The sequence below is a fragment of the Ursus arctos genome, unplaced genomic scaffold (genome assembly GCF_023065955.2).
Source record: "Ursus arctos isolate Adak ecotype North America unplaced genomic scaffold, UrsArc2.0 scaffold_5, whole genome shotgun sequence".
Classification (NCBI taxonomy): Eukaryota; Metazoa; Chordata; class Mammalia; order Carnivora; family Ursidae; genus Ursus; species Ursus arctos.
Window position 1 is genome coordinate 12,248,484 of NW_026623067.1, and position 72,089 is coordinate 12,320,572.

The 72,089-nt window shown below is 37.7% G+C and overlaps 1 protein-coding gene and 1 pseudogene across 1 annotated transcript; both read right to left on the bottom strand.

The window, feature by feature from the left end:
* Positions 1–15,301: 15,301 nt before the first annotated feature.
* On the bottom strand, positions 15,302–51,658 carry LOC113261932 (vomeronasal type-1 receptor 4-like). The gene is made up of 2 exons (XM_048220750.1): positions 51,518–51,658; positions 15,302–16,288 (listed from the first exon to the last, which is right to left on the bottom strand). Exons 1-2 carry the CDS (start codon positions 51,656–51,658, stop codon positions 15,302–15,304), a joined length of 1,128 nt encoding a protein of 375 aa, XP_048076707.1.
* Positions 51,659–60,744: 9,086 nt separating this feature from the next.
* On the bottom strand, positions 60,745–61,633 carry LOC113261933 (vomeronasal type-1 receptor 2-like; annotated as a pseudogene).
* Positions 61,634–72,089: the final 10,456 nt, after the last annotated feature.

The following is a 72,089-nucleotide window of genomic DNA, read 5'->3' on the forward strand; positions in this document are numbered from 1 at the left end:
TAATTTGCTTAGCATATTGCTCTCTAGCTCCATCCACGTCATAGCAAATGGCAAGATTTCACTCTTTTTTTATGGCTGAGTAATATTCCATTGTAGAAATATACCACTTCTTCTTTATCCATTCATCAGTCGATGGATACTTGGGCTGTTTCCATATCTTGGTTATTGTAGACAATACTGGTATAAACATTAAAGTGTATGTATACCTTTGAATGAGTATTGTTGTAGTCTTTGCAAAAATCCCTAATACTGCAGTTGCTGGATCTGTGGGTAGTTCTATTTTTAACTTTTTGAGAAACTGCCATATTCTTTTCCAGAGTGCCTACACCACCTTCTATTCCCTCCAACAGTGCAAGAGTGTTCCCATTTCTCTACATCCTTGGCAACACCTGTGGTTTCTTATTGTTGTTCATTTTAGCCATTCTGAGAGGTGTGAGGTGATATCTATTGTAGTTTTGATTTGAATTTCCTTGAAGATGAGTGATGTTGAACATCATTTCATGTGCCTGTTGGCCATCTCTATTTTGGAAAGAAGTCATAGTCATGTCTTAGGCCCATTGTTAATTGGATTATTTGGTGTTTGGGTGTTGAATTGTATAAGTTCTTTATATATTTTTAATACTAACCCTTTATCAGATATGTCATTAGCAAATGTCTTCTCCCATTCATAGGTTCACTTTTAGCTTTGTTGATTCTTTCCTTGCTGTGCAGAAGCTTTCTATTTTGATGAAGACCCAGTAGCTTATTTTTGCTTTTATTTTCCTTGCCTCAAGAGACATATCTAAAAAAAGAGATCCAATGTCTCCACATTCTCTCCAACACGTGTTACTATGCTTAAATAATGATTATCTTTAAATAATAGACAGCGGATCCCTCGTGCAATGTTAGTGGGAATGTAATAAGTCAGAGAAAGATAAATAGTACATGATTTCACTCATATGTGGAATTTAAGAAACAAAACAGATGGACTTGGGGTAAGGGAAGGAAAAATAAAATAAGATAAATACAGAGAAAGAGGCAAACCATAAGAGACTCTCAACAATAGGGGACAAACTAAGGGTTGTGGAGGGGAGGTGGGTGGGGGGACGGGTTAAATGGGTGATGGGCATTAAGGAGGGCACTTGTTGTAATGAGCGCAAGGTGTTATATGCAAGTTAGGAATCACTAGATTCTATCCCTGAAACTAATACAACACTATATGTTAACTAACTTCAATTTAAATACAACCTTGAAAGGAAAAAAGACATTTAGTGAAACTGTTAATTCTCATCATTAATTAGCAAGTTATCAATAGATTTTTCAATGCTAGTAGTTTTTATCATGATGAATCCAGAATAATGTCCAATTTATTTGTAAAAAATATAATCTCTTTGAAAACATAGAAGGCTAATAAACCCAGGCTGAATAAACACACATGAAAAAAATAAAAAAATAAAAAAATAGTGATTATCCTAGTTGGCATAAGGTGATATATCATTGTGGTTTTGATTTGAATTTCCCTAATGAATAGTGATGTTGAACAATTTTCACATGCTATTGGTTATTTGTGTTGGGTTATTTGGTTTTTTGTTGTTCTCGTTGAATTATAGAAGTTCCTTATATATTCTGGATATTAATCTCTCATCAGATATATGATTTCTAATTTTTTTCTCCCATACCATAGGATGCCTTTTTACTCTGTTTTCTTCCATATACAGAAGTTTTTAAGTTTGACATATTTTCAAATGTCTCTTTTGCTTTTGTTGTCTGTGCTTTTGAATTCATATCAAAGAAATCATGACAAAATCCAATGTTATAAAGAGTTTCTCCTATATTTTATTCTAGTATTTTATAGCTTTAGGTCTTACCTTTAGGTCTTTGTCCATTTTTACTTAATTTTTATACATGCTGTAAGGGTAAGGTAAAGGTCCAACTCCTACTCTGGCATATAGAAAACCAGGTTTCCCAGCAATATATTTTGAAAAGACTCCTTTCCTTACTGTGTGGTCTTGGCACCCTTACCAAGATCATTTAACCAAATACATGAGGGTTTATTTCAAGGCTCGTTATTCTTTTCCATTGGTCTACATGTGTCATTATTCCAGTACCCCATTGTTTTGATTCCTGCAGTATGCTTTGAAATCAGGAAGTATAACATCTACAATTTTGTTCTTCTTTTTCAGGATGATTTTGCCTCCTCAGGGGGCCTCATATTCCCTATGAATTTTTAGGATGTATGTCTGTTCCCAAAAAATGTCTTGGGATTGGGATAGGGATTCCATTGATTCTGTAAATGACTTTAGGTAATATGGACATTTTAACAATATTAAATCTTCTAATCTCTAAACATGGAATGTATTTCTATTGATTTAGGCCTCCTTTGATTTCTGTCAGCAATGTTTAGTAGTTTTCAGTGTGTGATTCTTGCACCTTCTTGCTTTATTCCAAAGTATTTTATTTTTTCTGTTGTTCTGGAAAATGAGAGAGTTTTCTTTGTTTCTCTTTCAAATTTTAAATTGTTCACGTGTAGAAATGGTAACTGATTTTTACGTGTTGATTTTCTTCACTGTAATTACATTGAATTCACTTATTAGTTCTTAGACATTTTTTCATGGAATATATAGGATTTTCTACATATAAAAACATGCCATCTACAAACACAGATAATGTTACATCTTCCCTTCCAATTTGGAGGCCTTTTATGTCTTTCTCTTGGGTAATTGCTCTGGCTTGACCTTCCAATTCTATATGGAATAGAATGAACAAGAGTAAGTATTCTTGTTTTTCAAAAAAGATTTTATTTATTTGAGAGAAAGAGAGAGAGCAAGAGTTGGGAAAGGGGCAGACGTAGAGAGAGAAGCAGACTCCCCACTGAGTGGGGCTCCCAATGCAGGGCTCAATCCCAGGACCCTGAGATCATGACCTGAACTGATGTGAGAAGCTTAACCAACTGAGCCACCCAAGGACCCTAGTTTTCTTTTTTCTTGTTGTTTTTTATTTATTTAAGTAATCTCTACACATAAAATGGGGCTGAAACCCATGACACTGATATCAAGAGTCACATGTTCTTCCAACTGGGCCAGCCAGGCACCCCAGGAGTAGATATGCTTGTCCTCTTGCTGATCTCACAGAGAGAGTTTTTGTTTTTTCCCTTTTTGTACGATGATAGATGTGGGATTTCCTGTATTTTACTTATTTATTTATAATTTGCTTTAATTCAGTTATAATTGAAACATAATCTTACAGATGTTGAAGATATGCCACTTTTGACTTGATATATTTATACATTGGAATACTACCACAGCATTAGCTAACAACTCTATTATGTATGGTCTTTATTATGTTCAGGTAGTTTCCTACTAAAGGTACTTTATTGAGTTTTGATTTATATATCATGAAAGGGGAATGCATTTTGTCAAATGCATTTTCTAAATCAGTTGCTATGACAACATGGTTTTTGTCCTTCTTTCTGTTGGGTTGTTGTATTTCATCAACTAAATTTTGTATATTGAATCATCCTAGTTTGGACACATCACATCATGTTCTCCTCCACATAGAAAGTATACCCTTCCTCAGGGTTCCTGAGTGGCATCTGCCTTTGCCTCAGGTCATGATCCCAGTGCCCTGGTATCCAGTCCCGCATTGTACTCCCAGCTCTGCGGAGAGCCTGCTTCTCCCTCTCCCTCTGCTGCTTCCCCTGCTTCTGTATGCAGTCTCTCTATCAAATAAATAAATAAAATCTTGAACAATAAAGTCTATTAAAAAATAGAAAGAAAGCATACCCCACCTCTCCCCCAACTGGGATCTAGAGAGAAAGTAAGCCCTACACTCTTGGCTGTGCAGTCTGGATGAAGTCTCCACCTCACAAAGGTGGGAGGGGCAGAAGGACATGATCTTCGTTCAAATACCACAGACTCTCAATTTTTTCCCGAATGTTCATACATTTTCTTGAATGGATATTTCTCCAGATGGTCTGCCTTAGGGCCATTTCCAGAGACTTTAAATCCTTGTGCGTCTCTATGAGGAAATGATTTACACCACTTTCAGTGGGAATTAGGGTAACAGAGCTCCTTATTCGGTCATGCTAGATGTCAATACTCCTTGTCAATATTTTATTATCTCCAGTAAACACATTATTTGAGTATTTAAATTGCTGGGACATATTTTTACTAATAAAACTTTAATTGGAATCGTTCTTATCATTTCCATTCTATTTTTTTCATTGTTTGATTCAGAGGTAGAGTTTAGTGCTTCATCAATTGCATCGAACACCCAGTGCACACATACGTGCCCTCCTTAATGCCCATCACCGAACTACCCCATCCCCACAACCACTTCTCCTCCAACAACCCTGATTGTTTCTTACAGTTAAGAGTCTGTTGTGGTTTCTCACCCTCTCTGCTTTTGACTTATTTAATTTTTCCCTCCCTTCCCTTATGATGATCCGATTTGTTTCTTAAATTCTACATATGACTGAAATCATAAGATAATTGTCTTTCTCTGATTGACTTTTTTTACTTGGCATAATACCCTCTAGTTCATGCACATCATTATAAATGGTAAGATTTTGGTGTTTTGATGGCTGAGTAATACTTCATTGTATGTATATACCACATCTTTATTTATTCATCTGTGAATAGACATCTGGGCTCTTTCCATATTTTGCCTATTGTGGACATTGCTGCTATAAACATTGGGGTACAGGTGGACCTTTGGATCACTGTGTTTGTATCGTTTGGGTAAATACCTAGTATGGCATTTGAGGGGTTGTAGGATAGCTTTATTTTTAACTTCTGGAGGAAGCTCCAAACTGTTTTCCAGAAAGGCTCCACAGGCTTCCATTCCCACCAACAGCATAAGAGGTTGCCCCCATCTCCCCATCCTCACAAACATCTGTTATTTCCTAAATTGTTCATTTTAGCCATTCTGACTAGTACTGTATAGATTTTGGATACTAACCCTTGATATGGTGATGCATTTGCAAATATCTTTCCCATTCTGTTAGTTGTCTTTTGGTTTTGTTGACTATTTCCCTTGCTGCACAAAAGCGTTTTCTCTTAATGAAATTCCAATAGTTCATTTTGGCTTTTGTTTAACTTGCCTTTGAAGACATGTCTGGCAGGAAGTTGCTGCTTGTCAAGGTAAATGATGTTGTTACCTGGATTCTCCTCTACGATTTTGTTGGATTCCTGACTCACATTCAGTTTTTTCATCTATTTTGAGTTTAGTTTTGTGTTTGGTGTAAGAAAATGGTCCGATTTCATTCTTCTGCTTCTGACTGTCCAATTTTCCCAACACCATTTATTGAAAAAACTGTCTTTTTTCTGTGGATATTCTTCCCTGCTGTGTCAAAGATTATTTGACCATGGAGTTGAGGGTCTATTTCTGGGTTCTCTGTTCTGTTCCATTTTTCTATGTGTCTGTTTCTGTGCCAATACAATACTATCTTGATGATTACAGCTTTGTAATAGAGCTCAAAGTCAGGCATTGTGATGCCATCACCTTTGGTTTTCTTTTTCAACATAACTCTGGCTATTCAGGGTCTTTTCTGGTTCCATACAAATTGTAGGATTATTTGTTACAGTTTTGTGAATACTGTTGATGGTATATTGATAGGGATTGAATTGAATGTGTCAATTGCTTTGGGTAGCATACACATTTTCACAATATTTATTCTTCCAATCCATGGGCCTGAGTGTTTTTCCATTTCTCAGTGTCTTCCTCAATGTCTTCCATAAGAGTTCTGTAGTTTTCAGACTAAAGATCCTTTAACTCTTAGGTTAGGTTCATTCCTAGGTATCTATGGATTTTGGTACATTTGTCAATGTGATCGATACCTTAATTTCTTGTTTTCTGTCTCATTGTTAGTGTATAGAAATACAACTTATTTCAGTACATTGATTTGATATCCTGCCACTTTGTTGAATTCTTATACAAGTTCTAGAAATTTTGAGATGGAGTCTTTTGTGTTTCCACAAAGAATATCATGTCATCTGGGAAGAGAAAAAGCTTGATTTCTTCTTTTTTAATTTTGATGCCTTTTATTTCTTTTGTTGTCTCATTGCTGAGGCTAGAAATTCTACTACTATGTTGAAGAACAGTGCTGAGGTGAATATCCCAGTCAGGTTTCTGACCTTAGAGGGAAAGAGGTCAGTTTTTCCCCCATTGAGAATGATTTTGCTGTAAGATATGGCTTTTATGATATTGAGGTATTTTCCCTTGAACCCTACACTCTGAAGGGTTTTAAACAAGAAAGGATGCTGTACGTTGTCAAATGCTTTACTGCATTTTTTTGAGAGGATCATATAGCTCTTTCCTTTCTTTTATTAATGTGGTGTATCACAATGATTGATTTTTGAATGTTGAACCACATTCCAGTCCAGGAACAAATCCCACTTGGTTGTGGTGAATAGACCTTTTAATGTATTGTCGGATCCTACTGGCTGGTGTTGCTGGATCCTATTGCCTGGTGTCCTGGTGAGAATCTTTGTATCCATGTTCATCAGAGATATTGGTCTGTAATTATCCTTTTTGGTAGGGTCTTTGTCTGGTATTGAGATTAAGTTAATTTTGGCCTCAGGGAATGAGTTTGGAGTTTTTCCTTCCATGCCTATTTTTTGATCCAGCTTCAGAAGAAAAGATATTAATTCTTTAAATAATGGGCAGAATTCTGCTGAGATTCCATCTGTTCCTGGACTCTTGTTTTTTGGGATATTTTTGATTACTACTCCAATTTGTTGCTGGTTGTGGGTCAGTTCAGGTTTTCTATTACTTCCTATTTCAATTTTGGTAGTTTATATGTTTCTAAGAATTCATCCATTTCATCCAGATTGCCTATTTTGTTGTCATGTATTGGCCATAATATGTTCTTATAATTCATTTCTTCAGTGTTGGTTGTCTTCTCGCCTCTTTCATTTATGATTTTATTTATATCCGTCCTTTCTGTTTTCTTTCTGATAAGTCTGGATTGGGGTTAATTGATCTTATTAATTCTTTCAATGAACCAGCTCCTAGTTCCATTGATTGGCCTACTGTTCTATTAGTTTCTATTTCTTTGATTTTTGCTCTAAACATTATTTATCTTTTTCTGCTGGATTTAGCCTTCATTTGCTGCTCTTTTTCCAGCTGCTTTAGGTGTAATTTTAGGTTTTGTATTTGAGACTTTTCTTGTTTCTTGAGAAAGGCCTGTTTGGCTATATACTTCTTTCTTAGGACTGCCTTTGCTACATCCCAAAGCTTTGGAACAGTTGTTTTTCCATTTTTATTTGCTTCCATTATTGTTTTCTTCTTAGCTGGTTGAAGCATTTGTTCTTTAGGAAGATCTCTTTAGTCTGCATGTATTTGTGTTCCTTCCAAATTTTCTCTTATGATTGAGTTCAAGTTTTAAAGCACTGTGATCCGAAAAGATGCTGGCATAATCTTAATCATTTGGTACCAGGTGAGATGTGATTTGTGACCCAGTATGTGATGTATTCTGGAGAAGGTTCCACGTGCACTTGAGAAGAATGTGTTTTCTCTTGCTTTAGGATGAAATGCTCTGAATATATCTTTGATGTCCATCTGGTCCAGTATGACATTCAAACCCCTTGTTTTCTTATTGATCTTCTGCATAGATAATCTGTCTGTTGCTGTGAGTGGGGTGTTAATGTCCCCTACTCTTTTGTATTATTATCAATGTGTTTCTTCAGTTTTGTTATTAGTTGGTTTATATAATTGGCTGCAACCAAGTTAAGGGCATATTATTAGATTTTTTTCATAGACCTTTCAATTATGATATAGTGTCCTTCTTCATCGCTTATTGCAGTCTTTGTTTTAAAATCTAATTTGTCTGATAAAAGGATTTCTGCCCAGCTTTCTTTTCATGTCCATTCACATGATAAATGGTTTTCTACAGCATGACTTTCAATCTGGAGGTGTCTTTAGTTCTAAAATGAGTCTCTTGTAGACAGTATATGGATGTGTCTTCTTTTTTTATCCAGTCCATTCCCCTGTATCACTTGACTGGAGCATTTACCCCATTTACACTGAGAGTCATTATTGAAAGATATGAATTTCATGCCATTATATTATCTGTAGGTCCCTATTTCTGTAGATTGTCTCTGTTTCTTTCTGCTCTTTCTTACCTGGGGCTCTCTCTTTGCTCAAAAGATTCCCATTAATATTTTTTTCAGGGCTGACTAAATGATCACAGATTCCTTTAGTTACTCGTTTTCCTGAAAGCTCTTTATCTTTCCTTCCATTCTGAATAATAGCCTTGCTGGATACAGTATTCTTGGCTGCATGATTTTTCTCATTTATCACATTGAATATATTATGCCAGTCTTTTGATCTGCCAGGTCTCTTTTGACAAGACTGCTGCTAGCCTTATGTTTCTACACTAGTTGTTTAAGGACCTCTTCTTCTGAGCTGCTTTCAGGATTTTCTCTTTATGTCTGAAATTTGCAAGCTTCACTGTTATATGTCAGGTGTTGACCTATTTTTAGTGATTTTGAGGGCGGTTATCTGTGCCTCCTGGACTTGAATGTCTGTTTCCTCCCCAGATTAAGGAATTTTTCTGCTATAATTTGTTCAAATAAACCATCTGCCCCTCTCTGTCTTTCCTCTTCCTCTGACCCCACTTCTTCTTATATTGCTTTGCTTCATGGTGTCACTGATCTCTTGAATCCTCCATTCATCAACCAGTAGTTGTTTATCTCTCTTGTTCTCAGCTTCTTTATTTTCCATTATTTTGTCTTCTATATCACTGACTCTTTCTTTTCCTTCTTTATCCTAGCAGTTAGAGCCTCCATCATTGATTGCTTCTCAGTTGTAGTCTTTTTTATTTCTACCTGATTAGGTTTTAGTTTGTATATTTCTCCAGAAGGGATTCTCTAGTGTCTTCTATGCTTTTCTCAAGCCAGCTAGTATCTTTATAATAGTTGTTTTGAATTCCAGTTCCTACATCATACTTATATCCATATTGATTAAGTCCCAAGCAGTGAATATTCTAGCTTATTCTTTCTTTTGGGATGAGTTCTTCAGTCTTGTCATCATGTCCAGAAATGAATAGATGAGTGAGACAGAAAATACAAAAGTAGCACAATGACACCAGAAAGAGATGCACTAAACAAATCAGAAGAGAACAGAAAGCAAAATCAGATAGAAGGAATAATATCTAAGAAGTTGCATAGAACAAAACAATAAACTAGATCCTGGATGTATTTTGGTCTGCTAGAAGAAACTAGATCTCAAAATAGGAAAAAAGAAAAACTTATATACATTCAAAGTAAAATTGAATAGAATGAAAGGGAAACCACAAATGAAATATATATATATAATGTAAATCTAAAAATGAAAATGGAAAAAGACTTAAAGAGTCGATAAAATAAGAAAACAGTTAAAAAAATGTATGACTAAAAGTGTAAAGAATAATAAGAAAAAACCATGAACGTTAGGTACTGATTTCCTCAAGAGCTGAAGTTTTGCAGTTCTCTGTGATCAGTAATTCGGTATTAGCCAGAAATTTCTGCTTCTCTTCTGGGGGAAGGGCCTGTTGCACTGATTCTCAGCTGTCTTTGCCTGAGAAGAATTGTACCACCCTTGCCAGGGGGTGGGGATCAGTATGAGGGCCACCAGTTTGTATTATGTGCTTATTTTTTTCCCTGAAAGCTTTCAGGACTAATTGGGGAGTGGAGATGAAAATGGCAGCGCCCTGATGTCTTGCCCCAGAGCTGATAGTTCTCATCCCCCACTCTTCAGTGAACCCTCACAAAAAAGCAGTCAATCACTTTTGTCTCCCCAGTTTCCGCTGAAACTCTATGTTCCCCCAGCATGTGACTGAGCATTTTTATCTCAGACACATGACCCCATTTTGAGTATCCAAAATTTATGGACTCCTGCAGCCCGCACCTTTGCCACTCCTCCTAGGGAAAGGAGTGGTGTCTCCCCTTGGTTTTCCCTCTTGATGGGTCCCAGCTTGGAGAGCCATGACTGGACCATAAGCAGTTTGCAGTTTATGGCAACACTGAGCAGAAAGCCCACACTTGGACTCTCTGTTTGCAGCTGGCTTCCCCTCTCTGATGCTTGGGAACTCTGCCATGCTTGGGCACTCCATTCTTTTTGTGACCTTGGGGATCCCCAGACCATGCTGTCCCACCTGAGATCTCCCTGGTTTGCCCCCTGAGTAACTTTCAGGCATACTTCTAAAAGTTCTGATTTTGTGTTCCACTGCTTATATCAATTTCTGTTATGAATCTTACGAAGGCTCACCCTTCCCCTCCCCCTTGGTTTATCATTTCAAATTCTCATCTCCGCACTTCCCACCTTGCAAAAAGTGGTCACTTTTCTATTGTGAAATTTCAGCAATTCTTTCCTCAGATGTCCAGTTGCTTTCAGAGGTTTTCAGAATGATTTGATAATTAACTAGCTGAATTCCAGGGACCACATGAAATTGGGTCGCCTACTCCTTTGCCATCTTAACTCCTTCTCCTATTTCCATTTTTTCATGCCTTTTTCATTCTTTGGACTTTTACATTCTCTTCCCCGGAGGCAATACAGTTATATTGAACTCTACGAATGACTTGTGTATCACTTGGTACCACATGTCTGTGTTTGTTTGTTGTTTTTCATTCCATCAATGATCTTGTCTTTTCTTTCAGGTTGTGTTCCCTGGAAGGCTGAGCATGGTAAGTAAAACACCATACAAGTCATCTGAGGCTTTAGGCATATCTGCTCAGAGAGACTTTACATTTGCTCTTAGCAGATGGCAAAGGCTTGTAGAAACCATGCTGTGATGGTTAAACTGTATGTGTCACTTCACCCAGTTGGTTGGTCGAATAGTAGTCTGGATGTTGCACTAATGTTATTTTATAGATGTACTTAATATCTACAGTAAGTTGATTTTAAATAAGGAAGATTTTTTTCAATATTGAGGGTGGGCCTCATTGAATCAGTTCATGGCCTTAAATGCAAAAATTGCTTCTTTGGAGAAGAAATTATACCTCAAGTCTTTAACATGGAAATCCTATGTAGATTCCAGGCACTGTATGGAATTTGGACTCAAGATTGGAACATCAGACCTTACCTGAATTTGAGGAGAGCCATCTTGCTCTACATATTTCAGATATGCCAGCTTTCACAGTCAAATGGGGTAATTCCTTAAAATAAATTTATAGGTGTAGGTATAGGAGTGTGGGGGTGTGTGTGTCTGTGTGTCTGGTTGTGTGTGTGTATGTTTGTATCTTATTGTTTCTGGCCAGTCCTAAGTCTTTACTTGCTTCATCTTAGCACACCTACTTTCTGACCTAAGTCGCTTGATCTGTGGCAGATAGACAAATGTCCATGAGGACTGAAGCCCCAGAACATTCCCAGGCCACAGAGGTCAGCAAGTCTGTTTGAACCCACCTAGGCTCTTTGATTAGTCTAGCAATATTTTTTGGCAAAATATTTTTCTTTTTTTAGGTCACACAAATTATTTTACTGATCTCCCTTTGAGAATCTATAGACGTGACCTCCTGTGCAGAAGGGACAGGGTATTCCTACACATGAGGAAACAGGAACCAGAGCCTAAAACATAACCCCACCCCCACTCCAACACCAGCACTGTGATAATGAGAACTGTTGCAGACCACTGCACTCCCTTTACTGCTTACCCTAAACCACTTTAAAAAGCCCTGGGATAGGCAGACACCACAGAGTTGGCCTTTGGACAAGAATTTGCCTTCTCCCCAGTTTCCTGGCTTCCTGAATGAAGCTCAAATTCCTTTCCAATCAAGACACATCTCTTGAGTAATGATCTTTCCAGCAATGGGCAGCCAGCCAAACTTGGGTTTGGTAACAAGCATGCTCACTGTGTGTGAGCCCTGAACTCTGCTTTTGGTTCCTTGGTTTTGTGAGACTGTTAAAAGCTCTGCAAAGTCTCTCTCTCTCTCTCCCAGGAATCTCTGCAGTTACTGGGAAACATCTCCATGATGAACACAGCACAAAATATTGTCCTTGAATCTGAGTCTATTCTTTCAAAATGGCCCCTTTATACTTTCTTGACTTAGAGCAGGTTTTCTTATATTTATCCATTTTTTTGGTAGTTGTTTTCAGCAGGAGGGCTGTCTAAATTACATATTCCAACATTGCCAGAAGCAGAAATCCCATATATGTAGCTTTTTGAACTACTGTTTCGATTGCTTTAGTGATCTACACAGGAATTCTCTTTCTCAACTCCACTTTATTGAATTACATGTATTCTTATTAGCTCCATCTTGAAATCACGTTCTCTATAATTTTTATCAAGGTAAATTCCTTGGCTTTCTTCTTTCTCCTTTTCTTAATTTGTTTGTTTCGTTTGTGTCTTTTTTTTGTCTAATTTATTTATCCACATTTGCTCCTTTTTGCATTTTAGTTTTTATATTGCTTTAATTTGAACCCTCATTTTATTACACTATTAGACTTTTTCTTCCCTATCTTTTAGGGTCATAAATTGTCCTCCATTTACCCCTTGGGCTGCATTGTTCAATTTTGTTATGTAGACTTCCATTATTTAACAATGAATAATGTATCATTTCTCTTATATTATCCCATCAATAAGTTATGTTAGAAAGTATTTCCAATTCCAAAAATGTTGGAGCTTCTGCTCTTGTTTTAAATTGCTAGCATATTTTCATAGAAGCTAGTGAATATGATCTGTGAAGAAGCACTTCTGCTTATTTCTTTAGAAACATTATGAACTCCTCACTCAGGTCAACTTTCTCAATGTTCCAAGTTTCTAAATGGTCTAAATGTACATGTGAACAAATGTATATTCTCTAAGTCAGGGTTGAAAATAATTTCTAATATGTACTTTAAATTAACACTTCGAGTATTTTGTCCAATGGTATGTATGCTTTTTTTCTAATAATGGCTTTATTGAACTATAATTTACATACCATATATTTTACCAATTTAAAGTGTACAATTCAGTGGTTTTTACTGTATTTACAGATCTGTGCAACCATCCCCACAATTTTTTTTTAAGATTTTATTTATTTATTTGACAGAGATAGAGACAGCCAGCGAGAGAGGGAACACAAGCAGGGGGAGTGGGAGAGAAAGAAGCAGGCTTATAGCGGAGGAGCCTGATGTGGGTCCCAATCCCATAACACCGGGATCACGCCCTGAGCCAAGGGCAGACGCTTAGCCGCTGTGCCACCCAGGTGTCCCATCCCCAAATTTATGTTAGAATGTTTTCATCACCCCTACAGGACATTCTGTGCCGACTAGAAGCATGCCCTGTTTCACCCCTCCCTCCCCCACACACTCCTGCCCATAGCCCAAGACAACTGCTAATCTATTTTCTGTCTCGATGGATTTCCCTATACTGGACACTTTATATAATTGAAATGATACATTATATGGTCTTTTAAGATTAGCTTCGTCCAGGGGTGCTTGGGTGGCTCAGTCGGTAGTGTCTGACTCTTGATTTTGGCTTGGTTCAATTATTTCAGTGTCATGAGATCAAGCAACACATTGGGTCTGCACTCAGCACAGAATCTGCTTGAGATTGTCTCTCTCCCTCTGACCCTGCCACATTCATTCTCTCCCTCTCTCTCTCAAAAAAAAAATTTTCCCTTCCTCCACTTAGCATCTTTTCATTGTTCATCCTTGTATCGTCCTTTTCTTTTTATTCCTGAATATGACTCCATTCTATGACTATACCACAGCTTTTCATTCACTCATTGGTAGGTGGACATTTCAGTTGTTCCCATGTTTTTATATTATGAATAATGCTGCAGTAAGTATTCACATACACCTCTTTTTGTTTGGAGACTGTTTTCAATTCTTTGGGAGTGGAATTGCTGGGCTGTATGTTAATTCTATGTTTAACTTCTTGAGAAACTTCCAAGCTGATTTCCCAGTGGCTGTACCATTTTATGTGCCCCCAATGGTGTAAGACGGTTCCAATTTCCCCACATCCTCTCCACCCTTGTAGTCATCAGTCTTTTTTATTTTAGCCAATCTAGTGGGTGTAAAGTATCGCATTATGGTTTCAATTTGCATTGATCCACGATATGTGTTTTAAGTGCACAATTTTTCCTTATAGGAGTACCAATTATTGAAATAAATGTGTGTGAATTCCCCACTAAAATCATGGACATGCTCTTTTCTGTTTATAATTGTCTTATATTGAAGTAAAACTTTTGAGGGTACACAATTTTAGGGCAACTTCTTCTTCCCAGTTGTCTTAACCTTTATCATTATTGTAGTACCCTCTCCATCACAAGTCACACTACTTCTCTAACAGTTTAGAAATACTCACTTAGCTTTTAAAAATTAGTATTTGAATATTAAAATTCTTTTTAGTTTGGGTATCGTCATGCCTTCCTTCTTATTATGTAGCTGATTTTTCTTTTTAACTTCAACAGTCTGTCTCTGTTCTTTGGCTCCAATTCCCAGTTTTCTCTTTCCCGAAAAGCTGTGAAGCACAGAGGTCTGTGCTATATGAGTCACTCATGTGCTGAGGACAGCTTCACTTTCAGTGTGATGTTTGCTCCCATTACTTGTTCGAGCATAGTTCTTAGGAAAAAATATTTCAAAACTTTTCTTTAAAATTTTGACTCTTTTCTAGCAGAATTTTTGAGGTTTTTCTCAGATAGCATAGTGCGACAGAAGGGAATGGCTCCATATTTCTTTTAAAGGTAGAAATCTACAAAGAAAACATATTTTGCTGTTGACACAAAAAACATGCCTTCGAAAAACAGAACTATTCAAGAAACACCTCCAGTGATGCAAATAGGTTGAAAGGTGTGCATAGAGGAAGTAAAGTGGGGCTTCATAAAGTATATGAGGATGGTTTTTGGGGACTGGGGTGTTATTATTAAGATGAAGAAAACATGGTTGTATTTACACATATCACTGGTTATAACTGTGTATAATTGGTTAAACCAGTTGTAATTGGAAACATATGGTAAATTCATGTATTGACTCCAAGGTGTAAAGTATGGAATAGTGCAGATACCAAATCCTTTGGTCTAAGAGAAGATCTGTCTAGCATAATCCAGCAAGTATAGTTAGTGTAACTGAAACAATAGTTCTGTCACATTAGGAAAGATCTCTGTAAAATCGGGTGATGCAAAAAAATCAAAATGCATTTTTGAGAATCATTATAAGATAAATATTGCATTATCCATGGGTGACTGTCTCAAACATGTTTTATTCCACAAGTCTAGCCATTTATCTCCTATGTTCAGGGAGCTGGATGCTTTGAGAGATGTCCAAAGGACAATTTTTAGCACTCTTTCACAATTTGACCTAACTTAAATTAAGGGTGGAAAATTCTAATTGAGGTCCTTTGCGTCAGAAAAGTGTGAAGGCATCATGTGTTGAGGGAAATTGTGTGTTGAGAGGATTTTCTCATCTTTGCAAAGGCACAGTTCAGAAAGAATCGTTTGTACTGATTTTTGATCAATACCAAAGGACAGATTGCTGGATAAGCATGGGAGAGAATTACAGTGATGTTCTCCAGCCCTTTTACATTGCGTTTATAACTTACATAAATGGTAAGGAAGCAATTACTCCAGTGAAAGAAAACAAAGCAGCTCACCAGTGCCAGGATTGTGTGGGTGGCCTTGGTTTCGGGAGAGGGTCTTGGGCAGAGGCTGGTCTTGTGGAGATGTTGGACTGTCTTGCTATGTTTGAAAAGGAACGTTACCATGTACACACTGGCCCAGACCATGAGAAACACACACAGGAAATCTCGTAAGAACATGCACCATCTAAACACACCTGACTGAATGTAATCAGGATCCTTCCCAATACAGTATGTCAGAGAATAGAATTTGTCAAGTTCTGTGGTGTTGTACGGGGCCAGAGCACTTATGATGACACGGATATAGATCAGCATGTTGGTGATCCAGAAAGAAAAGAAGGCCGGAAAAATGTATGTGGAGAGTTTTTGTTTGAGCCATGCCCACCTAGAGTTGCTGGGAGTGATACTGATGGCCTGAACAATGCTCAGGAAGGACGTGGTGCAGAGGGAAAGACCCCGGGTGACTCTGTACAGGTACATCACTACCTTACAAACAATGTCATCTAAAAAATTTCTTACTCCAAAAGCATTCATTGCTTCTGGAATCCCACTGAAAAGAATTGTCATGACATTTGCTAAAATCAAATGGATAAATACCAAATTTATAGGCTTTGTATGTAGCTGGACCAAGAAGGTGTTGATGAGTAGCACCAGTAGCAATGTGTTTCCAATAAAACCAATCCCAATTTGAGAGAGAACGAACAATCCCAAAATAGTATCACTTGACGCTATCACATTCATTTGCCTCTTATACTTGGATACACTCTTGCACAACTAAAAAAGAACCCAGAATCATTTGTAAGCCTGATGGAAACAATGGGATCATATGGAGACTCCATGAGATATGATCATCCTCAGCAGGAGGTTGTGCAGATGCTCTGTAACAATATTCAGGAAAGTAAGAATTAGTTCTAGAGGTAAATATCAAGGATTATTGACGTCACTGCAGAGGAATATAGGGTTGAGAAAAAGCATACATTTTATGAAAACATAACTGTAATTCTAAGAAATAAATTGAGTAATCTGAAGAAGTTGTTTTTGTTCATTACAAACAGTATTTCAGTTTTATACAGATTCCATCATGTTCTATGTGTATGTTCTGAACTTCACCTCAAGTATTTGAATAAATTTCCATCTTCTGCCATGAATAATAGAAAATTAATATGTATTTTAATGCATGTTATTCCATTTCCAGCCTACATGACACACTTTATTGTTATAGTTATTAACCAGGAGAAGACTCCATCCACAGTGTCGCACATGACCGTCTGGCTCTTCAAAAGCCTTACCTGACCCGGCTACACTCCTTTGCCAGCACCAAGACCCTTCCAATGTACGTGATATCACATCCACTCCTGGGTCAGTACACTGCATCCTCCAGTTCTGTTTTGAAAATTCACATCAGCTCTTTATTCTACACTAAAGTCGCTGATTCTCTTGAATCTCTCTCAGGTAGTGAGATCTCTCTCTCCCTTGTCCCCTATACCACCAGGCCTGAAGGTGGGAATGTCTTCTTTGATTTTCACATTTCAGATAATTCTTTATCACTCCAGCTTTGAAGCAACTTGTCATCAGTCTACAGCCACCACTGTCCATGTGGAGGTAATCTACTCACCCCAAATTACTCCCCTTCTTAGCGCTTGACTCAATGTAACACTCCCCAGTTCAATTTCTGCCATATTTTTGGTGATTGCAGTATCCACACAAATGACATGTCCAGTATCCTCAGCCTCTCTCACATTTGTGATTTCCTTTCTTCCAACACTCCTGTCTCTGCCTTCCCCCACCTCATCCACACTCTCCTACCCACATACTAGAGTCTGTCATTACCAATACTGTAAATTCATTAAGTTTCACTTCCGAGCATCTAATCATCCTGGTACCAGTTATTTCCAGCTTAGTTTATGTAATTTCTGACTCCAAAATTACTTTGACATCACCTGGGTCTGCAAAACATTGATCTCTTTGCTCTCCGCAAGATTCTAATCTCTTCTCTTCACCTAAACGTCCTTGATCCAGGATTATGATCATTTCTTGCAAAAGCATGTGATGCCATCACTTTTTTTCCTCCTTCTATATTCCTCACACCCACACATAGTCTGCCTAGTTTACATCATTCTATTCAGATAAACAAGGCTAGAGGAAAAGACTTAACCATACAAAGCAAACTTATATTAAATTCTTCACCACTTAGCTTGAGTGAGCTTTCATTTTAGCCAGCAATCGCACTACTTTTCAAAATGTATTCCTTGAGTATTCACTTTCTAACTCCTCTTGATGACTATTTCATAACATGTCCTTTCTCAAAATACCAACAAGTCCTCTCCAAATCTCATATTCAATTGATGGTGCATTGCATATTTTCCATTGTGATATAATTGAAATGAAATATTATGTTAGTTTCAGAAGTACAGCATAACGATTTGATATTTGTATATATTGCAAAATGATCAATATCATAAGTCAATTTCACATCCATCACCACACATAGTTACAATGAGTTTTCTTGTAATGACAACTTTTAAATTCCCACACACCAAGCAACTTTCATATATACAATAGAGCACTGTTAACTATGGTGTCCATGCTGCCCGTAACATTCCCATGACTTATTTTTTTATATGTAGAAATTTACACCTTTTGACTCCCTTCACCCATTTCACCCACCCTCCATCTCCACTTCTGTCAACTACCAGTCTGATTTCTGTATCTATGAATTCAGTGGACGTTTTGGGAATTTTTTTTATAATTCTACGTGTATGTGTGGTCATACAATATTTGTTTTTCTTTGTCTGATTTATTCAACTTTGTATAATACCAACAAGTTCCATCCATGTTCCTCCAAAAGGCAAGATTCCCTTGTTTTTATGACAGAATAATAATCTATTGTGTGTGTATATATATATATATATGTATATATATATATATATATACATTTCCGATCATATGTATGAGTAATTTGCCATTATGTATATACACCTTGTATATATACATTATATATAATATTCCATTGTATAAGTGTGTATATATATTCCGTGTGTGTGTGTGTGTATATATATATATATTTTTTTTTCTTCATTCATCCATCAATGATCTCCATATTTAATATAGAAAAATAAAGCAATCAAAAGATATTCTCCCAAATTCCACCAGTACATCAATCCCACTTCATGTATCCTTGCTCAGAACCTCAGCTTTATCCTCTGGCTCTGAGAATGGGTTGTCTATGCTTTTTGTCACACTCCATCCATGCATTTGTGCACACAATCTGGAAATATCTTTCCTGCTCAAGACCCTCTCTTCTGTTATTCTTTTCTGTCTCAGGCATTATCGGATTTCCCACATCAACATGCAAACGTACTGTGTGTCTTGCACACTTCTTGAATAACTTTTCTTCTTCTCTTTTGAGCAATTATCCTATGAGGAATTGTCTCTACTCTCTGTCTCCAATTTCTTACATCTCATTTGCTCTTGATCCCGGGAAGTGGTAGACTGCAAAAATGCCTATAAATTCTCCCCTGACATTGAGGTTGCACCCATGAGGAGGCTTTTCTCTGTCCCTTCAATGTGGGTTCTCACTTGACTTGTTTGGGCCAGTCAGTGTAGAGTAAATATGATACAAACAAAATCTTGATAAGTGCCTTTAGGTGGAGCTTGCTGTTCTGCCTCACTATAAACCCACCACACCACCATGTGAAGCATCCTACCCTTTTACGGGATGAGCAACCACAGGGAAGAAATCTTCAGCCAAATTCCAAAACTATATGTAAAGCCATTCCATTCCAAACAACATCAAAACTTATATGAGACACCAGTCGTCCCCTAGTTAACTACTGACATTACCGCACTTGCATGAGAAAGCATAGCCTAGAAGTAAAACCATTCACAATCAAAAAATCACATATACTATGATTGTATTTATACCAAAAGTTCAAAATGCATAAATCCATAAACAGAAAGCAGACATGTAGTTGGTAGAGATTGGAAGGATGAGGGATGGAAGAGTGACTGGGTGGGGAGGGGGGCATCTGCACTTTCTTTGAGGTGATGAAAAGTTTTGAAACTTATCGAAGTGGTGGCTGAACAACATTGCAAATATTATAAATGCCACTGAAAGGCACACTTTAAGATGGTTAATTTTATGTTATATTCATTTCATCTCAATAAAATATATAAATATACATCTAAATAATTATAAACTGTGTCACCAAGATGTAAACTAGAAAAATGTATTATGAAGCATTTAGATTTATGAAGAAATGTTAAGATGTCTTACCTTTAGGGAATCTGTTAATATAACTGTCCACATTAACACCAAGAAGAAAGGCATATGACGATCATAGTAAAATGGAAAAGTACATTCATATACATTTAACATCTATTTATGATAAAAATAAAACTCTGTAGTATAAGTACAAAGGAAATTATCACCTTTGTGCAGGGTAGCTACCTAATATGAACAGAACAAACTAATATATTATGAAACCCCACATAATTATTTATTAGCTGGAATGTCAGAAGTGTACCAACTATCTGGTCCCCATTTTATCTCTTAACATATGTGGTAAACAATTTAAAAAGTATAAGCACTCCAAAAGACCAACAATGTGATTATTATCATTTATAGATGATAATATGGTCTACACTGAACATAAGGTTAAAATTCTAGAGAAAAATATTATAATAGGTTCTGCCACTCATGATTTTACAAGTAATTTCCTTGACTAGACAAATAATTTTAGAAAATAAATATTTTCAATAAGTAATACTATGACGTAATCTCCAATTTCTGCAAAAATTTCTTGGATGAAATTATACAAATCAATTGACAGAAGATAAGAAAGATAGAAGTAGAACTACATTGACAGTTATAAATCAGATTATTCACTATCATAAAAGGTCAATTTTTATGAATATTTAAAATTTATGAAATGAAATTCAAAATTAATGAAATGAAATGAAAATGCAATTTTCAATAGAATCTAAATCTTTTGCTGCATTGAACTTGAAAAATAATTTCTATATTTTGTCTGATCAGAGGATGCTGAAGAGCCAAGAAACATGAACAAAAAAAAAAAAAAACAAGGAATATGGGGAAAGAATGGTTAAAAGAAATGAGGAAAGACGTGGAACAGGTGAAAGGAAATAAAGGAGAAAGAGAATTAAAATTAGGAGACGACAGTTAACGGAATGGAAAAAGTAAAGAGAAGGACAATAAATATGAAGGAACAAGTGACACTATAAAGAACAGGAGGATGGAGGTAGTGTCATCCCAGCAGGGAAATCGGCTAAACACAATGAGGGGCAAGAGAGAAAAAAAAACAAACAACAAAACACAAGTGGAGGCAGGCAAACAGATAAGGAAAATCCTGCAAGTAAAAAAGGCAGAGAAGCAAAGAGAGGATTATGGTAAAGGTAAAGTTTAACAAGAAATAGAAAAACTATTATGATATATGTCTGTCAGAATAAATTTGAAAACATGAGATCCGGAATGTTAGGAAATCAAGAAAAAAGAATAATTTTCCAGAAGCATTACTAATGTGAGAAAGAGACTGCTTTAAAATATTTGGATAGGATTGTGGAGACCCACATAAACTCTCAAAGTTATGATAAAGATTATTTTAAAGTAAAGACATTTGAGATTCAACGGTTTCAGAAAAAAAATCTTCCAGGAGCTTCTTTTAACTTCACTGAAAGCAGGAACTTCTGGGAATGAAACTGTTAAAAAAAAAAAATCCCTTCTCTGAGGTTTTTTTTATTGCCATGAAAAGGATGAAAAATACCACTTACACCTGCATAGACAATGATCATCACAAACTTTCTGTATCTCTATTTTGTTCCCCTGGAAACCTACCTGTTCATCTCATAAATCCTCTTCACCCTCACTCCATTTCCTTATTGAGCTTAGGTATAAAAACTCCTAGTTTAGTAATTGACAAGGCATTCTTTTGTGAGCTCCCATAGGCCCATGAACAAATTTGGGGTTATTTCCTCCTGTTCCTCGGTCTTTTGTAGGTTTAATTTGCAGGCCCCAGATGCAACAGAAAAGAGGAGAGGAAAAGGATGTCCTCCCAATCATAATCAACAAGAATCATAAAGCTAAAAAAGATAAAAATTGTTATAATTTAAATATCAGAAAGCACTTACAAGTGTGAGGAACAGAATGTCAAAGCAATCAAAAATAAGGAACTAATAACAAAATTAACAAACAAAAAAAAGAATTTTATTACCGTATTTGGCAACAAATGGAGAAATGAATTAAAAATCAAAACTCCAAATCCACAGAAAGAGTTGTGAGAAGAGAAAAAAAGAGGAGGAAAAAAGAGAAGTTGGCATGAAAGAAAGAGAAAAAAACGATACTAATAGCAGAAACAAAGATGGGAGGGAATGGACTGAATTAGTAAGAAAAGAAGAAGAAAGAGAAGAAAGTATAATCACAATATAAATGTATACAAACTTGGATAAGTAAAAATCATGGAAGCAAACACCTAGAAATGCATCTTAAAGAAAGCAGCTCTTATTTTTCACATTAGTTTATAAATCTGAATGTGGGAATGATATATTTTTAGAGAGTATTCTATATTGATATATAAAGTGTGGAATGAATTGAAATTTTTACATCACTTTTTCTTAATGTTTTTAAACTTTCTGAATTGTGTGCCACTTTAATGGTCCATAAAAATATTTTAAAAGATTTTTGAATTAGACTTGCAAAGAGAGACTTAGAAGACATGTACATGAAAAGAACACAATACAGGAATAAACAAGAGTGAAAATAAACTTACTAAAAGTTTTTAAATTTATTATAAAATTAGAACATGTGCAAGAGTAAGGCAGAGCACATATGAATGATAGTAACAGGTGCTTAGTCTTATGTGAAAGGGCATTATAGAAGAATGAAAAATACTACAGAAACTAGTTCAAGCATGTAAAGAAATGTTAGAAAGGAATAAGATATATGCATTTAATAAAACAGAGGCACAGACAAGACAGGGAGTAACAAAACTAGAGGATGAAAGGAAAAGCAGGGAAAAATTATAAGAAAATTAAAAATATACTTGTAAGAACAATAAATAAAGTCAGAGAAATGAGAACGCATTAGAAAGTCCCAGATGTGGAAATTAGTAAATGCATAAACAAACATAAAAAGTAAGGTATATTAAAAATAAAACAAATTTCAATATAAGAAGTGAGTTTGAAGATTGCAAAGTGAAAGAAAAACTCAATTTTAATCAGAGCAATGAGATTTAGAAATGAGCAATGAAAGGAGAAAACAGAAGACTAAAAAGTGTAACAGGAAAGAGAGATGAGAGAAGTAGAATAGAAAAAAATTATAAGGAAAAAATGGTAAGTGTGAGAGTAGGAACACAGAGAGAGGAGACTCACTGTGAAAGATAAAGGACTTAGCACAAGAAGAAGCTGAAACAAAAAAAGAATTGAAGAAGCAAACTCCCAAAAATGGCCAGGTCTCTCCCTTCAAGCAAGAGCTGCATCCAGGGAGAGGACTTACTTCATCTGAGCTCCTCAGCAGTGCAGGGGACACCTCTGATGGGCTGCAGCTGGGTGCAGGGGCCTGGATCCAGGGCTATAGGAGGGCTGCTGCATCCCCAAGGACTGGAAACTGATTTGTGCAGAGTGAACTTCTTGATTTGTCCAGAGGAATCACAAATTACAACAAATTCTCCTGATAAGCTTGGAAATGTATTTAATTAAAGTCAGCACCTGCGGTCACAAACATCTCTTCCTCAAGTGATGAGTGATTGTAGAGAGTTCTACAAGACCAGAGGAGGAAGTACACTTAGAGTGCTCATTGTTTTCAGCTGCTAGAAAACAAAGGTGTTTTATTGCTCTAGTCAAAGTGCATCCATCCAGAGAGTAATTTTTCTCTTCTGAGATTTCTATGTATCCTTTTATGGATAGCTCAATTTGGAGTGTCTTAGTCTACATTGATTTTATATATATATGCTAGTGCTCAAGGATAATACACCAAAGCTGAATATTTCAATACTGAATACATAATGAAAACTATAACTAATGTAACAATATAATTTAAGCAATTCATTCTGTGGTTCTTATTCTTTTTGGAATTAATACAGTTGTTACAAAATTACATTTTGGCATAAACCAGTCCTGTTGAAAAACAAAATGAAGCTGATATTGGTGTAGGATCCAGGCCAATGAGATAAGTGCTGACTTCAGATTTCTTTGTACATTATCAACATGATCAGTTAGCTCCTGTTTCTCCAAAGTGATCCCTACAGAGTTTGGTCCCATGCTAAGGTGTGAGTTTTGGGAAGGTAGAGGTTTTCCCTTCCTCATATCCCTACAGTATAACCCCTTCTTTAATAACAGAGGCACCAGACCTCAAAACATAAGATCAAAGACACCATCTCTTATCTCAATTGATCACTGGACAACTATGTACCAGGTGGTCAAGATTTCAAAAGTCATCAACAACACACATGGCAACCATGTGGTATATTCAGGTGGAGGCCATAGGTGGTATATTCAGGTGGAGGCCATAGATTATTGAACAAACAAGACAGGAATAATGCTTTAATTGTGCTCCTATTTTTTCAGTGAAAGAAGCATAAAAGTTAGTAAATTGGAAAATAAGGGTATGTCAGAAGGTTTCCTGGTGCAGGCAGGAGGATTTGCATTTTCAAAAAGTAGTCAGGATGGTCCCTGCATTGAAGGTGAGGTTTCAGCAAAGACTGAAGGAGATGAGGAAAAGGGCATCCGGGAACCTGGGAGGGGAACGCTGCAGCCAGAGGAAGAGGGATGTCACACCACATCTTCCTTAGCCATTTGTCTACTGATGGACACTTAGGTTGCTTCTATATCTTGGCTATTGTAAATCATGCTGCTATAAGCACAGGGGTGTCTTTATCTTTTCAAGTTAGTGTTTTCGTTTTCTTTCTCTTTCCCAGTAGTGGAACTACGGGATCATAAGGTAGTTTTATTTTAAACTTCTAGAGAAACTTCCATACTGTTGTCCACAGAGGCTACACCAGTTTGCCATTCCAATCAACAGTGCACGAAAGTTTCCTATTTGTGCACATCCTTGCCAACACCTGTTGTTTCTTGTGTTTGTTGTTTTAGCCATTACGACAGGTGTGAGGTGAGGTGATATCCCGTTTTTCTTTTACTTTGCATTTTCCTATAGAGGAAAGGAAGGAAAACGGAATGGGAAGTCATCAGTGAAGGAGAAAAACCGTGAGAGACTCTGGACTCTAGGAAAAAAACTGAGGGTTGCTGGAGGGGAGGTGGGTGGTGGGATGGGGTAACTGGGTGTTGGGCATTAAGGAGATCACATGAAGTGATGAGCACTGGGTGTTATTCCAACTGATAAATTGTTGCACACTACACCTGAGACTAATGATGTACTAAATGTTGGTAAAAGAATTTCAATATTTAACAATTTGCTTTTCCCTGATGATTAATGATGTTGATGATCTTTTCATGTGCTTACTAGCCATCTGTATGTCTTCTTTGAAAAATATCTATTCACCTCCTTTTTTTAATTGGACTTTTATTTTGCTTTGGTTTGCATTGGTTTGGTTTTTTTTGGTGTTGAGGTAAGTTCTTTATATATTTTTAATATTAACCCCCTATTGGATATGTCATTTGCAATGTCTTGTCCCATTCAGTAGGCTCTCTTCGTGTTTTGTTGACTGTTTTATTACCAGGATGAAAGCTTTTTATTTTAATATAGTTTAATTTTGCTTTTGTTTCCCTTGACAAGGAGACATATGTAGAAAAATGTTTCTATGGCTGATGACAAACAGATCACCGCTTCTGTATTCTTCTAGTTATTTTATGGTTTCAGGTCTCACAGTTAGATCTTTAATTCATTTTAAAGTTTGTTTTTGTGCATGGTGACTGTCTTTTCTCCATTTTATATTCTTGCCTCAACCTTACAGATGTGGACACTCTATTCTGTTCTATTTGTATATGCATCTATTATTCTGCCAATAGCATACTGTTTTAATTAATATAGCTTTGTTTCATAACCTAAAATCTGGGATTGTGAGGGACGTCTGGGTGGCTCCATTGGTTAAACATCCAACTATTACTTTTGGGTCAGGTCATGATCCCAGGGTCATGAATTGGAACCCTGCGTCAGACTCCACACTGAGCACAGAGCCTGCCTGAGATCCTCTCTCTCTCCCTCTACTTCAGTCACTCCTTCCCTTCTAAAAAAAAAAAAATCTGAGATTATGAATCCTCCAATTTAATTCTTCTTCCTCAAGATGTCATAAGCACATGGTGATGTATGGAATTGTCAAATCACTATATTGTACACATGAAACTAGTATAACACTGTATGTTAACTAAAAGGATTCAAATTAAAAACTAAAAAGTCATGTGATACGATTGCAGGAGCCTTACTATATTGTTAAGCAAGAACAAAACTTCTCAGAAAAAGTGTTATATAAGGTGAAACCTGAATGACAAGAAGTTAGCCACAGAAATGTCTGAAAGAAAAATATTCCAGTAGGTAAATTGTAAGTGATAAGTTTAAAAAACAAAAAATGAGAAACATTTCTATGACTATCTTTTGTTTTTCAACCAAATCTTTATATTATTAGGTCTAGTGCTATGAAAAATGCTATTGGTTATTTGATAGGGATTTCATTGAATCTATAGATTGCTTTAGGTAGTATGCACTTTTTTTAAACATTTTAACCATATTAATTTTTATAATCTACTAACATCATATATTGTTACATTTCTTTCTGTCAGGTTCAATTTCCTTCATCAGAGTTTCAGTTTTCAGAGTCTAAGGCTTTTCCCTCTTCATTAAATTTCTACCTGGATATTTTATTATTTTGATAAAATTGTAAGTGGAATTATTTCCTTAGTTTCTTTCTGCGGTTTCATTAGAATATAGAAAGGCAACAGATTTTTCAAAAGATTTTATTTTCTTTTATTTGAAGTAGGCTCCATGCCCAACATAAAGGCCAACATAGGGCTCAGACCCAGAACCTTGAGATCAAAATGTGAGCTGAAATCAAGAGTGGGATGCTTAACCGACTGAGCCACCCAGACACCCCTAAACATTTTATTATTAAGGAATCGCTACACCCTACATAGGGTTTGAACTTACAACCCTGAGATAAAGTGTCAGATGCTCTACTGACTGACCCAGCCAGGTGCCCCAATGCAATAGATTTTTGTATATTAACTTTGAATCTTACTACTTTACTGAATTCATTTTTCAGTTTAAATTTTTTTTGATAGAGTCTTTAGGATTTTCTATCTATAATATCCTCTCACCTAGAATGTGTTACAGTTTTACTCATTCTTTGTAAATTTGAATGATTTTTATTTATTTTTCTTTTCTGATTGCTGTGGCTAAGATTTTCAGTATTATGTTGAATAAAAGCGATGAGAGTGGACCTGTTCTTAAAAAAAACACTTCCACTTTTTCACCATCAAGTATGATGTTAGCTATTGATTTTTCATACATGACATCTATTATGATGAGTTATGTTCCCTCTAATGGCACTTTATTGAGAGTTTTATGATAAATGGATATTGAAATTTGCCAAATGCTAGTTCTGCATCTATTGAGATAATCATATCTATTATCCTTCATTTTGGTAAGGTATCCTATCATTCCATCTTGAACAATTTGTCAATATCGCATCCCTAGAATGAGCACCACTGAAGAGTGGTAAATGATTTCTTAATGTATAGTTAAATTGGGTTTGCAAATATTTTGTTAAAGAAATTTTCATTGTGTTCGTCAGGGATATTGGCGTAAATATTTTTTTGTTTTGTTTTGTTTTGCATTGTTTTGTTTGTGGTGTCTTTGTAGGGTTTTCGTATCAGGGTGATTGATGTGGCCTCATAGAATGAATTTGGAAGTTTTCCATTTTCTTGCATTTTTGTAATAGCTTGAGAAGAATAGGTATTAACTCCTCTTCAAGTATTTGCTGGAATGTATGTGTAAAGCCATCTCATTCTAGACTTTTGTTTGTTTAAAGTCTGTTTATTACTAATTCAATTGTATAAGTAGAAATCAGTCTGTCCAATTGTTTATTTTTTCCTGGGTCAGGGTTGGAAAATTATTATGTTCTTAGAATTTATTTGTTTTTTTCTAGGTTGTCCTAGAAAATATGTTAACATGTAACTTTTCAAAATATGCTCTCATACACCTTTGTGCTTCTGTGTGTTGGTTATTATTTTTCCTCCTTCGTATCTTATTTTATTTACTTGCAGATTGGAAAAAAAGACATAACCCATCCATTTGCTATCTACAAGAGACTCATTTTGAACCTAAAGATACATCCAGACTGAAACTGAAGGGAGGGAAAACCATTTTTCATGCCAATGGACCTCAAAAGAAAGCTGGGGTAGCAATTTTCATATCAGACAGATTAGATTTTAAACTAAGGACTGTAGTTAGAGATACAGAAGGACACTATATTATTCTGAAAGGGTGTATCCAACAAGTGGATATGATAATTATAAATATCTATGCCTCCAACAGGGGAGCAGCTAGATACACAAGCCAACCCTTAACTAGAATAAAGAGACGTATAGATAATAATACATTAATAGTAGGGGACCTCAACACTCTGCTCACAGCAATAGACAGATCACCTAAGCAGAAAGCAACAAAGAAACAAGAGCTTTGAATGACATACTGGACCAGATGGACCTCATAGATACATACAGAACACGACACCCCAGAACAACAGAATACTCATTCTTTTAAATGCTCATGTAACTTTCTCCACAAGACCATACTGGGTCACAAAACAGGTCTCAACCGATACCAAAAGACTTACATTATTTCCTGCATATTCTCGGACCACAATGCTTTGAAACTGGAACTCAATCACAAGGAAAAATTTGGAAGAAACTCAAACACTTGGAAACTAAAAACCATTCTGCTCAAGAATGATTGAGTAAACCAGGAAATTAAAAATCAGTTTAAACAATTTTTAGAGACTAATGAGAATGAGAACACATCAGTCCAAAACCTATGAGACACTGCAAAGGCAGTCCTAAGGGGAAAACACAAAGCCATCCGAGGCTCACTCAAAAGAATAGAAAAATCTAAAATGCAGTTTTTATATTCTCACCTCAAGAAGCTGGAGCTGGAACAGAAGAACAAGCCTAACCCATGCACGAGAAGGCAGGTGATCAAGATTAGAGTGGAGATCAATGATTTAGAAACTAGGAGCATAGAAGAGCAGATCAACAGAACTAGAAGCTGGTTCTTTGAAAGAATAAATATGATCGATAAGCCACTGGCCAGACTTATTCAAAACAATAGGGAAAAGACCCAAATTAATGAAATTATGAATGCAAGGGGAGAAATCACAGTCAACACCAAGGAAATAGGAGGGATCATTAGAAACTTTTCTCAATGGCTTTATGCCAATAAATTAAACAACCTGGAAGAAATGGATGCCTTTCTGGAAACCTATAAACTACCAAGTCTGAAACAGGAAGAAGTTGCTTATTTAAACAGACTGATTAATTATGAAAAGAATGAAGCAGTGATCAAAAACCTCCCCAAAAACAAGAGTCCAGGGCCTGAGGTATTCCCTGGGGAATTCTACCAATCATTCAAAGAAGAAATAATACCTATTCTCCTGAATCTGTTTCAAAAAATAGAAACAGAAGGAAAACTACCAAACTCATTCTATGAGGCCAGTATCACCTTGACCCCAAACCTGGCAAAGACCACATCAAAAAGGAGAATTACAGACTGATATCACTGTTGAATATGGACACGAAAATTCTCAACAAGATCCTAGCTAATAGGATCCAACATTACGTTACAATGATTACCCATCACGACCAAGTGGGATTCACCCCTGGGATGCAAGAGTCGTTCGATATTCTCAAATCGATCAGTGTGATAGATCATATCAACAAGAAAAGAGTCAAGAATGATATGATCCTCTCAATTGATGCAGAAAAAGCATTTGACAAAATACAGCACCGTTTCCTGATTAAAACCCTACAGAGTGTATAGATAGAGAGTACATTCCTCAATTTCAGAAAAACCATCTATGAAAAGCCTACAGTGAATATCATTCTCAATGAGGAAAAGCTGACAGCCTTTCCCTTAAGATCAGGAACACGACAAGGATGCCAACTTTCACCATTATTATTCAGCATAGTACTAGAAGTCCTTGCAACAGCAATCAGATGACAAAAAGGGATGAAAGATATCCAAATCGGTAAAGAAGAAGTCAAACTGTCTCTCTTCACAGATGACATGATACTCTATATGGAAAACCCAAAAGACTCCACCCCCAACTACTAGAACTTATAAAGCAATTCAGTAATGTGGCAGGATACAGAATCAATGCTCAGAAACCAGTTGCATTTCTATACATAAACAATGAGACTGAAGAACATAAAATTAGGGAATCCATTCCAATTACAATAGCACCAAAACTCGTACGTTATCTCGGAATTAACTTAACCAGAGACATAAAGGATCTATATTCTAGAAACTGCAAATCACTCTTGAAAGACATTAAAGAAGACACAAAAAGATGGGAAAATATTCCATGCTCATGGATCGGAAGAATAAACATAGTTAAAATGTCTATGCTACCTGAAGCAATCTCCACTTTCAGTGCCATCCCGATGAAAATACCAATGACATTTTTCAAAGAACTGGAACAAACAGCCCTTAAATTTGTGTGGAACCAGAAAAGGCCCCAAATTGCCAAGGAATTGTTGAAAAGGAAAAAAAAATGCTGGGGGCATCACGTTGAGAGATTTCAAGCTATACTACAAAGCTGTGATCACAAAGACAACATGGTACTGGCACAAAAAGAGACACATAGACCAATGGAACAGAATACAAACTCCAGAAATGGACCCTCGTCTCTTTGGGCAACTAATCTTGGCAAAGCAGGAAAAAACATCCATTGGAAAAAAGACAGTCTCTTCAATAAATGGTCCTGGGAAAATTGGACTGCTATATGCAGAAGAATGAAACTTGACCACTCTCTCACACCATACCCAGAGAAAAATTCCAAATGGATGAAAGACCTTGAGGTGAGACAGGAATACATCAAAATCATAGTGGAGAACATAGGCAGCAACCTCTTTGTCATCGGCCACAGGAACTTCTTTCATGACACATTTCCAAAGGCAAGAGAAACAAAAGAAAAATGAACTTGTGGGACTTCATCAAGATAAAAAGCTTCTTCACAGCTAAGGAAATAGTAAAAAAAAAAACTAAGAGGTAGCCCACGGCATGGGAGAAGATATTTGCAAATGACACTACAGATAAAAGACTAGTATCCAAGATCTACAATGAACTTCTCAAACTCAATACACAAGAAACAAATAATCAAATCAAAAAATGGTCAGGAGATATGAACAGACACTTTTCCAATGAAGACATACAAACGGCTAACAGACACATGAAAAAATGGTCACAATCATTAGCCATCAGAGAAATTCGAATCAAAACCACATTGAGATACAACCTTATGCCATTTAGAATGGCAAAAATTGACAGGGCAGAAAACAAAAAATGTTGCAGATGACGTGGAGAAAGAGGATCCCTCTTAGACTGTTGGATGGGAATGCAAGTTGGTACAGCCACTTTGGAAATCAGTGTTGACATCCCTTAAAAAGTTAAAAATTGAACTACCCTATGATCCAGCAACTGCACTACTGGGTATTTACCCCAACGATACAGACGTAGTGAAGAGAGGGGCCATATGCACCCCAATGTTCATAGCAGCATTGTCCACAATACCTAAATTGTGGAAGGAGCCGAGATGCCCTTCAACAGATGACTGGATTAAGAAGATGTGATCCACATATACAATGGAATATTACTCAGCTATCAAAAAGAACGATTTCTCAACATTTGCTGCAACATGGATGGCACTGGAGGAGATAATGCTAAGTGAAATAAGTCAAGCAGAGAAAGACAATTATCATATGGTTTCTCTCATCTATGGAACATAAGAACTAGGAAGATGGGTAGAAGAAAAGGTAAAGGGGGGGAATCAGAAGGGGAAATGAAGCATGAGAGACTATGGACTCTGAGAAACAAACCGAGGGCTTCAAAGGGGAACAGGGGTGGGGGAATGGGATAGACCGGTGATGGGTAGTAAGGAGGGCACGTATTGCATGGTGCACTGGGTGTTATACACAACTAATGAATCATCAAATTTTACATCAAAAACCAGGGAGGTACTGTATGCTAACATAATATAATAAAAAAATTATTATTAAAAAAAAGAATCATAAACCTTAAAAAACATATCAGTTGGTATATTTTAAATATCAGAAAGCACTTGGAAGTGTGAGGAACAGGGTGTTAAAGCAATCAAAAATAAAGAACGAATAACAAAATTAAGAAACAAAAAAAGAAATTTTTACCGTACATGGCAACAAATGGAAAAAGGAACTAAAATGTATTATATATATATACACACATATATATATGTGTGTATATATATATATATATAAAACTCCAGATATAAGTCAAGCAGAGAAAGACAATTATCATAAGGTTTCACTCATTTGTGGAACATAAGGAGTAGGAGAAGGAAGAGAAGGAGGAAGAGGGGGTAAAGAGAAGGGGGAATGAGCTAGGAGCTTATGGACTCTGGGAAACAAACTGAGGGTTTCAGAGGGCAGGGGGCTGGGAGGATGGGCTAGCTGGGTGATGGGTATTAGGAGGGCACTTATTGCATGGAGCACTGAGTGTATAGGCAAACAATGAATCTTGGAACACTACATCAAAAACTAATGATGTACTGTATGGTGACTAATGTAACATAATAAAAAATAAAAAAAAATCAAAACTCCAAAAAAAAAAAAAAGTAGTGAGACTAGAAAAAAAGAGGAGGAAAAAAGAGAAGTGGGCATGAAAGAAAAGAAAAAAAGACACTAATAACAGAAAAAAAGGATGGCAGGGTGTAGCCTGAATTAGTCAGAAAAGAAAAACAAAGAGAATAAAGTAAAACGCAATGTAAATTTATATAAACTTGGATAAGAAATATTATGGAAGCCAACACCTAGAAAGGGACCTTAGACTAAGTAGCTTTTATTTTTCAAATGAGTTTATAAATCTGAATTTGGGAATGATATCTTTTATAGAGAGTATTCTATATAAATATATAAAGTTCGGAATGAATTGAAATTTTTACTGCATCTTTTCCTAATGTTTTTTTAGTTTCTGGAATGTGTGCCACCTAATTGGTCCATAAAAATATTTTAAATGATTTTTAAATTAGACTTGCAAACAGAGACTTAGAAGACGTGTACATGAAAAAAAACTATACAGGAATAAAGGAGAGTGAAAATAAACTCACTAAAAGTTTTTAAGTTTATTGAATGAGAACATGTGGAAGAGTAAGGCAGAGCACATATGAATGACAGGAACAGGTGCTTAGTCTATGTGAATTGGCATTATAGAAGAATGAAAAATAGTACAGAAAATATGTTAAAGAATGTAAAGAAATGACAAAAAGGAATAAAATATATGCATTTAATAAAATAGATGCACACACAAGAAAGGGAGGAATAAAACTGGAGGATAAGAGGAAAAGCAGGGGAAAACTCAAGAGGAAATTAAAAACATAGTTTTAAAGGCAATACATAAAATCAGAGAAATGAGAACGCATGAGAACAGTCCCAGATGGTGGAAGATTAGTAAAGGCATAAACAAACATAAAAAGTAAAGAACATTAAAAATAAAACTAATTTCAATATAGGAGGTGAGTTTGAACATTGCAAAGTGAAAGAAAAACTCAATAATTTTAATCACAGCAATGAGATTTAGAGACGAAGAGCAATGAAGGGAGAAGACAGAAGAATAAAAAGTATAACAGGAAAGAGAGATGAGAGAAATGGAATAGAAAAGAAATGATAAGGGAAAAAATGGTAAGTGTGGAAGTAGGAACACACAGAGAGGAGACTTACAGTGAGAGACAAAGGACTTAGCATAAGAAGAATCTGAAAAAAAAAAAAGAATTGAAGAAGAAAATTGCCAAGAAAGGCCAGGTTCTCCCTTCAAGCAAGAGCTGCAGACAGGGAGAGGACTTACTTCATCTGAGCTCCTCAGCAGTGCAGGGGACACCTCTGATGGGCTGCAGCTGGGTGCAGGTGCTTGGATCCAGGGCTATAGGAGGGCTGCTGCATCCCCAAGGACTGGAAACCGGTTTGTGCACAGTGAACTTCTTGATTTGTCCAGAGGAATCACAAATTACAACAAATTCTCCTGATAAGCTTGGAAATGTATTTAATTAAAGTCAGCACCTGTGGTCACAAACATCTCTTCCCCAAGTGATAAGTGATTCTAGAGAGTTCTACAAGACCAGAGGAGGAAGTACACTTAGAGTGCTCATTGTTTTCAGCTGCTAGAAAACAAAGGTGTTTCATTGCTCTAGTCAAAGTACAGCCGTGCAGAGAGTAATTTTTCTCTTCTGAGACTTCTATGCATTGTTCTATGGATAGCTCAATTTGGAGTGCGGAAGTCTACATTGATTTAATTACAATATATATAAATGATAGTGCTCTAGGGTAATAAACCAAAGCCGAATATTCATAATAAATTCATAAATTCATAATAAAATCATTAACTAATGTAACTATATAATTTAAGCAATCTATTCTGTGGTTTTTATTTCTCTTTTTGGAATTAATAGAGTTGTTAAGAAATTACATTTTGTCATAAACCAGTCAGGTTAAAAAGCAAAATGAAGCTGATATTGGTGTAGGATCCAGGCCAATGACATAAGTGCTGACTTCAGATTTCTTTGTACATTATCAGCATGATCGTTAGTTCCTGTTTCTCCAAAGTGAGCCCTACAGAGTTTGGTCCCATGCTAATGTTTGACTTGTCAAACATTAGAGGTTCTTTCCTGCTCATATCCCTACAGCGTACCCCCTTCTTTAATAACACAGGCGGCAGACTGCAAAGCATCAGACCAAAGGCACCATCTCTTATCTCTACTGATCACTGGACAGCTATGTACCAAGTTGTCGAGCTTTCAAAAGTCATCAACAATGCACATGACAACCATCATCCTTAAGGTGGTATATTCAGATGGAGGCAGTGGATCAGTGAACAAATGAGGCACGAATAATGCTTTAATTGTGCTCCTATTTTTTCAGTGAAAGAGGCATAACAGTTAGTAAATTGGAAAGTAAGGGTATGTCAAAAGGTTTCCTGGTGCAGGCCGAAGGATTTGCATTTTGAAAGAAGGGGTCAGGATGGGCCCTGCTTCTAAGGTGAGGTTTCAGCAAAGACTGAAGGAGATGAGGAAAAGGACATCTGGGTACCTGGGAGGGGAGCTCTGCAGGCAGAGGAAGAGGGAAGTCACACCACATATTTCTTATCCATTTGTCTACTGATGGACACTTAGGTTGCTTCTGTATCTTGGTTATTATAAATAATGCTGCTATAAACACAGGGGTGTCTATATCTTTTCAAATTAGTGTTTTAGTTTTCTTTCTCTTTCCCAGTAGTGGAATTACAGGATCATAAGGAAGTTCTATTTTTAACTTTTTGAGAAATTTCCATTCACTTTCCACAGTGGCTGCACCAGTTTGCCTTCCAATCAACAGCGCAAGAAAGGTTCCTTTTTCTGCACATCCTTGCCAACACCTGCTGTTTCTTGTGTTTGTTGTTTTAGCCATAATGATAGGTGTGAGGTGATATCTCATTTTTGTTTTCCTTTGCATTTCCCTATAGGGGAAAGGAGGGAAAACGGAATGGGAGGGAGGGAGAAAAATCGTGAGAGACTCTGGAGTATAGGAAACAACCTGAGGGTTGCTGAAGGGGAGGGGAAGTGGGTTGGGGTAACTGGGTGATGGGCATTAAGAAGATCACATGATGTGATGAGCAGTGGGTGTTATTCCAACTGATAAATTGTTGCACACTACATCTGAGACTAATGATGTACTCTACGTTGGCTAAAAGAATTCACATTTTTAAAAATTTGCATTTCCCTGACAATGAATGATGTTTAGGATCTGTTCATGTGTTATCAGCATTCCGTATGTCTTCTTTGGAAAATATTCAGGTCCTTGGACCATTTTTTAATTGAACTGTTGTTTTGGTTTCGCTTGGTTTGGTTTTTTGGTGTTAAGTTGTTTAATTTCTTTATATATTTTGGATATTAACCCTTTATTGGATATGTCATTTGCAAAATCTTGTCCCATTCAGTAGGTTGTCTTCCTGTTTTGTTGATCATTTTCTTAACAGAACAAAAGCTTTTTATTTTAGTGTAGTTTAATTCTGCTTTTATTTCCCTTGACAAGGAGACATATGTAGAAAAATGTTTCTATGGCTGATGACAAACAGATCACTGCTTCTGTATTCTTCTAGTTAGTTTATGGTTTCAGGTCTCACAGTTAGACCTTTGATCCATTTTACAGATTGTTTTTGTGCATGGTGTAAGAAAGTGGTCTAGTTTCCTTCTTTCTCCATGTAGCTGACCAGCTTCCCAACACAATTTATGGAAAAGACTGTCTTTTCCCCATTTTATATTCTTGCTTCAACCTTACAGATGTGGGCAATCTATTCTGTTCCATTGGTCTATGTGTCTATTTTTCTCCCAATAGCATACTGTTTTGATGACTATAGCTTTGTACCATATCCTAAAATCTGGGGTTGTGAGGGGCATCTGGGTGGCTCCGTTGATTAAACATCCAAGTATTAATTTTGGCTCAGGTCATGATCTCAGGGTCCTGAGATCAAGCCCCACTTAGGGCTCCACACTGAGTGTAGAGCCTGCTTGAGAATCTCTCTTTCTCCCTCTCCCTCCTCCTCCTCTAAAAAAAAAAAAAAAAAAAACTGGGACCAAGAATCCTCCAATTTCATTCTTCTTCCTCAAGATTTTATAAGCATCTGGTGATGTTTGGAATTGTTGAATCACTATATTGTACACATGAAACTAATATAACACTCACTGTACATTAACTAACTAGAATTAAATTAAAAACTAAAAAATCATGTGATAGGATTGCAGGAGCCTTAATCTAGATTGATCAGCAAGGGCAAAATTTCTCAGAAAAAATGTTGTATAAGGTGAAACCTGAATGACAAGAAGTTAGCCACAAAACCATGTGGGTGAAAAAATATTCCAGTAGGTAAACTCTAAGTGAAAAGGTTAAAAACAACAACAACACATTTTTATGCCTATCCTTTGTGGTTAAACCAAATCTTTATATTATCAGTTCTAGTACTATGAAAAATGCTATTGTTTATTTGATAGGGATTTCATTGAATCTATAGATTGCTTTGGGTAGTACAGACTTTTTGTTTGTACTTTTAACCATATTAATTTTTCTAATCTACTGCCATGGTACATCTTTCCATTTCTTTGTGTTCAATTTCTTTCACCAGTGTTTTATATTGCTCAGAGTGTAGGTCTTTTTCTTTCTTCATTAAATTTTTTCCTAGTTATTTTATTATTTTTGATACAGTTGAAAGTGGATTTATTTTCTTAATTTCTTTCTGCTATTTCATTAGCAGTATATAGAAATGCAAAAGATTTTTTAAAGGATTTTATTTTATTTTTTAAGTAGGACTCCAGGCCCAGCATATCACCCAACCTGGGGCTCAAACTCAGAACCTCAAGATCAAAGCCTGAGCTGAAATCAAGAGTGGGATGCTTACCCAACTGAGCCACCCAGGCACCCCTCAACATTTTATCATTAAGGAATCTCTACACCCTACATAGTGTTTGAACTTACAACCCTGAGATCAAGTGTCACATGCTCTACTGACTGAGAGCCAGGTGCCCCAATGCAACAGGTTTTTGTATATTAACTTTGAACATTGCTAATTTACTGAATTCATTTACCAGTTAATTTTTTTTGATAGGGCCTTTAGGATTTTCTATCTATAATACCATGTCATCAGAAAGTGTTACACTTTTACTCATTCCTTACCAATTTGAAAGACTTTTATTTTTCTTTTCTGATGGCTGTAGCAAAGACTTTCAGTATTATGTTAAATAAAATGATGAGAGTGGACCTGATCTTAAAGAAACAATTCCAAAAAAGCTACAGTGTGGAAAAAAAATAAAGAATTCCAGTTGTTCACCACTAAATATGATGTTAACTATTGATTTTTCATATGATGAGTTATGTTCCCTCTAATCCCACTTTATTGAGAGTTTTATGATAAATGGATATTGGCAATTGTCAAATGCTTTTTCTGCATCTATTGAAATGATCACATTAGTTTTCTCCTTCATTTTGGTAAGATGCTCTATCATTCTATCTTGAATGATTTGTGAACGTTGCATTCCTGGAACTAGCCCCACTGGATCATGGTAATTGATTTTTTAAATGTATATTTGAACTAGGTTTGCAATTATTTGTTAAGGAAATTTCCATCTGTGTTCATCAGGGATATTGGCCTGAACATTTTTTTGTGTTGCTTTGTTTTGTTTGTGGTGTCTTTCTATGCTTTTGATATCAGGATGATTGTTGCTTGCCTCATAGAATGAATTTGGAAACTTTCCATTGTCTTCAATTTTTGTAATAGCTTGAGAATGATAGGTATTAACTCCTCTTCAAGTATTTGCTGGAACGTGCCTGTTAAACCATCTCATTCTAGACTTTTGTTCCTTAAAAGTTTGCTTATTAGTAATTCAATTTTATGAGTAGTAATCAGTCTGTTCAAATTGTTTATTTCTGGGGCGCCTGGGTGGCACAGTGGTTAAGCGTCTGCCTTTGGCTCAGGGCGTGATCCCAGCATTATGGGATCGAGCCCCACATCAGGCTCCTCCACTATGAGCCTGCTTCTTCCTCTCCCACTCCCCCTGCTTGTGTTCCCTCTCTCGCTGGCTGTATCTATCTCTGTCGAATAAATAAATAAATAAATAAAATCTTTAAAAAAATTGTTTATTTCTTTCTGGTTTAGTTTTGGAAAATTGTATGTTCTTAGGAATTTATCCTTTTTTTTTCTAGGTTGTGCAGTTCGTTGACATCTAATTTTTCACAATATGCTCTTATACCCCTTTGTGCTTCTGTGTGTTGGTTATTTTTCCTCCATCATATCTTATTTTATTTATTTGAGTCATTTACCTTTTTTCCTTTGTAAGTCTAGCTTCTGGTTTATCAATTTTATATATTTTCAAAGAATCAGCTCTGGGTTTTACTGAAATTTTCTACTCTTTTCAGTCTTTATTTCATATATTTATGCTTTAATCATTATCATTTCCTCCTTCTACTAGACTTGAGCAATGTTTGTTCTTTTTTCAAATTCCTTTAGGGCTAAGATTAGATTATTTGAGATTTTTGTTTGTTTGTTTGTTTCTAGAGATTGGACTGTATTGTTGTAAACGTCTCTTTTAGAACTGCTTTTGCAAAGATTTTGGATCACTGAGTTTTTATTTATGTTTGTCTCCTTTTATTTTTAAATTTTCTTTTTGATTTCTTGGTTGACCCATTTCTTTTTAATAGCATTTTGATTAGTTTCCTCATGTCTTTTTCCAATTATTTTTTGTAATTGATTCCTAGTTTCATACAGCTGTGGTCAGGAAAGATGCTCAATATGAATTTAATCTTTTCAAAATTATTGAGACTTATTTTGTGACCTAACATGATCTGTCCTGGAGAATGTTCTTTGCAGTTGCAATGAATGTGTACTCTGTAGTTTTTGGATCTAATGTTCTGTATATATCAGTTAGTCCATCTGGTCTGATGTGTCATTCAAAGCCACTGTTTCCTTGTTGATTTGCTGCCCGAATGATCTATCCATTGATGTAACTGGGTGTTAAGGTCCTCTACCGTGACTTATTACTGCTGTTCTCTCCCTTTAAGTCTTTTGATTTTTGCTTTATGTAGTTATGAGCTCCTCTGTACGTAGATATTTACAATTGTCATATCCTCTTGTTGTATTGATCCTTTTATCATTATGGAGTGCTCATCTTTATTTCTTTCTACAGTCTTTGTTTTGAAGTCTCTTTTGTATGGTAAAAGTATTGCTACCCTGTTTTTTTTTTTTATTTCCATTTACATACCATAAGGAAATAAGTTTTTCCAGCCCTCCACTTTCTTTTTTTTTTAAACTAATATTTATTTTGTTATATTAGTCACCATACAGTACATCCCCAGTTCTTTATGCAATGTTCCATGACTCATTACTTCATAAAACACCCAGTGTACCATGCAATATGTGCCCTCCTTAATACCCATCACCAGCCTATCCCAATCCCCGACCCTCCTCCCCTCCCCTCTGAAGCTCTCAGTTTGTTTCCCAGAGTCCACAGTCTTTCATGGTTCATTCCCCCTTCGGGTTACCCTCCTCTTCATTCCTCCCTTCCATATCCCACAGATCCTCCTATCTCTCATGTTCCATAAATGAGTGAAACCATATGATAATTGTCTTTCTCTGCTTGACTTATGTCACTTAGCATAATATCCTCCAGTCCTGTCCATGTTGCTGCAAATGTTGTGTAATCATTCTTTCTGATGGCTGAGTAATATTCCATTGTATATATGGACCACATCTTCTTAATCCAGTCATCTGTTGAAGGGCAGCTCGGCTCCTTCCACAATTTAGCTATTGTGGACAATGCTGCTATGAACATTGGGGTGCATATGGCCCTTCTCTTCACTACGTCTGTATCTTTGTGTTTTTTTTGTTTTTTTTGTTTTTTTCATTTCTATCTTTCTTTTTTTTTTTTTTAATAATGATTTTTTATTATATTATGTTAGTCACCATACAGTACATCCCCGGTTTTCGATGTAAGGCTCGACGATTCATTAGTTGTGTATAACACCCAGTGCACCATGCAATATGTGCCCTCCTTACTACCCATCACCGGTCTATCCCATTCCCCCACCCCCCTCCCCTCTGTAGCCCTCAGTTTGTTTCTCATAGTCCATAGTCTCTCATGTTTCATTCCCCCTTCTGATTACCCCCCCTTTCTTTATCCCTTTCTTCCCCTACTGATCATTCTAGTTCTTATGTTCCATAGATGAGAGAAATCATATGATAGTTGTCTTTCTCTGCTTGACTTATTTCACTAAGCATTATCTCCTCCAGTGCCGTCCATGTTGTAGCAAATGTTGAGAACTCGTTCTTTCTGATTGCTGAGTAATATTCCATTGTATATATGGACCACAACTTCTTAATCCAGTCATCTCTTGAAGGGCATCTTGGCTCCTTCCACGATTTAGCTATTGTGGACATTGCTGCTATGAACATTGGGGTGCATATGGACCTTCTCTTCACTATGTCTGTATCTTTGGGGTAAACACCCAGTAGCGCAATGGCTGGATCATAGGGTAGCTCAATTTTTAACTTTTTAAGGGACCTCCACACCGTTTTCCAGAGTGGCTGTACCAACTTGCATTCCCACCAACAATGTAGGAGGGATCCCCTTTCTCCACATCCTCTCCAACAATTGTGGTTTCTTGCCTTGTCTATTTTTGCCATTCTAACTGGCGTAAGGTGGTATCTCAGTGTGGTTTTGATTTGAATTTCCTTGATGGCTAATGATTTTGAACATTTTTTCATGTGTCTGTTAGCCATTTGTATGTCTTCATTGGAAAAGTGTCTGTTCATATCTTCTGCCCATTTTTTGATTTGTTTATTTGTTTCTCGTGTATTGAGTTTGAGAAGTTCTTTGTAGATCTTGGATACCAGTCCTTTATCTGTAGTGTCATTTGCAAATATATTCTCCCATTCCGTGGGCTGCCTCTTAGTTTTTCTGACTGTTTCCTTGGCTGTACAGAAATTTTAATCTTGATGAAGTCCCATAAATTCATTTTATCTTTTGTTTCTCTTGCCTTTGGGGATGTATCATGAAAAAGGTTGCTTTGGCCGATGTCGTAGAGGTTGCTGCCTATGTTCTCCTCTAGAATTTTGATGGATTCCTGTCTCACATCGAGGTCTTTCATCCATTTGGAGTTTATTTTTGTGTATGGTGTGAGATAGTGGTCAAGTTTCATTCTTTTGCATGTAGCTGTCCAATTTTCCCAGCACCATTTATTGAAGAGACTGTCTTTTTCCCACCGTATGTTTTTTCCTGCTTTATCAAATATTAGTTGCCCAAAGAGCCGAGGGTCCATTTCTGGGCTCTCTATTCTGTTCCATTGGTCTATGTGTCTGTTTTTGTGCCAGTACCATGCTGTCTTTGTGATCACAGCTTTGTAGTACAGCTCGAAATCCGGCATTGTGATGCCCCCAGCTTTGTTTTTCCTTTTCAACAGTTCCTTGGAGATTCGGGGTCTTTTCTGGTTCCATACAAATTTAAGGACTATTTGTTCCAGTTCTTTGAAAAATGTTCTCGGTATTTTGATCGGGATAGCATTGAAAGTGTAGATTGCTCTGGGTAGCATGGACATTTTAACTATGTTAATTCTTCCGATCCATGAGCATGGAATATCTTTCCATCTTTTTATGTCTTCCTCAATGTCTTTTAAGAGTGATTTATAGTTTCTAGAATAAAGGTCCTTTACGTCTCTGGTTAAGTTAATTCCAAGGTAACGTATGGTTTTTGGTGCTATTGTAAATGGGATGGATTCCCTAATTTCTCTTTCTTCGTTCTCGTTATTCATGTACAGAAATGCAACTGATTTCTGAGCATTGATTTTGTATCCCGCCACATTACTGAATTGCTCTATAACTTCTAATAGTTTGGGAGTGGCTTCTTTTGGGTTTTCCATATAGAGTATCATGTCATCTGCGAAGAGAGACATTTTGACTTCTTCTTTGCCGATTTGAATACCTTTGATCCCTTTTTGTTGTCTGATTGCTGTTGCAAGGACTTCTAGTACTATGTTGAATAATAGTGGCGAGAGTGGGCATCCTTGTTGTGTTCCTGATCTTAAGGGAAAGGCTTCCAGCTTTTCCCCATTGAGAATAATATTTGCAGTAGGCTTTTCATAGATGGCTTTTATGAGATTGAGAAATGTACCTTCTATTCCTACACTCTGAAGGGTTTTAATCAGGAAAGGATGCTGTATTTTGTCAAATGCTTTTTCGGCATCGATTGAGAGGATCATATGGTTCTTGAGTCTTTTCTTGTTGATATGATGTATCACGCTGATTGATTTGCCAATATTGAACCACGCTTGCATCCCAGGTATGAATCCCACTTGATCGTGGTGGATAATCCTTTTAATCAACTGTTGGATTCTATTAGCAAGTATCTTGTTGAGGATTTTGGCATCCATATTCATTAGGGAAATCGGTCTGTAATTCTCCTTTTTGAGGGGGTCTTTGCCTGGTTTGGGGATCAAGGTAATATTGGCCTCATAGAATGAGTTTGGTAGCTTTCCTTCTGTTTCTATTTTTTGAAATAGCTTTAGGAGAATAGGTATTATTTCTTCTTTGAATGTTTGGTAGAATTCCCCAGGAAAACCGTCCGGGCCTGGAGTTTTGTTATTTGGAAGGTTGTTTATCACTGACTCAATTTCATCATAATTAATTGGCCTGTTTAAGAAATCAATTTCTTCCTGTTTCAATCTTGGTAGTTTATAGGTTTCCAGGAAGGATACCATCTCTTCCAGATTGCTTAGTTTATTGGCATATAGCTGTTGATAAAAATTTCTAATAATCCTTCCAATTTCAATGGTGTTCGTCGTGACCTCTCCTTTTTCATTCATAATTTTAATAATCTGGGTCCTTTCTCTTTTCTTTTGGATAAGTCTTGCCAGTGGTCTGTCAATTTTATTGATTCTCTCCAAGAACCAGCTTCTAGTCCTGTTGATCTGCTCTACTGTACTTCTGGTTTCTGCTTGATTGATTTCAGCTTTAATTTTGGTCAACTGCTTCCTTGTGCGTGGATTAGGCCTGTCCCTCTGTTGCTGTTCCAGCTTCTTGAGGTGAGAATATAAAAACAGCATTTTAGATTTTTCTATTCTTTTGAGGGAGGCTTGGATGGCTATGTATTTCCCCCTTAGGACTGCCTTTGCAGTATCCCATAGGTTTTGGACTGTTGTATTTTCATTCTCATTGGTCTCCATAAATTGTTTAATTTGATTTTTGATTTCCTGGTTTATCGAGTCATTCCTGAGCAGGATGGTTCTTAGTCTCCAAGTGTTTGAGTTTCTTCCAAATTTTTCCTTGTGGTTGAGTTCCAATTTCAGAGTGTTGTGGTCTGAGAATATGCAGGGGATAATTTCAATCTTTTGGTATCGGCTGAGACCTGTTTTGTGTCCCAGAACATGGTCTATTCTTGAAAATGTTCCATGGGCATTAGAATAGAATGAGTATTCTTTTGTTCTGGGGTGTAGTGTTCTATATATATCTAAGAGGTCCAACTCTTCGAGTATGGCATTCAAAGCCTTTGATTCTTTGCTTAGTTTTTGCCAGGGTGTTCTATCTATTTCTGATAGTGGAGTGTTGAGGTCCCCTACTATTAATGTATTTTTATCTATATGTCTCTTTATTCTGGTTAAGAGTTGGCTTGTGTATCTTGCTGCTCCCCTGTTGGGGGCATATATATTTATAATTGTCATATCCCCTTGTTGGATACATACTTTAAGAATAATATAGTGCCCTTCTGCATCTCTAACTATAGTCTGTAGTTTAAAATCCAATTTATCTGATATGAGAATTGCTACCCCAGCTTTCTTTTGAGGTCCATTTGCGTGAAAGATGGTACTCCATCCCCTTACTCTCAGTCTGAATGCATCTTTGGGTTCGAAATGAGTCTCTTGTAGACAGCAAATGGATGGGTCATTTCTTTTTATCCAATCTGCAACCCTGTGGCGTTTAAAGCAAGAATTTAAACCATTAATATTAAGACTGAGTACTGAGAGATATGCTTTTAATTCTGCCATGTTGTCAGTAAAGTCTTTGTTTGTATTGGCTGTGACTTTCTGTTTTGTATCACTCTTGGGGCCTTTTTACCTTTATAGAACCCCCCGTAATACCTCCTGTAGGGCTGGTTTCGTGGTTATGAAATTGGCTAGTGACTGTCGATTCTGAAATGTCTTTATTTCTCCATCAATTCTGAATGACAGCCTTGCTGGATAAAGGATCCTTGGCTGCATGTTTTTCTCTGAAAGAGCTTTAAAAATGCTCCCCCAACCCTTTCTCTCATTCCAGGTCTGTGTAGACAGGTCTGACGTAATTCTGATGCCTTTGCCTTGGTACGTGAGAAATTTCTTTGCCCTGGCCACTTTCAATACTGTATCCTTGAATCTCATATTTGCGAGTTGCACTATGACGTGACGTGGTGTAGGTTTGTCATGGTTGAGCTTGGGAGGGGTCCTCTCTGCCTCTTGGACACGAATGTTTGTTTCCCTTGCTAGATTAGGGAAGTTTTCAGCTACAATTTGTTCAAATATCTCTTCTAGACCTCTGTTTTTCTCTACCCCCTCGGGGATGCCGATGATTCTAACATTGGATCGTTTCGTTGAGTCAGTAATCTCCCGTAGCCAACATTCGTGGGCGTGGATTTTTTTAAGACCATCTTCTATTTTTATTTTTTCCTCTATTAACCCATCCTCCAATTCACTAACCCTTTCCTCCGCTTCCGTGACCCTGGCCGTCAGAGCCTCTAGTTTTGCCTGCATTTGGCTCATAGAATTTTTAATTTCTGTCAAATTCGCTCTCATTTCCGCCCTTAGGGATTCTATATTCTCAGTAACATTTTCCTGAATACTTTTTTCAAGTCTACTCATTATCTTGACCATTGTTACTCTGAATTCCATTTCTGATAATTTGGTTACATCCATATCCCTTACTTCTGTGGCAGAGGCCACTGACTCACTGTCTTTTCTTTGCTGGGGGGGGCTTCTCCTTCTTGTCATTCTAATGAGGGGAGGTTGCGGGGTTGTCCAGAGCCCAAATTATTGACTGGGTCCCAGGCCGTGCCCCTTGTTTTATAGGGATCTTAGAGATGTGGGCTTCTTCTTTAAAGATTTTATTTATTTACTTATCTGAGAGAGGGAGACAGACAGCAAGAACGGAACAGAAGCAGGGGAGTGGGAGAGGAAGAAGCAGGCTCCCCGCGGAGGAGCCCAATGAGGGACTCCTTTCCGGAATGCTGGGATCACGCCCTAAGCTGGAGACAGGCGCTCAATGACTGTGCCACCCAGGCGCCTCGGGTTGTGGGCTTCTTGATTGTTCAGCCTGCCTTCTGGGGGAGGGGCCTGCCGCGCCGATACTCAGGCAACCCTGTTTGGTTAGAGTCTCCATGTCCCCTGCGAGGGGGGATGGGGATGGACACGCTGTGAGCCGGTATTTCCAGGCTTTTGTTTTCTGGCGGCTTTCCCTGGCGGCCGGCTATGCCTCTTCTGAGGGTCAGAGCAGCAGAGGCTGCATTGTCACAGAACAGAGGGATTGCGGCCCATTCTCCACTGATGTTCTGGCCACTTTAACTCTATTACTGTTGGTGCTGCTCAACCCTGCAGCGTCCCGGGATGTGCGCACCAACTCGGCGTCCCTGCCCTCACTTCCAAGGCCGGCGCGTCTCTGTCCTTTGTGTTTCTAATGCCGCCAGCCACCGGCCGCCCCGCACGCTCCCAGGTCTCCCGGTCTCAGTCTATGCCCGGTGAGCACACCTCCATTCCGGAGTTTCGTGAGAAGCCTGGTGGCGCGCGCACCCGGTTCAGGGTCTCAGTCTGTTGTTTCGCGGGTGCCGACCGCGAGTCCGCCCGCTCCCCCGTGCAGGTGGCCCGCCAGCCGCCAGCCGCCCCGCGCGCTCCGGGAGCTCCCGGTCTCAGTCTGGATCCCGTGAGCACAGCGGGATTCCGGTGTTCCAGGAGATGCCTGGTGGCATGCGTTCACGGCTCACCGGTCTCAGTCCGCTCTCTCGCGGGTGCCCTCTGTGAGTCCGCCCGCTCCCCCGTGCAGGTGGCTGCCGCTTCCCGGAGCCCAAACGCAGCGGCTCCCTCCCCCTTCCGTTTATCTTCCGATATCTGTGCACGGTTTACAGCTCCCCTCTTCGTACCTCAATACTCAGCGCTGGAGATGTTCATTTGTAGAGTTCCAGATGCATCATCCTGCGTCTCAGGCTGATTCCGTGGTTATTTAGGCTGGTCTGGTACCTATCTAGCTCGACTCAGGGGACCGGCTGAAAAAGGGGTCCCCTACTCCTCCGCCATCTTAACTCCCTCCTCTGTATCTTTGGGGTAAATACCCAGTAGTGCAATGGCTAGATCATAAGGTAGTTCAATTTTTAACTTTTTAAGGGACCTCCACACTGTTTTCCAAACTGGCTGCACCAACTTGCATTCCCACCAACAGTGTAAGAGGGATCCCCTTTCTCCACATCCTCTCCAACATTTGTTGTTTCCTGCCTTGTCCATTTTTGCCATTCTAACTGGCATAAGGTGGTATCTAATGGTGGTTTTGATTTAAATTTCCCTGATGGCTAATGATGTTGAGCATTTTTTCATGTGTCTGTTAGCCATTTGTATGACTTCTTTGGAAAAGTGTCTGTTCATATCTTCTTCCCATTTTATGATTTTTTTATTTGTTTCTTGTGTATTGAGTTTGAGAAGTTCTTTGTAGATCTTGGATACCAGTCTTTTATCTGTAGTGGCATTTGGAAATATATTCTCCCATTCCGTGGGCTGCCTCTTAGTTTTTCTGACTGTTTCCTTGGCTGTGCAGAAGCTTTTTATCTTGATGAAGTCCCACAAGTTCATTTTATCTTTTGTTTCTCTTGCCTTTGGAGATGTGTCATGAAAAAGGTTGCTGTGGCCGATGTCATAGAGGTTGCTGCTTATACTCTCCTCTAGGATTTTGATGGATTCCTGTCTCACATCGAGGTCTTTCATCCATTTGGAGTTTACCTTTCGGGATGGTGTGAGAGAGTGGTCAAGTTTCATTCTTTTGCATATAGCTGTCCAATTTTCCCAGCACCATTTATTGAAGAGACTGTCTTTTTTCCACTGGATGTTTTTTCTTGCTTTGTCAAATATCAATTGCCCAAAGAGGCGAGGGTCCATTTCTGGATTCTCTATTTTGTTCCATTTGTCGATGTGTCTGTTTTTGTGCCAGTACCATGCTGTCTTTGTGATCACATCTTTGTAGTATAGCTTGAAATCTCTCAACGTGATGCCCCCAGCTGTGTTGTTACTTCTCAACAATTCCTTGGCGATTCGGAGTCTTTTCTGGTTCAACACAAATTTAAGGGCTGTTTGTTCCAGTTCTTTGAAAAATGTCATTGGTATTTTGACAGGGATGGCACTGAAAGTGTAGATTGCTCTGTGTAGCATGGACATTTTAACTATGTTAATTCTTCCAATCCATGAGCGTGGAATATTTTTCCATCTTTTTGTGTCTTCTTCAGTGTCTTTCAAGAGTGATTTGTAGTTTCTAGAATATAGATCCTTTACATCTCTGCTTAAGTTAATTCCGAGATAATGTATAATTTTGGTGCTATTATAAATGGTATGGATTCCCTAATTTCTCTTTCTTCAGTCTCATTGTTCATGTATATAAGCGCAACTGATTTCTGAGCATTGATTTTGTATCCCAACACATTACTGAATTGTTCTATAAGTTCTAGTAGTTTGGGGGTGGAGTCGTTTGGGTTTTCCATATAGAGTATCATGTCATCTGCGAAGAGAGACATTTTGACTTCTTTGCCGATTTGGATACCTTTTATCACTTTTTGTTGTCTGATCGCTGTTGCAAGGACTTCTAGTACTATGTTGAATAATAATGGTGAGAGTGGACATCCTTGTCGTTTGCATGAACTTAAGGGAAAGGCTTTCAGCTTTTCCCCATTGAGAATGATATTCACTGTAGGCTTTTCATAGATGGTTTTTATGAGATTGAGGAATCTACCCTCTATCCCAACACTCTGAATGGTTTAATCAGGAAAGGATGCTGTATTTTGTCAAATGCTTTTTCTGCATCAATTGAGAGGATCATGTGGTTCTTGACTCTTTTCTTGTTGATATGATCTATCACACTGATTGATTTGTGAATGTTGAACCACCCTTGCATCCCAGGGATGAATCCCACTTGGTCTTGATGGATAATCATTTTAATGTACTTTTGGATCCTATTAGCTAGGATCTTGTTGAGAATTTTGGCATCCATATCCATCAGGGAAATCGGTTTGTAATTGTCCTTTTTGATGGGATCTTTGCCTGGTTTGGGGATGAAGGTAATAATAGTCTCATAGAATGAGGTAGTTGGTAGTTTTCTTTCTGTTTCTATTTTTTGAAACAGCTTCAGGAGAATAGGTATTATTTCTTCATTGAAAGTTTCATAGAATTCCCCAGGGAATCCGTCAGGCCCTGGACTCTTGTTTTGGGGAGGTTTGTGATCACTGCTTCAATCTCTTCATAATTAATTGGTCTCTTTAAATAATCAATTTCTTCCTGTTTCAGTCTTGGTAGTTTATAGGCTTCCAGGAAGGCATCCATTTCTTCCAGATTGTTCAATTTATTGGCATAAAGCTGTCGATAAAAGTTTCTAATGATCCTTCCTATTTCATTGGTGTTGGTTGTGATCTCTCCCCTTTCATTCATAATTTTATTAAATTGGGTCCTTTCTCTATTCCTTTGAATAAGTCTTGCCAGTGGCTTATCAATCTTATTGATTCTTTCAAAGCAGCAACTTCTAGTTCTGTTGATCTGCTCTACTGTGCTCCTGGTTTCTAATTCATTGATCTCTGTTCTAATCGTTATCACCTGCCTTCTCATGCGTGGGTTAGGCCACCTCTTCTGTTCCAGCTCCAGCTTCTTGAGGTGAGAATATAAAAACTGCATTTTAGATTTTTCTATTCTTTTGAGTGAGCCTTGGATGGCTATGTATTTTCCCCTTAGGACCAACTTTGCAGTGTCCCACAGGTTTTGGACTGATCTGTTTTCATCATCATTGGTCTCCAGAAATTCTTTAAACTGATTTTTAAAATCCTGGTTTACCCAATCATTTTTGGGCAGGATGGTTCTTAGTTTCCAAGTGTTTGAGTTTCTTCCAAATTTTTCCTTGTGATTGAGTTCCACTTTCAAAGCATTGTGGTCTGAGAATATGCAGGGAATAATGTCAGTCTTTTGGTATCAGTTAAGATGTGTTTTGTGACCCAGTATATGGTCTATTCTGCAGAAAGTTCCATGTGCCTTAGAAAAGAATGAGTATTCTGTTGTTCTGGGGTTTAGTGTTCTATATATATCTATGAGGTCCATCTGTTCCAGTATGTCATTCAAAGCTCCTGTTTCTTTGTTGATTTTCTGCTTAGGTGATCTGTCTATTCCTGAGAGAGGAGTGTTGAGGTCCCCTACTATTAATGTATTATTATCTATATGTCCCTTTATTCTGGTAAGTGTTGGCTTGTGTATCTAGCTGCTCCCCTGTTGGGGGCATAGATATTTATAATTGTCATATCCACTTGTTGGATACATCCTTTAAAAATAATATAGTGTCCTTTTATATCTCTCACTACAGTGTTTAGTTTAAAATCTAATCTGTCTGATATGAGAATTGCTACCCCAGCTTTCTTCTAGGTCCATTGGCATGAAAAATGGTTTTCCATCCCTTCACATTCAGTCTGGTTGTATCTTAGGTTCAAAATGAGTCTCTTGCAGACAGCAAATTGGTGGGTCATGTCTTTTTATCCAATCTGCAACTCTGTGGCGTTATGGGAGCATTTAGACCATTCACATTGAGAGTGATTATTGAAGGATATGATTTTAATGATGTCATGTTGCCTGTAACGTCTTTGTTTCTATAGATTGTAAATTTCTGTTCTGTATCACTCTGTACTTATATAGAATCCCCCTTAATATCTCCTGTAGGGCTGGTTTGGTGGTTACAAATTCCTTCAGATTCTGCCGATCCTGGAAGGTCCTTATCTCTCCATCAATTCTGAATGACAGGCTTGCTGGATAAAGGATCCTTGGCTGCATGCTCTTCTCAGATAGAGCTTTGAAAATACCCTGCCAACTCCTCCTAGCCTGCCAGGTCTCTGTAGACAGGTCTGACGTTATTCTGTTATTTTTCCCTCTATACGTAAGGATTTTCTTCCCCCTGGCCACTTTCAAGACTGTATCCTTGGATCTAACACTTGCAAAATGCACTATGACGTGATGTGGTGTAGGTCTGTTCTCACTGACCTTGGGAGGGGTCCTCTCTGCTTCCTGGACACGAATGCTTGTTTCCTTTGCCAGATTAGGGAAGTTCTCAGCTACAATTTGTTCAAATATCTCTTCTAGACCTCTCTCTTTCTCCACCCCCTCGGGGATGCCAATGATTCTGACATTGGAACGTTTCATTGAGTCAGTAATCTCCAGTAATCTACATTCTTGAGGTTGGATTTTTTGAGGCAATTTTCTGTTTTAACTTTCTCTTCTACCATCCCATCCTCTAATTCACTAATTCGTCTTCTGCCTCATTTACCCTGACTGTCAGAGCATCTAGTTTAGACTGCATTTGATTCATAGCATTTTTAATTTCTGCCAGATTCGCTCTCATTTCTGCCCTTAGAGATTCTATATTCTTGTTAATATTTTCATTAATAGTTTTTTCAAGCCTACACATTTTGACCATTGTTTTTTTGAACTCCATTTCTGACAATTTGTTTATATCCACATCCATCATTTCTGTGGCAGAGGGCACAGACTCATTATCTTTTCTTTGCTGAGAGGGATTTCTCCTTCTCACCATTCTGATGAGGAGAGGTTGTGGGGATGCCCAGAGCCCAAGTTATTGACCAGGACACAGGCAGTATGCACTTGTTTTATAGGGACCTTAAGGATGTCGGCTTCCTGATTTTTCAGCCTGCCTTCTGGGTGAGGGGCCTGCTGCGCTGATATTTAGGAAACCTGTTTGGGTAGAGTTGCCCCATCCCCTTCGAGCGGGGAGGGGATGGGCACAATGTGAGCTGGTATTTTCAGGATTTTCTTCTCTGGCAGCTTTCCCTGGCGGTTTTCTGTGCCTCTTCTGAGAGTCAGAGCAGCAGTGGCCGTATCCTAGCCTCTGTCTCAGAGCTGAGAGATCATAGTTCACTCTCCACTGAGGTCTCTTTGCCACTTTAACTCTGTTTCTATCAATGCTGCTAAAAACCCTGCAGCGACCCGGGATGTGCGCCCCACAGCCTGTGTCCCAGCCCTCACTTCCAGGGCCGGCTCATCTCTGTCCCATGCTTCTAACACCGCCCACCGCCCCTGGTTCCCGTGCGCACTCCCGTGCTCCTGAGCTCCCTGTTCCAGTATGGTTCGCATGCTCTCCGGAGCGCCAGTTTTCAGTCTGGTCATGCGCGCACTCCCGAGCTCTCGGTTTCAGTCTAGTTTGAGTGTGTGGTCCGGAACTCCTGTTTTCAGTTTGGACACACGCACGCTCCTGAGCTCCTGGATTTAATCCAGTTCCGGTGAGCACTCCGGAGCTCCGCTTTTCAGTCTGGTTGTGTGCATTCCCAGGCTCACTGTCTCAGTCTGCTCTCTCGCCAGTGCCTGTCCGTGAGTCCGACCCGCTCCCCAGCACAGGGGGCTAGTGCTTCCCAGTGCCCCAGCGCGGAGGCTCCCTCCCCCTTCCATTTATCTTCCTATATCTGCGGGCGGATTCACAGCTCCCCATTTTGTACCTCAATACTCAGTGCTGGAGATGTTCGTTTGTAGAGATCCAGGTGTATCTTCCTGCATCTCAGGCTGATTCCATGGGTTTTCAGGATGGTCTGGTAGATATCCAACTCAACTCAGGACCAGCTGAGAAAGGGTCTCCTACTCCTCCACCATCTTTTCTCCTCCTTGCAGAAAGTGGTCACTTTTCTGTTCATAGAGTTTCTGCTACTCTTTTCTTCATTCTCCAGTTGTGTTCATAGGTATTCAGAATGGTTTGGTAGCTCTCTCACTGAATTCCTGGGACCAGACGAACTTTAGGTCTCCTGCTCCTCTGCCATCTTGGAACACCGAGCTGGAGCTCAACTCCTGTTTTAAACTGGGTTCCTTGCAGAAAGTGGTCGCTTTTCTGTTCATAGAGTTGCTGCTATTCTTTTCTGCATTCTCCAGTTGAGTTTGTAGGTGTTCGGAATGGTCTGATAGCTATCTAGCTGAATTCCTGGGACCAGACAAAACTTAAGTCTCCTGCTCCTCAGCCATCTTGGACTCCTCCAGCTCTCCACTTTCAAACTCTATGTGTCATTTGGATCTGAAATGAGTCTTTTATAGGCAACGTATGGATGGGTCTTGTTTTTTCATATCCTTCAAGCACCCCATATTATTTGAATGGAGGATTTAGTACATTTACACTTAAGGTAAGTATTGATAGGCCAGTACTTATGGCTGTTTTTTTCATTGTTTTCTGGTTGTTTTTGCAGTTCTTCCCTGTCCTCTTATTTTCTTGGTCTCTTCTTTTGTGGTTTGATGATTTTCTTTTGGTTATACTTGGAGTTCTTTCCCTTTATTTTTTCTGCATATATTATAAGTGTTTGATTCATCATTACCATTGGGTTCAAATATAACATCTTTATTTGTACAGCAGTCTCTGTAAATTTATGGTCAGTTAAGTTCACACAGATTCTGAAAACACTAAGCTTTTATGGAGTTACTCTTTTCATCGTACAAAATGTGAGGACAGATATTTCCTCTAAGTGAATTTAACTTTCCATCATTATGTTGTTTCCAAATTTTTATTTAAATTCCAGTTAGTTACCATACAATGCAATATTTGTTTCAGGCATAGAATTTAGTAACTCATCACTTACATACCCAGTGCTCTTCACAACAAATGCCCTCCTTAATACTTATCACCCATCTAGCCCATCCCCCAACCACTGCCCTCCATCAACCCTTAGTTTCTTCTCGATCATTAAAAGTCACTTATGGGGTTTTCCTCTCTCTTTCTACTTTTCTTCCCCCCCCAAACCATATGTTCATCTGATTTGATTTTTAAATTCCACACATGCATGAAATTATATGGTATTTGTCTTTCTCTCACTGAATTATTTCACTTAGCATAATACACTTGAAGTCTATCCATGTCCATTCTTGATAAAAAAAAAAAAAAAAAAGCAAAACCTCCACAAAGTATGGAGAGGCAGAACACACCTAAATATCATAAAGACCATATACTAAAGTCCAACAGCTGATATCATCCTCAGCGTGAAAAAACTGGGAGTTGTTCCTCTCCTGGTCAGGAACAAGACAGAGATGTCCACTCTCACCACAGTAATTTGACATAGAACAGGAAGTCCTACCCACAGCAATCAGAAAACAAAAACAACTGAAATGCATCTAAATCAACAACGAAGAAGTCAAACTTTCAGTATTCACACACAACAAGATACTCCATGTAGGAAACCTGAAAAACCACCAAAATATGGCTAGAACTAATACATGAATTCAGCAAAGTCACAGGATATAAAATCAATGTACAGAAATCTGTTGCCTTTCTATACACCAATAATGAAGCAATAGAAAAAGAAATCAAGGAATCGATCCCACTTACAATTGCACCCAAAATCCATAAGATTCCTAGGAATAAACCTAACCAAAGTGGTAAAAGATCTGTACTTGGAAAACTGTAGAATACTTATGAAAGAAATTGAAGAAGAAATAAAAAAATGGAAAAACATCCCACGTTCATGGATTGGAAGAACAAACATTGTTAAAATGTCTCGACAACCCAAGACACCCTACACATTTAATGTAACTCCTATCAATTTACCACGAACATTTTTCTTTCATTATTATAGTAGCCTCTCCACTACAGGTGCAAGTTTTTGACTCATATTTCTCATGTGGTTAATTTAGATTTCTCTCAATTAGCCTATTTAAATTTTGTCCCTTTTTACTTTCAACATTTGAGTGTTCTCATGCATTCATTGTTTCTATTATAAGAAGAATGTATTTGAATTGTTTTACTTCCATCTCTCTTTACTTTAAATCTCTGTTCTCTGGCTTGAACTAGGAGTGTTCTCTTTCCCAAGGAGCTTTGAAGCACAGAGGTCTATGATTTATGACTCACACATGTACTGAGAGCAACGGCACTTTCACCATCAAGCTTCTCATTTTTTTTACTCATTAGATTAAAATTAAATTGTTTGAACACACTACTTAATTCAAAAATATTTACAATTATTGAGGCACCCAGATGGCTCAGTTGTTCAAGCATCTTCATTTGGCTCACCTCATGATCTCAGGGTGCGAGAATTTTTTTTTTTTTAGTGTTTTTTTATTATATTATGTTAGTCACCATACACTACATCCCTGGTTTCTGATGTAAAGTTCAATGATTCATTAGTTGCGTATAACACCCAATGCACCATCCAATATGTGCCCTCCTTACTACCCATCACCAGGCTATCCCATTCCCCCACCCCCCTCCCCTCTGAAGCTCTCAGTTTCTTTCTCAGAGTCCATAGTCTCTCATGCTTCATTCCCCCTTCTGATTACCCCCCGTTTCCTTATCCCTTTCTTCCCCTACTGATCTTCCTACTTCTTATGTTCCATAGATGAGAGAAATCATATGATAATTGTCTTTCTCTGCTTGTCTTATTTCACTTAGCATTATCTCCTCCAGTGCTGTCCATATTGCAGCAAATGTTGAGAACTCGTTCTTTCTGATAGCTGAGTAATATTCCATTGTATATATGGACCACAACTTCTTAATCCAGTCATCTGTTGAAGGGCAGCTCGGTTCCTTCCACAATTTAGCTATTGTGGACAATGCTGCTATGAACATTGGGGTGCATATGGCCCTTCTCTTGACTATGTCTGTATCTTTGGGGTAAATACCCAGTAGTGCAATGACTGGGTCATAGGGTAGCTCAACTTTTAACTTTTTAAGGGACCTCCACACTGTTTTCCAGAGTGGCTATACCAACTTGCATTCCCACCAACAATGTAGGAGGGATCCCCTTTCTCCACATCCTTTCCAGCAATTGTTGTTTCTTGCCTTGTCACTTTTTGCCATTCTAACTGACATAAGATGGTCTCTTAGTGTGGTTTTGATTTGAATTTCCCTGATGGCTAATGATTTTGAACATTTTTTCATGTGTCTGTTAGCCATTTGTATGTCTTCATTGGAAAAGTGTCTGTTCATATCTTCTGCCCATTTTATGATTTGTTTATTTGTTTCTTGTGTATTGAGTTAGAGAAGATTTTTGTAGATCTTTCATACCAGTCTTTTATCTGTAGTGGCATTTGGAAATATCTTCTCCCATTCCTTGGGCTGCCTCTTAGTTTTTCTGATCGTTTCCTTGGCTGTGCAGAAGCTTTTTATCTTGATGAAGTCCCACAAGTTCATTTTATCTTTTGTTTCTCTTGCCTTTGGAGATGTGTCGTGAAAAAGATTGCTGTGGCCAATGTCGTACAGGTTGCTGCCAATGCTCTCCTCTAGGATTTTGATGGATTCCTGTCTCACATCGAGGTCTCTCATCCATTTGTAGTTTATTTTTGTGCATGGTGTTAGAGAGTGGTCAAGTTTCATTCTTTTGCATGTAGCTGTCCAATTTTCCAAGCACCATTTATTGAAGAGACTGTCTTTTTTCCACTGGATTTTTTTTCCTACTTTATCAAAGATCAGTTGCCCAAAGAGCTGAGGGTCCGTTTTTGGGTTCTCAATTCTGTTCCATTGGTCTATGTGTCTGTTTTTGCGTCAGTACGATGCTGTATTTGTGATCACAGCTTTGTAGTACAACTCGAAATCCGGCATTGTGATGCCTCCAGCTTTGTTTTTCCTTTTCAACAGTTCTTTAGGGATTCGGGGCCTTTTTTGGTTCGATACAAATTTAAGGACTATTTGTTCCAGGTCTTTGAAAAATGTCCTGGGTATTTTGATGGGGATAGCATTGAAAGTGTAGATTGCTCTGGGTAGCATGGACATTTTAACGATGTTAATTCTTCCGATCCATGAGCATGGAATATTTTTCCATCTTTTTGTGTCTTCTTCAATGTCTTTCAAGAGTGACTTATAGTTTCTAGAATATAGGTCCTTTTCGTCTCTGGTTAAGTTAATTCCAAGGTAATGTAAGGTTTTTGGTGCTATTGTAAATGGAATGGATTCCCTAATTTCTTTTTCTTCAGTCTCATTATTTGTGTATAGCAATGCAAATGATTTCTGAACATTGATTTTTTTTTTATCCCCCCACATTACTGAATGGCTCTATAACTTCTAATAGTTTGGGAGTGGCTTCTTTTGGGTTTTCCATATAGAGTATCATGTCATCTGCGAAGAGAGACATTTTGACTTCTTCTTTGCTGATTTGGATACCTTTGATCCCTTTTTGTTGTCTGATTGCTGTTGCAAGGACTTCTAGTACTATGTTGAATAATAGTGGCGAGAGTGGGCATCCTTGTCATGTTCCTGATCTTAAGGGAAAGGCTTCCAGCTTTTCCCCATTGAGAATAATATTTGCAGTAGGCTTTTCATAGATGGCTTTTATGAGATTGAGAAATGTACCTTCTATTCCTACACTCTGAAGGGTTTTAATCAGGAAAGGATGCTGTATTTTGTCAAATGCTTTTTCTGCATCTATTGAGAGAATCATATGATTTTTAAATTTCTCTTTCTGGATAAAATCCAAGACACTGGTAGATTTGTGAATGTTGAACCACCCTTGCATCTCAGGGATGAATCCCACTTGGTCATGATGTATAATCCTTTTAATGTACTGTTGGATATATTAGCTAGGATCTTTTTGAGGATTTTGGCATCCATATTCATTAGGGAAATCGGTCCGTAATTCTCCTTTTTGATGGGGTCTTTGCCTGGTTTGTGGATCAAGGTAATATTGGCCTCATAGAATGAGTTTGGTAGCTTTCCCTCTGTTTCTATTTTTTGAAATAGCTTTAGGAGAATAGATATTATTTCTTCTTTGAATGTTTGGTAGAATTCCCCAGGAAAACCGTCTGGGCCTGGAGTTTTGTTTTTTGGAAGGTTGTTTATCACTGACTCAATCTCTTCATAATTAATTGGCCTGTTTAAAAAATCAGTTTCTTCCTGTTTCAGTCTTGGTAGTTCATAGGTTTCCAGGAAGGCCTCCATCTCTTCCAGATTGCTTAATTTATTGGCATAAAGCTGTTGAGAAAAGTTTCTAATAATCCTTACAATTTCATTGATGTTGGTTGTGACCTCTCCTTTTTCATTCATAATTTTATTAATTTGGGTCCTTTCTCTATTCTTTTGGATAAGTCTTGCCAGTGGTCTTTCAATTTTATTGATTCTCTCAAAGAACCAGCTTCTAGTTCTGTTGATCTGCTCTACTGTACTTCTGGTTTCTGCTTGATTGATTTCAGCTTTAATTTTGGTCAACTTCTTCCTCATGTGTAGATTAAGTCTGTCCGTCTGTTGCTGTTTCAACTTCTTGAGGTGAGAATATAAAAACTGCATTTTAGATTTTTCTATTCTTTTGAGTGAGGCTTGGATGGCTATATATTTCCCCTTAGGACTGCCTTTGCAGTATCCCATAGGTTTTGGACCGTTTGTTTTCATTCTCGTTGGTCTCCATAAATTGTTTAAATTGATTTTTGATTTCCTGGTTTATCGAGTCATTCCTGAGCAGGATGGTTCTTAGTCTCCAAGTGTTTGAGTTTCTTCCCAATTTTCCTTGTGGTTGAGTTCCAATTTCAGAGTGTTGTGGTCTGAGAATATGCAGGGAATAATTTCAGTCTTTTGTTATCGGTTGAAACCTGTTTTGTGACCTAGAACATGGTCAATTCTTGAGAATGTTCCATGGACATTAGAATAGAATGAGTATTCTTTGTTTTTTTTTTGTTTTGTTTTGTTTTTAAAGATTTTATTTATTTATTCGACAGAGATAGAGACAGCCAGCGAGAGAGTGAACACAAGCACGGGAAGTGGGAGAGGAAGAAGCAGGCTCATAGCAGAGGAGCCTGATGTGGGGCTCGATCCCATAACGCCGGGATCACGCCCTGAGCCAAAGGCAGACGCCTAACCGCTGTGCCACCCAGGCACCCCAGAATGAGTATTCTTTGGTTATGGGGTGTAGAGTTCTATATTTATATCTATGAGGTCCACCTCGTCGAGTATGACATTCAAAGCCCTTGTTTCTATGTTGGTTTTCTGTTCCGGTGCTCTGTCTATTGCTGATAGTGGAGTGTTGAGGTCCCCTACTATTAATGTATTTTTATCTATGTCTCTTTATTGTGGTTAAGAGTTGGCTTGTGTATCTTGCTGCTGCCCTGTTGGGGGCATATATATTTATAATTGTCATATCCACTTGTTGAATACATCCTTTAAGAATAATATAGTGCCCTTCTGTGTCTCTAACTATAGCCTTTAGTTCAAAATCCAATCTGTCTGATATAAGAATTGCTACCCCAGCTTTCTTTTGAGGTCCATTGGAGTGAAAGATGGTATTCTATCCCTTTACTTTTAGTCTGAATGTATCTTTAGGTTCCAAATGAGTCTCTTGTAGACAGCAAATGGATGGGTCATGTCTTTTTATCCAATCTGAAACCCTGTGGCACATTATGGGAGCTTTTAGGCCTTTTACATTGAGACTGATTATTGAGAGATATGATTTTAATGATGCCATGTTGCCAGTAAAGTCTGTGTTCCTATGGATTGTGACTTTCTGATCTGTATCACTCTTGGGGCCTTTTTACTTTTATAGAACTCCCCTTAATATCTCCTGTAGGGCTGGTTTCGTGGTTATGAAATTGGTCAATGACTGGCGATTCTGGAAGGTCTTTATTTCTCCATCAATTCTGAATGACAGCCTTGCTGGATAAAGGATCCTTGGCTGCATGTTTTTCTCTGAAAGAGATTTAAAAATGCCCCCCCCCCCAACCCTTTCTCTCATTCCAGGTGTATGTAGACAGATCTGAAGTAATTCTGATATCTTTGCCTTGGTACGTGAGTAATTTCTTTCCCTAGCAGCTTTCAATACTGTATCCTTGGATCTAATATTTGCAAATTGCACTATGACGTGACGTGATGTAGATTTGTCATGGTTGAGCTTGGGAGGGGTTCTCTCTGCCTCTTGGACACGAATGTTTGTTTCCCTTGCTAGATTAAGGAAGTTTTCAGCTACTATTTGTTAAAATATCTCTTCTAGACCTGTGTTTTTCTCCACCCCCTCGGGGATGCCGATGATTCTGACATTGGAACCTTTCATTGAGTCAGTAATCTCCCATAACCTACATTCCTGAGCGTGGCTTTTTTTGAGTCCAGATTCTATTCTAGCTTTCTCTTCTACTATCAGGGTGGTAGGATTAAGCCTTGAATCAGTCTCTCTGCTCAGCAAGGAGTCTGCTTCTCCCTCTCTCTCTACACCCACTCATGCTCTTTCTCTCTCTCTCTCAAATAAATAAATAAATAAATAAATAAATAAATAAAATGATATATATATATTTTCTTTTTAATAGTTTTTTTATCTTTATTTTTTTACTTAAATTCAATTGGCCAAGGTATAATACATCATTGGTTTATATTTATATTTATTGTATTGAGAATCTATCAGTCTTCAAGAAAAAAGGTTAGGTTTTCTAGTATGTCATACTGTGATACATGGGAACTGTTCAATATTTTAATAGAAGTACAATACTACACAGATAAAAATTTCTGCTAATGATACAAAAAATTTGCCTAGAAAAATGAAGTGGAAATTGAGGAAATACTTCCAGTGATGCAAATAAATCCAAAGTGGACACATAAAAATTAACATGTGGATTTCATAAAGAATTTGAGAATTTATAATACCTTTGTGTTTTGGAGAATGTTGACCAGTGTTCACTGTGTGAAGGGAACATAGTTATATTTTTACTTACATCACTCTCCATAATTAAATCAGATATACTCAAAACGTATAGTAATCTCAAGTATTGTTTGTGTTTAAAGTATATAACAGTGTAGACATAAAATATTTTTGACTGATGAAGACAGTCTAGCATAATCAGCAAATGTATTTGCTGTAATTTATCTGATAGATACTTCATACTAGAGAAGATCCCTGAAAAAATAAGGGCATTCAAATAATCATAATCCTAAATGTTTGACAATTATTTTAGGAAAGATCAAAGATGCTTCCATCCCTGTACAACAGTCTAAAAAGTTTTTGTGAAGATCTTTTATTACTTTAGAGAGAGGGGGGTATGAACAGACACAGGGGCGGAGGGAGAGAGAGAACCTCAAGCAAACTCTACACTTAGCTCAGAGCCCCATGTGGGGCTCAATCCTACAACCCTAGCCAAAATCAAGAGTCAGACACTCAATCTACTGAGCCCCCCAGAGGCCCCTCAAACATGTTTTATTCCATGTAGCTGATCATTTATTCTGTATGTTCATGAAGCTGGATGATTTGATGAAATGTCCAAAGTAACAATAATTCATGCCTTTTCAGAATTTAGTCTCCTTAAAATTGTGGTGTGGGAAATTCTAATCACATGCCCTTTGTGTCAGAGAAATGTGTGAGGGAGTTCAAACTTCTGAGGGAAATAGTTTATAGAGAGGACTTTCTCATCTTTGCATTGGCACACTTTAGGAAGGACCATTTGTTTTTTTCATCTGTAGAAAAGGACAGATTGCTGGATAAGAAGAAGAGAGAAAAGTAGTGATGTTCTCCAGCCCTTGTACATTCTGTCTATAACTTCTATAAATGGTAAGGCAGCAATTGGCTGAGGAAAAACAAAAAGTAAAACAAACAAAGCAGCTCACAAATGCCAGGGTCCTGTGGGTGGCCTTAGTTTCAGGAAAGGGTCTTGGGCACAGGCTGGTCTTGTGGAATGTTACCATGGACACACTGGCCCAGATTATGAGGAACACACACAGGATATCTCATAAACCCATGCCCCCTACAAAAGCAGCCTCCTGAAGCTTATCAGATTCTCTCCTGCTACAGCATGTCAGACAACACATTTGTACAACTTCATTGGTGTTGAAGGGGGCCACACACAGCCCTTGTGATGACATGGATGTAGATCTAATGTTAGTGATCTAGAAAGAAAAGAGAGATGGAAAACGTATGTGAAGACTTTGGGTTTGAGCCATGCCTATCGATGTTGTTGGAAGTGGTAATTATGGCCTGAAAAATACTGAGAAAAGTTGTAGTGCAGAGGGATAGGCCCCAGGTGATTCTGTACATGCAAACCACTGCCTTACGACCAATGTCATCTAGAAAATTTCTTACTCCAAAGGCATTTAATTCTTCTGGAATCTCACTGAAAACAACTGTTATTAGCTAAAGTAAAATGGGTGGATATCAAATCTATAGGCCTCTTTGCATGGGGCTGGAATAAGAAAGTGTTGATGAGTAAGACAAGAAGCAACATGTTCCCAATAAAACAAACATAATTGGAGAATGAAGAACACTCCAAAATAGTATCATTTGAAGCAATTATATTCATTGGCCTCTTATACTATCGTTAGACTTCTGCAGAGCTAAAAAGGGAACGAAAATGATATGTAAGCTTGATGGAAATAAGAGAACTCTAAGAAGACTCCATGAGGTTTGATCACCATCAGCAGTAAGTTGTGCAGATTCTCTACTAATATTCAGGAAATGAAGAATTAGTTCTAGATGTAAATGTCAAGAATTTTTAAAGTCACTTCAGAGGAACATTAATGTCAAGACAAGCACGCCTTATTTATAAGTATTCTTGACATGTCTTTGGTGCAAAAAGGTGGTTTCATTAAAGAAGGTGGACAGGACACGTGGCAGAAAGAGCTGCCCTAGGGTCTTGAGGAGTGGCCCATTATATACTTTGAATTTGGGAAGGGGTTAAGAACAGCACAGGCCTCCAAGGTATTTTGGAAACAAAGTTTCCATGACCTTGAGTGGGCTAGCTATTGTTAGGAAAAGAAATTTATTACTGCTTAGGAAAAGTCATAAGTCCTTTCAGATGTATATCGGTGGGTCATATGCTGGGGATGATAGCCAACATGTACCTTGCCGGTAGAGAAAAAGGAATTTTCCAAAGGAATTTATAAATGTTAAAGTAGATTAACAGGATCCTGGGAGTTGGGCTAAGATAGACTTTTGCCCTTAGCAAAGTATTAACCTGGAGGTTGCTGAGTTCCTAGAGGAATGTCACTTGTCCTATTTCAGGGACTTGCCAATCAGCTGTAGGCAGTAAGGAAGTTTAATTTTTTCTTTTGCCTTTTTTTCCCCACATCAGTATGGTGTGGTTTTGGAATATAGGTGAGGTTCGGTGGGGTGGAATCCGGGACAGATGACAAAGAAAGAATTCTTGATAGGTTTTGGTGCAAAATGGTGGTTTATTAAGCAAGGGGACAGGACCCAAGGACAGAAAGAGCTCTGCCCAGGATTGTGAGGGGTGGCTGATTATAAACTATGGGGTTGGGGGAGGTAAGGAAAAAGGGAAGTTGAGAAAGGCCTTTATACATTAATGAAGACTCACAGGATACTGGAAGCTTTGCCAATGTCAAGGTAAGGTTGTTTTTCCCCCTAGCAAGGCATTAACATGAAGATAGTTGAGAACTTCCTAGAGGAACATTATACTCTGCCTGCTTCAAATACCTGTTAGTGGGCTGCAGGTTATAAGGATATTCAATTGTATCTACATTTCTTTCTGGAAGCTAGGTTATTGATAAAAATGCTTTGTTCTTGTAGATCACTAAGACAGTTGTAAACTGAGGGAGGCTCATGTTTTGCAGGACTATGATCTCTTAGTTAACTCTATGCTTTTGCTTTCCTTAGCTTTGGGGCAGCCAGGTTTGCCTGAGGAATGTCACATATATCCCATGCTGGATGGGGGGGGGGGTCAGATTCTGCTTTGTCCTCAGCTTGCCTTCTGTTCCCTCATCAGTAGTGTCTTATTTTGATTTTAATTTTCATTTCCCTGTTTATAATATTTGTATATGCTTTTTGGCATATTGGCCATGTGGATATTTTCCTTCTTTACATTATTATGCAGTTCTTATACAAATATTTTCCCCTTTATTTATTTATTGAGGTATTTGCATTTTTCATTTATGTGAGTTCTTTGTATAGCATGGATTCAAATCCTTTAACAGATATATGTCCTATGAATTTTTTTCAAACATTCAGTGTATTCTCTATTTTCTTATTAAAGCCTTTAGATGAATACAATTCTTCAATTTTCTTCTTTTTAAATTTTATTTATTCATTCAATAGAGAGAGGCTATGAGCAAAGGGAGGGGTAGACGATGAAAGACAAGTATTCTCGCTGAGTAGGAAGCCCAACTCAGGGCTCAATTCCAGGACCCTGAGATTATGACATGAGTCAACGTCAGATTCTTAACCACATGAGCCACCCAGGCACCCCTTCAATTTTCATGAAGTTCATTTTTCAATATTTTCTTCATAAGTAATGTTTATGTGTCCTGCATAAGAAGTCTTTTCCCACCATAAGGTCACGAGATATTTCCCTATGTTTTATTTTAGAAGTTTTGTGTTTTGGGGGTTCCTGGGTGGCTCAGTTAGTTAAGTGTCCAACTCTTGGTTTCAGCTCTGATCAGAATCTCAGAGTCATGAGATCAAGCCCATGTCAGGCCCTGTGTTCAGCACAGAGTCTGGTGAAGATTCTCTCCCTCTCCCCCAACATCTCCTCCTCCCCATGCCTCAAACAAATAAATGAGTAAAATCTTCAGTAGTTTTATATTTTTAGCTAGTATATTTAGATCTATGTCCAATATGTTTTGAAATATAAATGCCAGTTTTTATTCTTATATTCAACAGATTTAAGAAATCTATCAAAGTATTAAAGAAGTTACTAAGCACTTTCAATTTCTGAATTTTTCATGAACTAGTAGCAATATGCAGATGAGCATAGTTCATGGACCACACTTGGAATACCACTGCTCCTTGAGGGGAAGATCTGCCAATGACTTTAAATATGTAAGGATGGACTTTGGGAAGGGAAGGGCCTTGGAATTTTTAGAAGTCTATGTTGGGGAGAGGAATTATGGTCCAAGCTGGCATCTCCCTTCTTAATGCATTCATTTATACATATGTCCCTGATTGGTCCAAACCTTGGGAAGTCTTCTCTGATGGAAATCCTCATCAGAAAGTGCTATGAAAAAATTATCTCTTTTGAATGTGATAGAGATACTAAAAAATCTGTAGGATCACCTGTTAAAGCTGAGTAGTTGAAGGGCATCTCAGCTCCTTCCAGAGTTTAGCTATTGTGGACAATGCCGCTATGATCATTGAGTGCATACGGCCCATCTCTTCACTACATCTGTATCCTTGGGGAAAATTCTCAGTAGTGCAATTGCTGGGTCATTGGATGCCCTTCAACAGACGAATGAATAAAGAAGATGTGGTCCATACATACAATGGAATATTACTCAGCCATCAGAAAGAATGATTACCCAAAATTTGCAGCAACATGGACAGGACTGGAGGAGATTATGCTAAGTGAAACAAGTCAAGCAGAGAAAGACAATTATCATATGGTTTCACTCATTTGTGGAATATAAGGAATAGCAAGGAGATCAGTAGGAGAAGGAAGGGAAGAATACAGGGGGGGTAAACAGAAGAGGGAATGAACCATGAGAGACTATGGACTGTGGGAAACAAACTGAGGGCTTCAGAGTGGGTGGGGGATTGGTTAGGCTGGTGATGGGTATTAAGGAGGGCACGTATTGCATGGAGCACGGGGTGTTTTACAGAAAAATTGATTGGTGGAACACTACATCAAAAACTAAGGATGTACTGTATGGTGAATAACATAACATAATAAAAAAATTTCAAAAAAAGAATGATTATCATTAAAATAAATAGATAAATACATAAATAAATAAATCTGAGTAGATATCAAACAATCTACAAGTGTCCAGTAACAGAGACTTGTCAAAAAATACACTTTCCTCTTGATATTCCTTCCTTTCTTGTGTTGGTTTATTTAGATTATCCTTGACCCAAATATCCTTTTTGAGTTGATATCCCAGGGTGATAACATAACAAGAGTCATCCACTCACAGTGGTTTGGGCTTAAAGAATACCAGCTGCTTTGGTCTTGAGATTGAACTCTCATATATAAGATAGACCATGCTAGGTGCTAGGTGCTCCTGTGAGCCCACTGACAAAATAGTTCTGGAAGATTGGTATTTTTATCAATGTCTCAGAAAGGTTAAATGACTTGCCCATGGTCTATGATTCCAAGCTACATATTAGATCTATGGTCAATATTGAATCAGTTTTTGTTTATATCGAAAAGTTGGAGTCAAGGAACATCTTTGTCTAATGGTTATGTAGTTGTGTTAGCACAAAAACACCGATTATTTTTAACGTTTATTGCTACATTATTTATAATATCCAAGATATGAAAGCCACTCAAAAACCCATTCACAGATAAATGAGGAAAAATGTTACACACATACACACACACATGTGTGCACACACACAATGAACTATCACTCAATCATCAAAAAGAATGAGATTTTTGCTATTTGGAACAATGTGGATAGACCTAGAAGATATTATGCCCAGTGAAACAAATCACAAGAGAAACACAAATACCATATGATTTCATTTATATGTGAAACCTAAAATACAAAAACAAATGAACAAACAAACAAAAGCAAAAACTGACCTATAAATACAGAAAATGAATTCGTGTTTGCTAGAGGGCAAGGGACTGTGAGGATGGGCAGCATGGGTGAAAGGGAGCAGGGATGTAGAGACTTCCAGTTACAGAATGACTAAGTCAAGGGATAAAAGGTACAGCATAAGGAATACAGTCAATGAAAGGTGACAGATGGTAACTACATTATGGTGAGCATAGCATCACATAGACTTGTTGAACGATGATTTGTACACCTGATTAATGTAACCTTATGTATCAACTATACTTCAATGGAAATTAATTAATAATAATAATAATAATAAAAGCAAAAGTTGATTCTTTGAAAATATCACCAAAAGAGAGAAGAAATTTTTAACTACATTGACTGTGTCACAAAGAAAGTTGTTCATTTTAGCCATTCTGACTAGTACTGTATAGATTTTGGATACTAACCCTTGATATGGTGATACATTTGCAAATATCTTTCCCATTCTGTTAGTTGTCTTTTGGTTTTGTTGACTATTTCCCTTGCTGCACAAAAGCGTTTTCTCTTCATGAAATTCCAATAGTTCATTTTGGCTTTTGTTTAACTTGCCTTTGAAGACATGTCTGGCAGGAAGTTGCTGCTGTCAAGGTAAAAGCCATTGCTACCTGTGTTCTCCTCTAGGATTTTGATGGATTCCTGTCTCACATTCAGTTATTTCGACGATTTTGAGTTTGTTTTGTATATGGTGTCAGAAAATGGTTGAATTTCATTCTTCTGCATGTGCCTGTCCAATTTTCCCAACACCATTTATTGAAAAGACTGTCTTTTTTCCATTGGATATTCTTTCCTGCTTTGTCAAAGATTCGTTGACCATAGAGTTGAGGGTCTATTTCTGGATTCTCTATTCTGTTTCATTTTTCTTTGTGTCTGTTTTTGTGCCCAAACCGTACTATCTTGATGATTATAGCTTTGTAATAGAGCTCAAAGTCAGTCATTGTGATGCCACCAGCTTTGGTTTTGTTTTTCAACCTTCCTCTGGCTATTCAGGGTCGTTTCTGGTTCCATACAAATTTTAGGATTATTTGTTACAGTTTTGTGAATAATGTGGATGGTATGCTGATAGGGATTGCATTGAATGTGTAGATTGCTTTGGGTAGCATACACATGTTCACAATATTTATTCTTCCAATCCATGGGCATGAATGTTTTCCCATTTCTCAGTGTCTTTCATAGGTGTTCTATAGTTTACAGACTACAAATCTTTTACTGTTTGGTTAGGATTATTTCAAGGTATCTATGGATTTTGGTACATTTGTAAATGGGATTGATACCCTGATTTCTTCTTCTCTATCTCATTGCTAGTGTATAGAAATACAATTGATTTCAGTGCATTGATTTTATACCCTGCTAGTTGTTGAATTCCTGTATGAGTTGTAGAAATTTTGGAGTGGTGCCTTTTGGGTTTCCACAAAGAATATCTTGTCATCTGGGAAAAGCGAAAGTTTGATTTCTTCTTTGCTGGTTTGGATGCCTTTTATTACTTTTGTCGTCTGATTGCTCAGGCTAGGACTTCTAGTACTATATTGAGCAATAGTGCTGTGGTGAACATCCCAGTCATGATTCTGACCTGAGAATGATTTTTGCTTCAGATTGGCTTTTATGATATTGAGGTATATTCCTTCTATCCCTACACTGTGAAAGATTTTAATCAAGAAAGGATGCTCTATTTGTCAAATGCTTTTGCTGTGAATATTCAGAGAATCATATTGTTCTTCTCCTTTCTTTCATTAATGTGGTGTATCACACTGATTGATTTTTGAATGTTGAACCACATTCCAGCCTAGGAATAAATCCCACTTGGTTGCGGTGAATAACCCTTTTAACGTACTGTTGGATCCTATTGGCTAGTGTCTTGGTGAGAATCTATGCATCCATGTTCATCAGAGATATGGGTCTGTAATTACCCTTTTTGGTGGGGTCTTTGTCTGGTTTTGGGATTAAGATAATGTTGGTCTCATACAATGAGTTTGGAGTTTTTCCTTCCATTTCTATTTTTTGATACAACTTCAGAAGTATAGATTTTAATTCTTTAAGTGTTTGGTAGAATTCTGCTGACAGTCCATCTGTTCCTGGACTCTTGTTTATTGGGACATTTTTTGATTACTATTCCAATTTGTTGCTGGTTGTGGGTCATTTCACATTTTCTATTTCTTCCTATTTCAATTTTGGTAGATTATATGTTTCTAAGAATGGATCCATTTCTTCCAGATTGAATAATTTGCTTACATGTAGTTGTTCATCATATGTTCTAATTCTTTGTATTTCTTCGGTGTTGGTTGTGATCTCTCCTCTTTCATTAATGATTTTGTTTATATTTGTCTTTTCTTTTTTTTTTTAAGATTTTATTTATTTATTCAACAGAGACAGAGACAGCCAGCGAGAGAGGGAACACAAGCAGGGGGAGTGGGAGAGGAAGAAGCAGGCTCATAGCAGAGGAGCCTGATGTGGGGCTCGATCCCATAACGTCAGGATCACACCCTGAGCTGAAGGCAGGTGCTTAACCGCTGTGTCACCCAGGCGCCCCTGTCATTTGTCTTTTCTATCTGATAAATCTGGATAGGGATTTATTGATCTTATTAATTCTTTCAAAGTACCAGCTCCTAGTTTCATTGATTGGCCTACTGTACTTTCAGTTTCTATTTCATTGATTTCTGCCCTAGACTATATTTATCTTCTCCTGCTGGATTTAGCCATTATTTGCTGTTCTTTTTCTTGCTCCTTTAGGTGTAATTTTAGGTTGTGGATTTGAGAGTTTTCTTATATCTTGTGAAAAGACTTTTTGGCTAGATACTTATCTCTTAGGACTGCTTTTGTTGCATCCCAAACGTTTTGAATGGTTGTTTTTCCATTTTCATTTGCTTCCATGATTTTTTTCTTCTGTAATTTACTGGTTTACACATTTATTCTTTAGTAAGATCTCTTTAATCTGCCTTTTTTGAGTTCCTTCCAAATTTTCTGTTGTGATTGAGTTTAGGGTTTAATGCATTGTGATCTGAAAATATGCAGACATAATCTCAGTCATTTGGTACCAGATGGGACTTGATTTGTGACCCAGTATGTGTTCTGGGGAAGGTTCCTAGTGCACTTGAGAAGAATGTGTATTCTGTTGCTTTAGGATAAAATGCTCTGAATATATCTGTGATGTCCATCAGGTCCAGTATGTCATTCAAAGCCCTTGTTTTCTTGTTGTTCTTCTGCTTAGATAATCTGTCTGTTGCTGTGAGTAGGGTGTTAAAGTCTCCTACTATTTTTGTATTATTATCAATGTGCTTCTTCAGTTTTCTTATTAATTGATTTATATAATTGCCTGCGTCCAAGTTAAAGGCATAGTGTTAGATTTTTTTTTTTTGGTAGGCCCTTTAATTATGATATAGTGTCCTTCCTCATCCCTTATTGCAGTCTTTGGTGTAAAATCTGATTTGTCTCATAAAAGGATTTCTAAGCCAGCTTTCTTTTCCAGTCCATTTTCATGATTAATGCATTTCCACACCCTCACTTTCAATCTGCACGCATCTTTAGGTCTATAATGAGTCTCTTGTGGACAGCATATGGATGGGTCTTGTATTTTTTCCCCATCTGATAGCCTGTGTCTCTTGATTGGAGCATTTATCCCATTTACACTCAGAATAATTATTGAAACATATGAATTTCATGCCCTTATATTATCTATAAAATCACTGTTTCTGTAGATTTTCTGTGTTTCTTTCTGGTCTTTGTTATCTTTGGGCTCTCTTTTGCACAAAAGGTCCCTTAAATATTTTTGCAGGGCTGGTTTAAAGATCACAGATCCCTTTAGTTTCTGGTTTTCCTGGAAGCTCTTTATCTTTTCTCCCATTCTGAATAATACCCTTGATGAATAAAGTATTCTTGGCTGCATGTTTTTTTTTTCTTTTTTAGCACTTTAAATATATTATGTCGGTCCTTTGATCTGCCAGGTCTGTTTGGACAGGTCTGCTGCTAGCCTTATGTTTTTACACTTGTTGTTTGAGGACCTCTTCTTCCAAGCTGCTTTCAGGATTTTCTCCTTATCTCTGCCGTTTGCAAGCTTCACTTATTATGTAAGAGTGTTCACCTATTTTTATTGACTTTGGGGAGGGTTATCTGTTCCTCATGGATTTTAATGTCTGTTTCTTTCCCCAGATTAAGGAATTTTTCTGCTATAGTTTGTTCAAACAAACCATCTGCCCCTCACTGTCTTTCCTCTTTCTCTGACCCCAATTATTTGGATATTGTTTTGCTTCATGGTATCACTGATCTCTTGAATCCTCCCTTCATCATCCAGTAGTCATTTATCTCTCTTTTTCTCAGCTTCCTTATTCTCCATTATCTTGTCTTTTATATCACTGACTCTATTTTTGCCTTGTTTATCCTAACACTTAAAGCCTCCATATTTGATAGTATCTCAGTAGTAACCTCTTTGATTTCTACCTGATTATATTTTAGTTCTTTTATTTCTCCAGAAAGGGATTCTCTAGTGTCTTCTATGCTTTCCTGAAGCCAGCTAGTACCTTTATAATATTTGTTTTGAATTCTGGTCCTTGCATATTACTTGTATGCATATTGATTAAGTCCCAAGAGTGAGTGTTGCCTCTTATTCTCTATTTGGAATGAGTTCTTCTCTCTTTTCATTATGTCTAGTAAAGAATAGATAAATGAGAGAGAAAATACAAAAATAGCACAATGACGCCAGAGAAAGATGCACCAAACAAATCAGAAGAGAACAGGAACCAAGAGAGAGAATAAAATCTAACAAGAAGTTGAATAGAACCGACCAATAAGTTAGATCCTGGGTGTATTTTGGTCTCTTTGTTAGAGGAAACTAAATCTCAAAATAAGAAAGAAAGAAAAATGTACATACATTCAAAAATAAAACTGAATACAATGAAAGGAAACAAAAAATGAAATATATATATAATGTAACAGTAAAAATGAAATTAAAAAAGACTTAGAAAAAGAGTTGGTAAAATAAGAAAATAGATGAAAAGGAAAAAAATAATGTAGACTAAAAGACTAAAGAATAATAAGAAAAACAATGGACACTATATACTAATTTCCCCAAGAGCTGAGGTTTTGAAGTTCTCTATGATCAGTAAATTGGGTATTAGCCAGAAATTCCTGCTTCTTTTTGGGGGAATTGCCTGTTGCACTGATTGTCAGCTGTCTTTGCCTGGGAAGAATTGTACCACATTTGCCATTGGGCCAAGCTCAGTGTAAGGGGCACCAGGTTACTTTATGCGGTGATTTTGTTCCCTGAAGGCTTGCACCACTAATTGGGTGTGGAGATGAAAATGGCAGCTCCCTGATCTCTAGCCCCAGAGCTGATATTTCTCATCCCCCACTCTTCAGTGAGACCTCTCAGAAAAGCAGTCAATCCCTTTTGTCTCCCTGGTTTCCATTGACACTCTATGTTCCCCCAGCATGTGACCAAGCATTTTTATCTCAGGCTCACGACCTCATTTGAAGTCTCCAAAATTTATGGACTCCTGCAGCTCTCACCTTTGCCACTCCTCTTGGAAAAAGGAGTGGGGTCTCCCCTTGGTTTTGCCTCTTCATGGGCCCCTGCTTGGACAGCCATCATGGACCATGTAGCAGTTTGCAGTTTATGGCAACACTGAGCAGAAAGCCAGCACCTGGACTCTGTGTTTGCAGCTGGCTTCCCCTCTCTGATGCTTGGGAACTCTGCTGCACTCAGGCACTCCCATTCTTTTTGTCACCTTGGGGATCCTGAGACTATACTGTCCCACCTGGGATTCTGCTTTGCTTTGCCACCTGAGCACCTTTCAGGCAGACTTTTAAAAGTACTCTTTTTTCTTTTTTTAAGATTTTATTTATTTATTTGACAGAGAGACAGCCAGCAAGAGAGGGAACACAAGCAGGGGGACTGGGAGAGGAAGAAGCAGGCTTCCAACGGAGGAGCCTGATGTGGGGCTCCATCCCATAACGCAGGGATCACACCCTGAGCCGAAGGCAGACACCCAATGACTGCACTACCCAGGTGCCCCTAAAAGTCCTCTTTTGAGCTCCACTGCTTATAACACATTCTGGTACCAAACTTGCACAGACTCCCACCACCGCTACCCCTGTAGTTTATCCTCCGTTATATCTAATCAGATTCACATCTCCACAATTCCCACCTCGCAAAGAGTGGTCACATTTCTATTTGTAGAATTGTAGGAATTCTTTTCTCAG

Coding starts and splice junctions, on each gene's coding strand:
- LOC113261932 (XM_048220750.1), bottom strand. CDS start 51,658: ATGACCAGACTGAAAACTGGCGCTCCGGAGAGCATGCGAACCATACTG. Junction 16,289..51,517: donor GAGATGAGCCGGCCCTGGAA/GTGAGGGCTGGG, acceptor GTTCTTTTTTAG/TTGTGCAAGAGTGTATCCAA.